Source organism: Ipomoea triloba, chromosome 13 (assembly GCF_003576645.1).
Source record: "Ipomoea triloba cultivar NCNSP0323 chromosome 13, ASM357664v1".
In the NCBI taxonomy this organism is placed as follows: domain Eukaryota; kingdom Viridiplantae; phylum Streptophyta; class Magnoliopsida; order Solanales; family Convolvulaceae; genus Ipomoea; species Ipomoea triloba.
In genome coordinates, this window is record NC_044928.1 from 28,795,444 (window position 1) to 28,866,117 (window position 70,674).

At 34.7% G+C, this 70,674-nt stretch overlaps 9 protein-coding genes across 10 annotated transcripts in view; 2 read left to right on the forward strand and 7 right to left on the reverse strand.

Annotated features, from left to right (window-relative positions):
- Positions 1-19,368: 19,368 nt before the first annotated feature.
- Positions 19,369-22,574, reverse strand: LOC116001523 (putative UPF0481 protein At3g02645). Its single transcript, XM_031241400.1, has 2 exons — positions 21,923-22,574; positions 19,369-20,688 (listed from the first exon to the last, which is right to left on the reverse strand). Exons 1-2 carry the CDS (start codon positions 22,391-22,393, stop codon positions 19,588-19,590), a joined length of 1,572 nt encoding a protein of 523 aa, XP_031097260.1. The 5' UTR covers positions 22,394-22,574; the 3' UTR covers positions 19,369-19,587.
- Positions 22,575-23,450: 876 nt separating this feature from the next.
- Positions 23,451-25,921, reverse strand: LOC116001885 (putative UPF0481 protein At3g02645). The gene is made up of 2 exons (XM_031241833.1): positions 25,373-25,921; positions 23,451-24,662 (listed from the first exon to the last, which is right to left on the reverse strand). The coding sequence occupies exons 1-2, from the start codon at positions 25,841-25,843 to the stop codon at positions 23,553-23,555; spliced, it is 1,581 nt and encodes a 526-aa protein (XP_031097693.1). The 5' UTR covers positions 25,844-25,921; the 3' UTR covers positions 23,451-23,552.
- Positions 25,922-26,861: 940 nt separating this feature from the next.
- Positions 26,862-29,527, reverse strand: LOC116001454 (probable pectinesterase 29). The gene is made up of 5 exons (XM_031241329.1): positions 29,346-29,527; positions 29,007-29,157; positions 28,268-28,480; positions 27,365-27,663; positions 26,862-27,042 (listed from the first exon to the last, which is right to left on the reverse strand). The coding sequence occupies exons 1-5, from the start codon at positions 29,525-29,527 to the stop codon at positions 26,862-26,864; spliced, it is 1,026 nt and encodes a 341-aa protein (XP_031097189.1).
- A 1,430-nt stretch (positions 29,528-30,957) lies between these two features.
- Positions 30,958-31,616, reverse strand: LOC116000960 (cytochrome b5-like). Its single transcript, XM_031240840.1, has 3 exons — positions 31,518-31,616; positions 31,347-31,413; positions 30,958-31,239 (listed from the first exon to the last, which is right to left on the reverse strand). The coding sequence occupies exons 1-3, from the start codon at positions 31,608-31,610 to the stop codon at positions 30,992-30,994; spliced, it is 408 nt and encodes a 135-aa protein (XP_031096700.1). The 5' UTR covers positions 31,611-31,616; the 3' UTR covers positions 30,958-30,991.
- A 2,811-nt stretch (positions 31,617-34,427) lies between these two features.
- LOC116001585 (transcription factor FAMA) lies at positions 34,428-37,366 on the forward strand. Its single transcript, XM_031241469.1, has 5 exons — positions 34,428-34,497; positions 34,723-34,833; positions 35,122-35,754; positions 36,374-36,802; positions 37,133-37,366. The coding sequence occupies exons 2-5, from the start codon at positions 34,810-34,812 to the stop codon at positions 37,217-37,219; spliced, it is 1,173 nt and encodes a 390-aa protein (XP_031097329.1). The 5' UTR covers positions 34,428-34,497; positions 34,723-34,809; the 3' UTR covers positions 37,220-37,366.
- Positions 37,367-39,901: 2,535 nt separating this feature from the next.
- Positions 39,902-44,080, reverse strand: LOC116000886 (E3 ubiquitin-protein ligase PRT1). Its single transcript, XM_031240749.1, has 7 exons — positions 43,977-44,080; positions 43,830-43,858; positions 43,536-43,715; positions 42,514-42,858; positions 42,232-42,429; positions 41,231-41,355; positions 39,902-41,140 (listed from the first exon to the last, which is right to left on the reverse strand). The coding sequence occupies exons 1-7, from the start codon at positions 44,057-44,059 to the stop codon at positions 40,829-40,831; spliced, it is 1,272 nt and encodes a 423-aa protein (XP_031096609.1). The 5' UTR covers positions 44,060-44,080; the 3' UTR covers positions 39,902-40,828.
- A 4,001-nt stretch (positions 44,081-48,081) lies between these two features.
- On the forward strand, positions 48,082-49,967 carry LOC116002675 (glycine-rich cell wall structural protein-like). Its single transcript, XM_031242840.1, has 3 exons — positions 48,082-48,565; positions 48,620-48,913; positions 49,115-49,967. Exons 1-3 carry the CDS (start codon positions 48,193-48,195, stop codon positions 49,726-49,728), a joined length of 1,281 nt encoding a protein of 426 aa, XP_031098700.1. The 5' UTR covers positions 48,082-48,192; the 3' UTR covers positions 49,729-49,967.
- Positions 49,968-61,009: 11,042 nt separating this feature from the next.
- The window catches only part of LOC116001917 (glutathione reductase, chloroplastic), a 13,720-nt gene continuing 4,055 nt past the window's right edge, over positions 61,010-70,674 (reverse strand). For both annotated transcript variants that reach the window (XM_031241876.1, XM_031241877.1), the window contains exons 9-17: positions 70,467-70,554; positions 69,630-69,711; positions 64,307-64,380; positions 63,997-64,104; positions 63,798-63,862; positions 63,482-63,595; positions 62,561-62,660; positions 62,184-62,237; positions 61,010-61,519 (exon numbers count right to left, since the gene is read on the reverse strand). In XM_031241876.1, coding sequence (XP_031097736.1) covers positions 61,424-61,519; positions 62,184-62,237; positions 62,561-62,660; positions 63,482-63,595; positions 63,798-63,862; positions 63,997-64,104; positions 64,307-64,380; positions 69,630-69,711; positions 70,467-70,554 — 781 coding nt within the window. In that variant the 3' untranslated portion in view covers positions 61,010-61,423. The remainder of the gene's footprint in view (positions 61,520-62,183; positions 62,238-62,560; positions 62,661-63,481; positions 63,596-63,797; positions 63,863-63,996; positions 64,105-64,306; positions 64,381-69,629; positions 69,712-70,466; positions 70,555-70,674) is intronic.
- LOC116001918 lies at positions 66,556-68,761 on the reverse strand. Its single transcript, XM_031241878.1, has 2 exons — positions 67,283-68,761; positions 66,556-66,962 (listed from the first exon to the last, which is right to left on the reverse strand). The coding sequence occupies exons 1-2, from the start codon at positions 68,196-68,198 to the stop codon at positions 66,925-66,927; spliced, it is 954 nt and encodes a 317-aa protein (XP_031097738.1). The 5' UTR covers positions 68,199-68,761; the 3' UTR covers positions 66,556-66,924.

Consider the following 70,674-nt stretch of genomic DNA (forward strand, 5'->3'; position numbering starts at 1 on the left):
AAACATGTAAATTTAGTCATCAATGCATAATTACCTGTTACTGACCTGTAAAATCAGGTAAATATAAATGTCACTTTTTTTAGCATAAAATGTATCAAATAGGCCATCAAACTTTATATGTAAAGTCAATTAGGCTCTCAAACCTTTTAATGTTGCAATTGGATACATAAAAACGTAAATTTAGTCATCAAAGATAATTATCTGTTAGTGACCTGTAATAACAGGTAAATATATATGTCACTTATTTTTAGCATAAAAATGTATCAAATAGGCCATCAAACTTTATCTGTAAAGTCAATTAGGCTCTCAAACTTTTTAAAGTTGTAATTGGATACATAAACATGTAAACTTAGTCATCAATGCATAATTACATGTTAGTGACCTGTAATATCAGGTAATATAAATGTCACATTTTTTTTTGCATAAAATGTACCAAATAGGTTATAAAACTTTACCTTTAAAGTCAATTAGGCACTCAAACTTTTTTCAGTTGCAATTAGATACATAAACATGTAAATCTAGTCATCAAGGCATAATTACCTGTTAGCGACCTGTAATAATCGGTAAAAATATAAATGTCACTTTTTTTACCATAAAATGTATCAAACAGGCCATCAAAATTTATCTGTAAAGTCAATTAGGCTCTCAAACTTTTTAAAGTTGCAATTGGATACATAAACATGTAAATTTAGTCATCAAAGATAATTACCTGTTAGTGACCTGTAATACCAGATAAATATAAATGTCACTTTTTTTTTTGCATAAAATTTATCAAATAGACCAGCAAACTTTATCTGTAAAGTCATTTAGGCCCTCAAACTTTTTAAAATTGCAATTAGATACATAAAAATGAAAATTTAGTCATCAAGGCATAATTACCTGTTAGTGACCTGTAATAACAGGTAAATATAAATGTCACTTTTTTACCATAAAATGTATCAAATAGGCCATCAAAATTTATTTGTAAAGTCAATTAGGCTCTCAAACTTTTTAAAGTTGCAATTGAATACATAAACATGTAAATTTAGTCATCAACGATAATTACCTGTTAGTCACCTGTAATACCAGGTAAATATAAATGTCACTTTTTTTGCATAAAATGTATCAAATAGGCCATCAAACTTTATCTGTAAAGTCATTTAGGCCCTCAAACTTTTTAAAATTGCAATTAGATACATAAAAATGAAAATTTAGTCATCAAGGCATAATTAGCTGTTAGTGACATTTTTATCAAGTAATATAAATATCACTTTTTTTTTTTGCATAAAATTTACCAAATAGGTTATAAAACTTTACATTTAAAGTCAATTAGGTACCAAATAGGTTATAAAACTTTACATTTAAAGTCAATTAGGCACTCAAACTTTTTTAAGTTGCAATTAGGTACATAAACATTTAAATCTAGTCATCAAGGCATAATTACCTGTTAGTGACCTGTAATAACAGGTAATCAAGGCATAATTACCTGTTAGTGACCTGTAATAACAGGTAAATATAAATGTCACTTTTTTACCATAAAATGTATCAAATAGGCCATCAAAATTTATTTGTAAAGTCAATTAGGCTCTCAAACTTTTTAAAGTTGCAATTGAATACATAAACATGTAAATTTAGTCATCAACGATAATTACCTGTTAGTCACCTGTAATACCAGGTAAATATAAATGTCACTTTTTTTGCATAAAATGTATCAAATAGGCCATCAAACTTTATCTGTAAAGTCAATTAGGCCTTCAAACTTCTTAAAATTGCGATTAGATACATAAAAATGAAAATTTAGTCATCAAGACATAATTACCTGTTAGTGACCTGTAAAATTTAGTCATCAAGACATAATTACCTGTTAGTGACCTGTAATATCAGATAAATATAAATGTCACATTTTTTTTTTGCATAAAATGTACCAAATAGGTTATAAAACTTTACCTTTAAAGTCAATTAGGCACTCAAACTTTTTTAAGTTGCAATTAGATACATAAACATGTAAATCTAGTCATCAAGGCATAATTACCTGTTAGTGACCTGTAATAACAGGTAAAATATAAATGTCACTTTTTTTACCACAAAATGTATCAAATAGGCCATCAAAATTTATCTGTAAAGTCAATTAGGCTCTCAAACTTTTTAAAGTTGCAATTGGATACATAAACATGTAAATTTAGTCATCAACGATAATTACCTGTTAGTCACCTGTAATACCAGGTAAATATAAATGTCACTTTTTTTGCATAAAATGTATCAAATAGGCCATCAAACATTATCTGTAAAGTCAATTAGGCCCTCAAACTTCTTAAAATTGCGATTAAATACATAAAAATGTAAATTTAGTCATAAAGACATAATTACCTGTTAGTGACCTGTAATATCAGGTGAATATAAATGTCACATTTTTTTTTGCATAAAATGTACCAAATAGGTTATAAAACTTTACCTTTAAAGTCAATTAGGCACTCAAACTTTTTTAAGTTGCAATTAGATACATAAACATGTAAATCTAGTCATCAAGTCATAATTACCTGTTAGTGACCTGTAATACCAGATAAATATAAATGTCACTTTTTTGCATAAAATGTATCAAATAGGCCATCAAACTTTATCTGTAAAGTCAATTAGGCTCTCAAACTTTTTAAAGTTGTAATTGGATACATAAACATGTAAATTTAGTCATCAACGATAATTACCTGTTAGTCACCTGTAATACCAGGTAAATATAAATGTCACTTTTTTTACCATAAAATGTATCAAATAGGCCATCAAAATTTATCTGTAAAGTCAATTAGGTTCTCAAACTTTTTAAAGTTGCAATTGGATACATAAACATGTAAATTTAGTCATCAAAGATAATTACCTGTTACTTATCTGTAATACCAGATAAATATAAATGTCACTTTTTTGCATAAAATGTATCAAATAGGCCATCAAACTTTATCTGTAAAGTCAATTAGGCTCTCAAACTTTTTAAAGTTGCAATTGAATCCATAAACATGTAAATTTAGTCATCAAAGATAATTACCTGTTAGTGACCTGTAATACCAGGTAAATATAAATGTCACTTTTTTTAGCATAAAACGTATCAAATAGGCCATCAAACTTTATCTGTAAAGTCAATTAGGCTCTCAAACTTTTTAAAGTTGCAATTGAATCCATAAACATGTAAATTTAGTCATCAAAGATAATTACCTGTTAGTGACCTGTAATACCAGGTAAATATAAATGTCACTTTTTTTAGCATAAAACGTATCAAATAGGCCATCAAACTTTATATGTAAAGTCAATTAGGCTCTCAAACCTTTTAATGTTGCAATTGGATACATAAAAATGTAAATTTAGTCATCAAAGATAGTTATCTGTTAGTGACCTGTAATAACAGGTACATATATATGTCACTTATTTTTAGCATAAAATGTATCAAATAGGCCATCAAACTTTACATTTAAAGTCAATTAGGCACTCAAACTTTTTTAAGTTGCAATTAGATACATAAACATGTAAATCTAGTCATCAAGGCATAATTACCTGTTAGTGACCTGTAATAACAGGTAAATATAAATGTCACTTTTTTTACCATAAAATGTATCAAATAGGCCATCAAAATTTATCTGTAAAGTCAATTAGGCTCTCAAACTTTTTAAAGTTGCAATTGGATACATAAACATGTAAATTTAGTCATCAAAGATAATTACCTGTTAGTGACCTGTAATACCAGATAAATATAAATGTCACTTTTTTTTTTGCATAAAATTTATCAAATAGGCCAGCAAACTTTATCTGTAAAGTCATTTAGGCCCTCAAACTTTTTAAAATTGCAATTAGATACATAAAAATGAAAATTTAGTCATCAAGGCATAATTACCTGTTAGTGACCTGTAATACCAGGTAAATATAAATGTCACTTTTTTTTTTGCATAAAATGTATCAAATAGGCCATCAAACTTTATCTGTAAAGTCAATTAGGCCTTCAAACTTTTTAAAGTTGCAATTAGATACATAAACATGTCAATTTAGTTATCAAGGCATAATTACCTGTTAGTGACCTGCAATACCAGGTAAATATAAATGTCACTTTTTTTTGCATAAAATGTATCAAATAGGCCATGAAACTTTATATGTAAAGTCAATTAGGCCCTAAAACTTTTTAAAGTGGCAATTAGATACATAAACATGTCAATTTAGTTATCAAGGCATAATTACCTGTTAGTGACCTATAATACCAGGTAAAAATAAATGTCACTTTTTTTGCATAAAATGTATCAAATAGGCCATCAAACTTTATATGTAAAGTCAATTAGGCTCTCAAACCTTTTAATGTTGCAATTGGATACATAAAAATGTAAATTTAGTCATCAAAGATAGTTATCTGTTAGTGACCTGTAATAACAGGTACATATATATGTCACTTATTTTTAGCATAAAATGTATCAAATAGGCCATCAAACTTTACATTTAAAGTCAATTAGGCACTCAAACTTTTTTAAGTTGCAATTAGATACATAAACATGTAAATCTAGTCATCAAGGCATAATTATCTGTTAGCGACCTGTAATAATCAGTAAATATAAATGTCACTTTTTTTTGAATAAAATGTATCAAACAGGCCATCAAAATTTATCTGTAAAGTCAATTAGGCTCTCAAACTTTTTAAAGTTGCAATTGGATACATAAACATCTAAATTTAGTCATCAAAGATAATTACCTGTTAGTGACCTGTAATACCAGATAAATATAAATGTCACTTTTTTTTTGCATAAAATTTATCAAATAGGCCAGCAAACTTTATCTGTAAAGTCATTTAGGCCCTCAAACTTCTTAAAATTGCGATTAAATACATAAAAATGTAAATTTAGTCATAAAGACATAATTACCTGTTAGTGACCTGTAATATCAGGTGACCTTTAACATGTAAATAGACATAATTTAGTCATCAAGTTGCAATTAGATATATAAACATGTAAATATAGTCATCAAAGCATAATTACCTGTTAATGACCTTTAATAACAGGTAAATATAAATGTCACTTTTTTAGCATAAAACGTATCAAATAGGCCATCAAACTTTATCTGTAAAGTCAATTAGGCTCTCAAACCTTTTAAAGTTGCAATTCGATACATAAACATGTAAATTTAGTCATCAAAGATAATTACCTGTTAGTTACCTGTAATAACAGGTAAATATAAATTTCACTTTTTTTAGCAAAAAATGTATCAGGTAGGCTATCAAACTGTACCTTTAAAGTCAATTAGGCTCTCAATCTTTTTAAAGTTTCAATTAGATACATAAACGTGAAAATTTAGTTATCAAGGCATAATTACCTATTAGTGGCCGATAACACCAAGTAAATGTGTCACGTTTGTTTGCATAAAAGTAATAAAATAGGTCATCAAACTTTATCTGTACAGTCAATTAGGCATTCAAACTTTTTAATGTAGCAATTAGATACATGAAATTGTAAATTTAGTCATCAAGGCACAATTACCTGTTAGTAACCTGTAACATCAGGTAATTATAAATGTCACACTTTTTTACATAAAATGTAGCAAATAGGTTATAAAACTTTACCTTTAAAGTCAATTAGGCACTCAATCTTTTTAAAGTTGCAATTAGGTACATGAACATGTAAATCTAGTTATCAACGTATATTACCTGTTAGTGACCTGTAATAACCGGTAAATATAAATGTCACATTTTTTAGCATAAAATGTATCAAATAAGCCATCAAACCTTATCTGTAAAGTCAATTAGGCTCTCAAACTTTTTAAAGTTACAATTGGATACATAAACATGTAAATTTAGTCATCAACGATAATTACCTGTTAGTCACCTGTAATACCAGGTAAATATAAATGTCACTTATTTTTAGCATAAAATGTATCAAATAGGCCATCAAACTTTATCTGTAAAGTTAATTAGGCTCTTAAACTTTTTTAAGTTGCAATTGGGTACATAAACATGTAAATTTAGTCATCAATGCATAATTACCTATTAGTGACCTGTAATATCAGGTAAATATAAATGTCACTTATTTTTAGCATAAAATGTATCAAATAGGCCATCAAACTTTATCTGTAAAGTCAATTAGGCTCTCAAACTTTTTAAAGTTGTAATTGGATACATAAACATAAAATTTAGTCATCAATGCATAATTACCTGTTAGTGACCTGTAATATCAGGTAAATATAAATGTCATTATTTTTTTTTGCATAAAATGTACAAAATAGGTTATAAAACTTTACCTTTAAAGTCAATTAGGCACTCAAACTTTTTTAAGTTGCAATTATATACATAAACATGTAAATCTAGTCATCAAGGCATAATTACCTGTTAGTGACCTGTAATAATCGGTAAATATAAATATCACTTTTTTACCATAAAATGTATCAAATAGGCCATCAAAATTTATCTGTAAAGTCAATTATGCTCTTGAACTTTTTAAAGTTGCAATTGGATACATAAACGTGTAAATTTAGTCATCAACGATAATTACCTGTTAATAACCTGTAATACCAGATAAATATAAATGTCACTTTTTTACATAAAATGTATCAAATCAGCAAGCAAACTTTATCTGTAAAGTCATTTAGGCCCTAAAACTTTTTAAAATTGCAATTAGATACATAAAAATGTAAATTTAGTCATCAAGTCATAATTATCTGTTAGTGATACCTGTAATATCAGGTAATATAAATGTCACATTTTTTTGAATAAAATGTATCAAATTAGTCATAAAACTTTACCTTTAAAGTCAATTAGGCACTCAAACTTTTTTATGTTTGAATTAGGTACATAAACATTTAATATAGTCATCAAAGCATAATTACCTGTTAGTGATCTTTAATAACAGGTAAATATAAATGTCACTTTTTTTAGCATAAAACGTATCAAATAGGCCATCAAACTTTATATGTAAAGTCAATTAGGCTCTCAAACCTTTTAAAGATGCAATTGGATACATAAACATGTAAATTTAGTCATCAAGGATAATTACCTGTTAGTGACCTGTAATAACAGATAAATATAAATGTCACTTATTTTTAGCATAAAATGTATCAAATAGGCCATCAAACTTTATCTGTAAAGTCAATTAGGCTCTCAAACTTTTTTAAGTTGCAATTGAATACATAAACATGTAAATATAGTCATAAAAACATAATTACCTATTAGTTACCTTTAATAACAGGTAAATATAAATGTCACTTTTTTTAGCATAAAACGTATCAAATAGGCTATCAAACTTTATATGTAAAGTCAATTAGGCTCTCAAACGTTTTAATGTTGCAATTGGATACATAAACATGTAAATTTAGTCATCAAGGATAATTACCTGTTAGTGACCTGTAATAACAGGTAAATATAAATGTCAGTTATTTTTAGCATAAAATGTATCAAATAGGCCATCAAACTTTATCTGTAAAGTCAATTAGGCTCTCAAACTTTTTAAAGTTGTAATTGGATACATAAACATGTAAATTTAGTCATCATTGCATAATTACCTGTTAGTGACCTGTAATATCAGGTAAATATAAATGTCACATTTTTTTTGCATAAAATGTACAAAATAGGTTATAAAACTTTACCTTTAAAGTCAATTAGGCACTCAAACTTTTTTAAGTTGCAATTATATACATAAACATGTAAATCTAGTCATCAAGGCATAATTACCTGATAGTGACCTGTAATAATCGGTAAATATAAATATCACTTTTTTTACCATAAAATGTATCAAATAGGCCATCAAAATTTATCTGTAAAGTCAATTATGCTCTTAAACTTTTTAAAGTTGCAATTGGATACATAAACGTGTAAATTTAGTCATCAACGATAATTACCTGTTAATAACCTGTAATACCAGATAAATATAAATGTCACTTTTTTTACATAAAATGTATCAAATCAGCAAGCAAACTTTATCTGTAAAGTCATTTAGGCCCGAAAACTTTTTAAAATTGCAATTAGATACATAAAAATGTAAATTTAGTCATCAAGGCATAATTAACTGTTAGTGACCTGTAATATCAGGTAATATAAACGTCACTTATTTTTAGCATAAAATGTATCAAATAGACTATCAAACTTTATCTGTAAAGTCAATTAGGCTCTCAAACTTTTTAAACTTGCAATTGGATACATAAACATGTAAATATAGTCATAAAAGCATAATTACCTATTAGTGACCTTTAATAACAGGTAAATATAAATGTCACTTTTTTTAGAATAAAACGTATCAAATCGGCCATCAAACTTTATATGTAAAGTCAATTAGGCTCTCAAACCTTTTAATGTTGCAATTCAATACATAAACATGTAAATTTAGTCATCAAGAATAATTACCTATTAGCGACCTTTAATAACACATAAATATAAATGTCACTTTTTTTAGCATAAAACGTATCAAATAGGCTATCAAACTTTATATGTAAAGTCAATTAGGCTCGCAAACCTTTTAATTTTGCAATTGCATACATAAACATGTAAATTTAGTCATCAAGGATAATTACCTGTTAGTGACCTGTAATAACAGGTAAATATAAATGTCACTTATTTTTAGCAAAAAATGTATCAAATAGACCATCAAACTTTATCTGTAAAGTCAATTAGGCTCTCAAATTTTTAAAGTTTTAATTGGATACATAAACATGTAAATTTAGTCATCAATGCATAATTATCTGTTACTGACCTGTAATATCAGGTAAATATAAATCTCACATTTTTTTTCCATAAAATGTACCAAATAGGTTATATAACTTTACCTTGAAAGTCAATTAGGCACTCAAACTTTTTTAAGTTGCAATTAGATACATAAACATGTAAATCTAGTCATCAAGTCATAATTACCTGTTAGTGACCTGTAATAACAGGTAAATATAAATGTCACTTTTTTTACCATAAAATGTATCAAATAGGCCATCAAAATTTATCTGTAAAGTCAATTAGGCTCTCAAACTTTTTAAAGTTGTAATTGGATACATAAACATGTAAATTTAGTCATCAATGCATAATTACCTGTTAGTGACCTGTAATATCAGGTAAATATAAATGTCACTTTTTTTTTTGCATAAAATGTACCAAATAGGTTATAAAACTTTACCTTTAAAGTCAATTAGGCACTCAAACTTTTTTAAGTTGCAATTAGATACATAAACATGTAAATCTAGTCATCAAGGCATAATTACCTGTTAGTGACCTGTAATAACACGTAAATATAAATGTCAATTTTTTAGCATAAAACATATCAAATAGGCCATCAAAGTTTATTTGTAAAGTCAATTAGGCTCTCAAACTTTTTATAGTTGCAATTGGATACATAAACATGTAAATTTAGTCATCAAGGATAATTACCTGTTAGTGACCTGTAATACCAGGTAAATATAAATGTCAATTTTTTTGCATAAAATGTATCAAATGGGCCATCAAACTTTATCTGTAAAGTCTATTAAGCCCTCAAACTTTTTAAAATTACAATTAGATACATAAAAATTTAAATTTAGTCATCAATGCATAATTACCTGTTAGTGACCTGTAATATCAGGTAAATATAAATGTCACTTTTTTTGCATAAAATGTATCAAATAAGTCATAAAACTTTACCTTTAAAGTCAATTAGGCACTGAAACTTCTTTAAGCTGGAATTACGTACATAAACATGTAAATATAGTCATCAAAGCATAATTACCTGTTAGTGATCTTTAATAACAGGTAAATATAAATGTCACTTTTTTTAGCATAAAACGTATCAAATAGGCCATCAAATTATATATGTAAAGTCAAATAGGCTCTCAAACCTTTTAATGTTGCAATTGGATACATAAACATGTAAATTTAGTCATCAAGGATAATTACCTGTTAGTGACCTGTAATAACAGGTAAATATAAATGTCACTTATTTTTAGCATAAAATTTATCAAATAGGCCATCAAACTTTATCTGTAAAGTCAATTAGGCTCTCAAACTTTTTAAAGTTGTAATTGGATACATAAACATGTAAATTTAGTCATCAATGCATAATTACCTGTTAGTGACCTGTAATATCAGGTAAATATAAATGTCACATTTTTTTTTGCATAAAATGTACCAAATAGGTTATAAAACTTTACCTTTAAAGTCAATTAGGCACTCAAACTTTTTTAAGTTGCAATTACATACATAAACATGTAAATCTAGTCATCAATGCATAATTACCTGTTAGTGACCTGTAATAATCGGTAATATAAATGTCACTTTTTTTACCATAAAATTTATCAAATTGGTCATCAAAATTTATCTGTAAAGTCAATAAGGCTCTCAAACTTTTTAAAGTTTCAATTGGATACATAAACATGTAAATTTAGTCATCAAAGATAATTACCTGTTAGTGACCTATAATACCAGATAAATATAAATGTCACTTTTTTTTTGCATAAAATGTATCAAATAGGCCAGCACACTTTATCTGTAAAGTCATTTAGCCCTCAAACTTTTTAAAATTGCAATTAGATACATAAAAATGTAAATTTAGTCATCAAGGCATAATTACCTGTTAGTGACATGTATTATCAGGTAATATAAATATCACTTTTTTTTTGCATAAAATGTACCTAATAGGTTATAAAACTTTACATTTAAAGTCAATTAGGCACTCAAACTTTTTTAAGTTGTAATTAGGTACATAAACATGTAAATCTAGTCATGAAGGCATAATTACTTGTTACTAACCTGTAATAACAGGTAAATATAAATGTGAATTTTTTAGCATAAAACGTATCAAATATGCCATCAAACTTTATTTGTAAAGTCAGTTAGACTCTCAAACTTTATAAAGTTGCAATTGGATACATAAACATGTAAATTTAGTCATCAGGGATAATAACCTGTTAGTGACCTGTAATACCAGGTAAATATAAATGTCAATTTTTTTGCATAAAATGTATCAGATAGGCCATCAAACTTTATCTGTAAAGTCTATTAGGTCCTCAAACTTCTTAAAATTGCGATTAGATACATAAAAATGTAAATTTAGTCATCAAGGCATAATTACCTGTTAGTGACCTGTAATATCAGGTAAATATAAATGTCACATTTTTTTTTTGCATAAAATGTACCAAATAGGTTATAAAACTTTACCTTAAAATTCAATTAGGCACTCAAACTTTTTAAAGTTGCAATTAGGTACATAAACATGTAAATCTAGTCATCAAGGCATAATTACCTGTTAGTGACCTGTAATAATAGGTAAATATAAATGTCACTTTTTTTAGCATAAAATGTATCAAATAGGCCATCAAACTTTATCTTTAAAGTCAATTAGGCTCTCAAACTTTTTAAAGTTGCAATTGGATACATAAACATGTAAATTTAGTCATCAAGGATAATTACCTATTAGTGACCTGTAATACCAGATAAATATAAATGTCACTTTTTTGCATAAAATGTATCAAATAGGCCATCAAACTTTATCTGTAAAGTCAATTAGGCCCTCAAACTTCTTAAAATTGCGATTAGATACATAAAAATGTAAATTTGGTCATCAAGGCATAATTACCTGTTAGTGACCTGTAATATCAGGTAAAATATAAATGTCACATTTTTTTTTGCATAAAATGTACCAAATAGGTTATAAAACTTTACCTTTAAAGTCAATTAGGCACTCAAAACTTTTTTAAGTTGCAATTAGATACATAAACATGTAAATCTAGTCATCAAGGCATAATTACCTGTTAGTGACCTGTAATAATCGGTAAATATAAATGATATGAACCTAGTCCAAGGTTCAAATAAAGATGAAGTATTGTCCTAAGATAGCTCCCAAAGTAAGGATAGAGATGTATCGAAATACCTTAGACCTCACAAGAAACCCTTAGTCTCGAATCCTCAAAGACTTAGAAGAATCCCATTGTAGCTTCAAGTACCTCGATGATGCAATCTTCAATCAACTAGAGTCGGATCTAGTTTCCTTCGATTCAAGAACGTGTCCACGAACCTAAATCTAAGGTTGAAGAAAGGAAGATTGATTCGAGTCCACGAATCAATTTGCTAGTTGAGTCCACGACTAGCCACTAATTGAGTCCACAATTAGCTATAAGGTTTCTTACACAAGTGTAAAGAAAAAGAAAAACTTAAGAATTTTATTGAATGAAAGCCTGTACAGACTGATATGATTGTGCCCTATTTATACGTATAGGGACATCATTATGATCCTAAATACAATTGGAAAAAGAGTCCTAAACCTAATCTAAAAAGCAAGTAAATATAGTCCTATTTAGAAAGGGATTTAAGGAATCCTTTCTAAATACAAACTAGTGTTTTCTCTTTCATGCCAAACAGTTTAAAATAATGATGACCAAAAATAATAGGGCTGATTTGGGCCTAATTTAATTCCCAAAATCAGCACTTAAAGAATTATAAAAAGCCTTGAGTTCTTCTTCATCTTTTGCAAATGGGCTTGACTTGGGCTTCCACCATCTTTGAACATAACCAATGAAGAGTTGCCTTAATTGTTTGGACTTGGGCGTTGTGATTGGCCCAATTGATACACTTAATTGATCTTCGTTATGTTGGGCCGCATCAATAAATGTCACTTTTTTTACCATAAAATGTATCAAATAGGCCATCAAAATTTATCTGTAAAGTCAATTAGGCTCTCAAACTTTTTAAAGTTGCAATTGGATACATAAACATGTAAATTTAGTCATCAACGATAATTACCTGTTAGTCACCTGTAATACCAGGTAAATATAAATGTCACTTTTTTTGCATAAAATGTATCAAATAGGCCATCAAACTTTATCTATAAAGTCAATTAGGCCCTCAAACTTCTTAAAATTGCGATTAGATACATGAAAATGTAAATTTAGTCATCAAGACATAATTACCTGTTACTGACCTGTAATATCAGGTAAATATAAATGTCATATTTGTTTTTGCATAAAATGTACCAAATAGGTTATAAAACTTTACCTTTAAAGTCAATTAGGCACTCAAACTTTTTTAAGTTGCAATTAGATACATAAACATGTAAATTTAGTCATCAATGCATAATTACCTGTTAGTGACCTGTAATATCAGGTAAATATAAATGTCATATTTGTTTTTGCATAAAATGTACCAAATAGGTTATAAAACTTTACCTTTAAAGTCAATTAGGCACTCAAACTTTTTTAAGTTGCAATTAGATACATAAACATGTAAATCTAGTCATCAAGGCATAATTACCTGTTAGTTACCGGTAATAACAGGTAAATATAAATGTCACTTTTTTTACCATAAAATGTATCAAATAGGCCATCAAAATTTATCTGTAAAGTCAATTAGGCTCTCAAACTTTTTAAAGTTGCAATTGGATACATAAACATGTAAATTTAGTCATCAAAGATAATTACCTGTTAGTGACCTGTAATACCAAGTAAATATAAATGTAACTTTATTTGCATAAAATGTATCAAATAGGCCAGCAAACTTTATCTGTAAAGTCATTTAGGCCCTCAAACTTTTTAAAATTGCAATTAGATACATAAAAATGTAAATTTAGTCATCAAGGCATAATTACCTACTAGTGACATGTATTATCAGATAAATAAAAATATCACTTTTTTTTGCATAAAATGTACCAAATAGGTTATAAAACTTTATTTTTTTTGCATAAAATGTACCAAATAGGTTATAAAACTTTACATTTTTTGCATAAAATGTACCAAATAGGTTATAAAACTTTACATTTAAAGTCAATTAGGCACTCAAACTTTTTTAAGTTGCAATTAGGTACATAAACATGTAAATCTAGTCATGAAGGCATAATTACCTGTTAGTGACCTGTAATAACAGGTAAATATAAATGTCACTTTTTTAGCATAAAACATATCAAATAGGCCATCAAAATTTATCTTTAAAGTCAATTAGGCTCTCAAACTTTTTAAAGTTGCAATTGGATACATAAACATGTAAATTTAGTCATCAACGATAATTACCTATTAGTGACCTGTAATACCAGATAAATATAAATGTGTCTTTTTTTTTTTTTGCATAAAATGTATCAAATAGACCATCAAATTTTATCTGTAAAGTCAATTAGGCCCTCAAACTTCTTAAAATTATGATTAGATACATAAAAATGTAAATTTAGTCATCAAGTCATAATTACCTGTTAGTGACCTGTAATATCAGGTAAAATATAAATATCACATTTTTTTTTGCAAAAAAATGTACCAAATAGGTTATAAAACTTTACCTTTAAAGTCAATTAGGCACTCAAACTTTTTTAAGTTGCAATTAGGTACATAAACATGTAAATATAGTCATCAAAGCATAATTACCTGTTATTGTCCTTTAATAACAGGTAAATATAAATGTCACTTTTTTTTAGCATAAAACGTATCAAATAGGCCATCAAACTTTATCTGTAAAGTCAATTAGGCTCTGAAACCTATTAAAGTTGCAATTGGATACATAAACATGTAAATTTAGTCATCAACGATAATTACCTGTTAGTCACCTGTAATATACGGTAATTATAAATGTCACTCTTTTTTACATAAAATGTATCAAATAGGTTATAAAACTTTACCTTTAAAGTCAATTAGGCACTCAATCTTTTTAAAGTTGCAATTAGGTACATAAACATGTAAATCTAGTTATCAATGTATAATTACCTGTTAGTGACCTGTAATAACAGGTAAATATAAATGTCACTTTTTTTAGCATAAAATGTATCAAATAGGCCATCAAACTTTATCTGTAAAGTCAATTAGGCTCTAAAACTTTTTAAAGTTGCAATTGGAAACATAAACATGTAAATTTAGTCATCAACGATAATTACCTGTTAGTCACCTGTAATATACGGTAAGTATAAATGTCACTTTTTTTTACATAAAATGTATCAAATAGGTTATAAAACTTTATCTTTAAATTCAATTAGGCACTCAATCTTTTTAAAGTTGCAATTAGATACATAAACATGTAAATCTAGTTATCAATGTATAATTACCTGTTAGTGACCTGTAATAACAGGTAAATATAAATGTCACTTTTTTTAGCATAAAATGTATCAAATAGGCCATCAAACTTTATCTGTAAAGTCAATTAGGCTCTCAAACTTTTTAAAGTTGCAATTGGATACATAAACATGTAAATTTAGTCATCATGGCATAATTACCTGTTAGTGACCTGTAATAACAGGTAAATATAAATGTCACTTTTTTTAGCATAAAATGTATCAAATAGGCCATCAAACTTTATCTGTAAAGTCAATAAGGCTCTCAAACTTTTTAAAGTTGCAATTGGATACATAAACATATAAATTTAGTCATCAACGATAATTACCTGTTAGTCACCTGTAATACCAGGTAAATATAAATGTCACTTTTTTTGCATAAAATGTATCAAATAGGCCATCAAACTTTATCTGTAAACTCAATTAGGCCCTCAAACTTCTTAAAATTGTGATTAGATACATAAAAATGTACATTTAGTCATCAAGGCATAATTACCTGTTAGTGACCTGTAATATCAGGTAAATATAAATGTCACATTTTTTTTTGCATAAAATGTACCAAATAGGTTATAAAACTTTACCTTTAAAGTCAATTAGGCACTCAAACTTTTTTAAGTTGCAATTAGATACATAAACATGTAAATATAGTCATCAAAGCATAATTACCTGTTAATGACCTTTAATAACATGTAAATATAAATGTACATTTTTTTTTAGCATAAAACGTATCAAATTGGCCATCAAACTATATCTGTAAAGTCAATTAGGCTCTCAAATCTTTTAAAGTTGCAATTGGATACATAAACATGTAAATTTAGTCATCAAGGATAATTACCTATTAGTGACCTGTAATACCAGGTAATTATAAATGTCACTCTTTTTTAAATAAAATGTATCAAATAGGTTATAAAACTTTACCTTTAAAATCAATTAGGCACTCAATCTTTTTAAAGTTGCAATTAGGTACATAAACATGTAAATCTAGTTATCAATGTATAATTACCTGTTAGTGACCTGTAATAACAGGTAAATATAAATGTCACTTTTTTTAGCATAAATTGTATCAAATAGGCCATCAAACTTTATCTGTAAAGTCAATTAGACCCTCAAACTTTTTAAAATTGCGATTAGATACATAAAAATGTAAATTTAGTCATCAAGGCATAATTACCTGTTAGTTACCTGTAATATCTAGGGTTGTTAGCGAACAGAGCTTTTGACAAACTACTCGTGTTCGAGCTCGGTAAGCGTTTGTTTATGTTCGTTTATTAAGGTAAACGAACATTAACAAACAAAATTTAGAGCTCGGTTAATAAACGAATAGAGTATGAACAATGGTAAGCTTGTTTGCTAAGTGTTCGCGAACAAGCTCGTTTGTATTCGTTTAGTAGTGTTCGTGAACAAGCTCGTTTGTGTTCGTTTAGTAGTGTTCACGAACAAGCTCGTTTAGTGTTCGTTTAATAATGTTCGCGAACATGTTTATATATATATATATAATTGTTCGTGAAGATGTGAATGCATATTATTTATTGTTCGCGAACAAATTGTGTTCATGAACATATGCAGGTGTTTGGTTATTAAGTGTTCACGAACGTGTTCCTGAACGTAAATGAACATGTTTGTTAACATTTGCGAACACGTTCGTGAACGTGTTCGTTAATGTTAAACGAACACGTTCGTGAACATGTTCGCGAACGTTAACGAACACTAACGAACGCTTAACAAATGAACACGAACAGGATTTTCAAAAACCTTAACAAACGAACACGAACACGAACACAAACACCCCAAAATCCTTAACAAACGAACACGAACAACCTTCGTTCGTTTATGTTCGGTTCGTTAACAGCCCTAGTAATATCAGGTACAATATAAATGTCACTATTTTTGCATAAAATGTACCAAATAGGTTATAAAACTTTACATTTAAAGTCAATTAGGCACTCAAACATTTTTAAGTTGCAATTAGGTACATAAACATGTAAATCTAGTCATCAATGCATAATTACCTGTTAGTGACCTGTAATAACACGTAAATATAAATGTCAATTTTTTAGCATAAAACGTATCAAATAGGCCATCAAACTTTATCTGTGAATTAAATTAGGCTCTCAAACTTTTTAAAGTTGCAATTGGATACATAAACATATAAATTTAGTCATCAAGGATAATTACCTGTTAGTGACCTGTAATACCAGGTAAATATAAATGTCAATTTTTTTGCATAAAATGTATCAAATAGGCCATCAAACTTTATCTGTAATGTCTATTAGGCCCTCAAACTTTTTAAAATTACAATTAGATACATAAAAATGTAAATTTAGTCATCAAGGCATAATTACCTCTAAGTGACCAGAAATATCAGGTAAATATAAATGTCACATTTTTTTTGCATAAAATGTATCAAATAGGTTATAAAATTTTACCTTTAAATTCAATTAGGCACTCAAACTTTTTTCAGTTGCAATTAGGTACATAAACATGTAAATCTATAACAGGTAATATAAATGTCACTTTTTTTAGCATAAAATGGATCAAATAGGCCATCAAACTTTATCTTTAAAGTCAATTAGGCTCTCAAACTTTTTAAAGTTGCAATTGGATACATAAACATGTAAATTTAGTCATCAAGGATAATTACCTATTAGTGACCTGTAATACAAGGTAAATATAAATATCACTTTTTTTGCATAAAATGTATCAAATAGGCCATCAAACTTTATCTTTAAAGTCATTTAGGCCCTCAAACTTATTAAAATTACAATTAGATATATAAAAATGTAAATTTAGTCATCAATGCATAATTACCTGTTAGTGACTTGTAATATCAGGTAAATATAAATGTCACTTTTTTTTTGCATATGTAATATCAGGTAAATATAAATGTCACTTTTTTTTTGCATAAAATGTACCTAATAGGTTATCAAACTTTAACTTTAAAGTCAATTAGGCACTCAAACTTTTTTGAGTTGAAAGTAGATACATAAACATGTAAATCTAGTCATCAAGTCATAATTACCTGTTAGTGACCTATAATATTAGGTAAATATAAATGTCACTTTTTTTCAATAAAACATATAAAATAGGCCATCAAACTTTATCTGTAAATTCAATTCGGCTCTCAAACTTTTTAAAGTTGCAATTGGATACATAAACATGTAAATTTAGTCATCAAGGATAATTACCTGTTGGTGACCTGTATTACCAGGTAAATATAAATGTCACTTTTTTTTGCATAAAATTTATCAAATAGGCCATCAAACTTTATCTGTAAACTCAATTACGCCCTAAAACTTTTTAAAATTGCAATTACTTACATAAAAATGTAAATTTAGTCATCAAGGCATAATTACCTGTTAGTGACCTGTAATATCAGGTAAATATAAATGTCACTTTTTTTTTGCATATGTAATATCAGGTAAATATAAATGTCACTTTTTTTTTGCATAAAATGTACCTAATAGGTTATCAAACTTTAACTTTAAAGTCAATTAGGCACTCAAATTTTTTTAAGTTGCAATTAGGTACATAAACATGTAAGTATAGTCATCAAAGCATAATTACCTGTTAGTGACCTTTAATAATAGGTAAATATAAATGTCACATTTTTTTTTAGCATAAAACGTATCACAAATAGGCCATTAAACTTTATCTGTAAAGTCAATTAGGCTCTCAAACCTTTTAAATCTACAAAGTATATAAATCATATTTATAGTGTACGTGGACCTTGGTTCGCCATATAAATTGCCATTATATTCTATAAAACAAAGAGTTGTAATGCTAGGTAGGTACTAAGCAGACATCATTAAAGTGATTGCATTGGCTTGAGAACCTACAATGTTGCATCCATAGACTTGGCAATATGCTTGCAAAATCTGCAGAGCTAGCAGCAATACCATGAACATAAACATCAGATACTTCATTGCAATCCCAAAAGGTTTCCTTAAGAACTGGACTGCAATCTTCACAATCTTCTGCAGAAATCTGTGCAGCCTTTTGCACACCTTCCACTACGCTTGTTCATCGTTCAGGCTTCCCTTTATAGTTGATCGGCTCAAATAAAAAAGGCCTATAGGTCTCTCCCACGAAGAGTCAAACTTGAAACCTTGTGGTTACCAAGTCAACAACTTAACCAACTTGGTTGGAGTTGCTAATTTGTTACTATGAGAGCTTTAAATTATTGTGCAGATATAATGTCTAAAGCTGACATTTTTATGGTTGATTATCCATTTAAACTAAGTCAAGATGGAAGAAATGGGAGGGTTTAATGGTTTAAATTGAGTACTAGGAGGAGAAAAGTGTCCTGCATTCAAAATCTAAGGTGCAAAAACAGCACCAAGATACATACATATATGACAGGACCTAGACTAAATGGATGTGATTTTATACCAATGAAAATGGATCAAAGATGGAAAACTAATTGATAGATGTGATTTTCTTGAAATCAGGCTAATCTGTGACTAAAGAACATTACTTGAAGTTAGTTTCAGAGGATAATATTAAGCAGACAAATGAAAGAGAACTAACATGAAACCAATAATCCACTAACATAAACACATGAACCAGACATCATTATTAAGCAGACAAATGAAAGAGCACTAACATAAACACATGATGACACCACTAAGAACTAACCAGACATCATTAAACTGAGAGCCTTGGTCTCAGATTCCCCCTTGCTGCATCCATAGAACTGGCAATATGCTTGCATTATCTGCAGCACTAACAGCAGTACCATGAAGATGTACAAAGCAAACTTCATTGCAATTGCACTAGGCTTCCTCAGAAACTCGACCGCATTCTTGACATTCTTCTCGAGAAATCTCCACAGCCTTTTCCATGCCTTCTTATTCTCCCATTTCTCCACCATCTCCTTCACTTGCCTCACCACCTTCCCGCTTTTTGACTCCTTCAGATGCCCCGCGGATCTGCTAAACCCGTTAAAGATTTCAGCAGCTTGTTCATCATTCAGGTCGCTCTTTACAATACCCTTCTCGCGCAGCAACGACACATCTTTGTCTGTATGCACTAACCCGCACATCAAATCAACATACTCACCAAGCTCCAAACTGGACTCTGGGGTGGCAATTGCAGCTTCATAGGCTACCAAGTTTCTTAACACCACTTCTGAATCATGTTTCAGAGTGATTTCGGGGAGATAAATCGTGGGTTTTCCTTCGTCTTCATTCTCGAACTCGATATGCCTAATCCCTCCAAAAAACACCTGCTTGAACTCCACCTTGTATTTCTCAGACAGCTCTGACACTGAAGGAATCTGAATCTTATTTGTGTTTGCTTTCTGTTCTTGATCTTTACTCAGCTCTGCAGCTAACTTACTGTTCTCCCAAACTTGCAGAGATTTGAAGGTAAACTGAAGTGATTTAACAATGGGTCCTCCAAGTCCTAGATCAGTTAATGCAGATAAAACCTCTGTTCCAATCTCTGTGATATTGGCTTTACTTCCTAGCATGCTTTCTTGTTCTACTTCTATACGGCCATGGTTGTTTACAATGAGATAATACATGTGAGCTAAGAGGTGTTTACTCTCAGTACGGCGGTCTTTCCGCAGCTCCGTCAGTTTGAGCGGAGAGTGGGCTTTGCAGAAGTAGTAAAACAGCTGGGAATACAACATGGTTTCCGGCGTACCCTTTTCCGGCGAGAACAAATCCAGTTCCTTCCCCATCTCCGCCACAGCAAATGCCGGAACTTGGTTCTCCAGCATTGCAACATCCTTGAGTTAGATATAAATAATAATCCTTGTGTTAGGTATTCTAACAATACAGAATAATAATCAAGTGTATTAGTGTCTGTGTGAGTACCATGAAATATATGTGTTATATAATGAATATTTTGTATAAGTTTATATTAAGCACAGAGTCTAGTTGGATAATATTTCTTTCTTTTGTTGGAAAAAGTTTGGATAATATTTCTAATTATTCAATCCAATTATTCAGTACAACCAAAGTACCTAATAAGCGCACCACTTAATTAAGGTGCTAATATATAATATATGAAATTTGCTCAAATGTCTAGCTACACCTTCCAGTGCGATATACATCACGTGAAAAATGCACATAAATGAAAATGCACAAAAACACCCCATAACTCCTACATTCCAAATTGTACATTTTCAAACACTGTGTGATATATATTTGTATACCTAGTGGTGTGTTTTTGGTATGGCACCTAATGGTGTATATTTGTATTGTTCATTTCCCTAACAGTAATGGTGTATTTTGATAACACTAGTGGTGTATACTATAGGGGAAAGCGTAACCGCAGCTCAACTCTACTTTATAATATATATATATAATATATAGGGAAAATGATCAAATACACCCTCAAACTTTTGCTAAAAAGTTAATTAGGCCCTTGAACTTTTAAAAATTGCAATTAAATCCATGAACATTTTTTTTTTTTGGAGCATTTAAACACATTGAACTGTTGGTAACATGTAATTACAGATCAATTAGGTTTTCGGTGAACCTCAAGCCAAACTCTAGCAAACCTTTGGCAAGTTAGATCAAAATCAGCCACCGATGACCGTTACAGTCGCACCAATCACGCTCTGTCAGAGAAGGCGACCAAACTGGTCGCCTTCTCCCATCGACGGAGAAGCCATTTCCATCAACAGGAGATGGCGACCATTTTGGTCGCCATCTCCGTCAAGTGGAGATGGCTTCTTCGTCGATCGGAGAAGTCCTTATCTGGTAGAGTGTTACTGGCGATGATCGTAATTGTCGCCGATAGCTAATTTTGACCTAACTTACCTAAGGTTCATGGGTGGTTCGCCGGAAACATAATTGACCTGCAATTACATGTCACCAACAGGTTAGTGGTGCAATTGCTCCAAAATAAAATGTTTGTGAATTTAATTGTAACTTTCATAATTGACTTCTTAACAAACGTTTGAGGGTGTATTTGATCATTTTTCTTAATATATATTATCAAGAAAAATCTTACACCTTGGCGAATTCTCGGAGGCCGGGCTCGAGATTCTCTGTCTCAGTTTTGTCGTCATAGGAGCCGAGAAAATCGAGCAAGAAGAGGGAATCAATGGCGACGATGTAGTCTAGAGTGGAGCATTCAAGATCCAAGTACTTATCGTAGCAAGCTCGAACCGCCGGCTCCAAACCCCTCGTTTTTCCGAGGAAGTCGTCGGAGAAATTCCTGGACGACAGAAATGTCTTGACTTTTGCGAGCTTTTGCATGTCGGCGACGTGGAGCTCCGGCCGGAGATGATGGTAGGCTCCCAGGCCGATGTGCTGCGGCGTGTAAGATTCCGGCTTGGCTTCAGTGATGGCTTTTGGGAGTTGAAAGATGGAAGGGGTGAAATCGATTTCTATGGCGAGTTGTGGTGAGTCTAATGCTCTGCTTCCTTGGCTCACCCATTTTTTTTCGTCTATGGATGGACTGAACACTGAAATGTCTGCCATGTTTGTCTGTGTGATTCTCTTTGTTTCCCTTTCTGATGCAATTCAGCTTTACAAGCATAGAAACTTAGAAAGGATATCTGCAGGGTGTAGGCAAAATCTAAATGTGTATATAGTAAAAGAGTATACTTCACTCCATATCCCCATCAGAAGGACAATTTCACCTGTATCTTTCAATTCCATAATAATTTCTCGGGGTAACCCTCATTAATAAAGTAGCTGATTTTGCATTTACTTCCCACCAGTATTTTCCTTGCTTCCTTTTCAACTAAAAACTAAAAGCACATTATCAATACTTGTGATCCTAACCGACAAAGGATTACAAGGAAGTAAACTAACATAGGTTACTCATAGTTGATTGGCTCAAATCAGAAAGACCAATGGGGCTCTCTTGCAAAAAGTCGAACTTGAAACCTTGTAGTTATCAAACCAATAACTTAACCAACTTGGTTGGAATTGCCCCTTTTATAGGCTAATTTGTTACTATGAGAGTTTTAAATTATTGTGCAGATATAAGGGTGTTTGGTAAATAGTTCATAGTATTAGCTGATTTTAGAAAGACGTTTGATAAATTAGTTGTTAACTAATTGTTGATTATATAACTGTTACAAAAAGTTAATTAGCCAAGCACTTATATTTAATTGTTTAACCAAGTCAAACACCTAATAGTGGTCAAACAAGCTAAAATTGATCAATAGGCTAACTATTTTACCAGGCCATAATGTGTAAAGGTGACATTTTTATGTTTGATTATCCATTTAACTAAGTCAAGAGGGAAGAAATGGGAGTGTTTAATGGTTTAATTGAGTACTAGGAATAGAAAAGTGTCCTGCATTCAAAATCTAAGGTGCAAAAACAGAACCAAGATACATACATATATGACAGGACCTAGACTAAATGGATGTGACTTTATACCAATGAAAATGGTTCAAAGATGGAAAATTAACTGATAGATGAGATTTTCTTGAAATCAGGCTAATCTGTGACTAAAGAACATTACTTGAAGTTAGTTGCAGAGGATAATATTAAGCAGACAAATGAAACTAATAATCCACTAACATAAACACATGAACCAGACATCATTAATAAGCAGACAATTAAAAGAGCAGCAACATGAAACTAATAATCCAATAACATAAACACATAATGACACAACTAAGAACTAACCAGACATCATTAAACTGAAAGCCTTGGTCTCAGATTCCCCCTTGCTGCATCCATAGAACTGGCAATATGCTTGCATTATCTGCAGCACTAGCAACAATACCATGAAGATGTACAAAGCACACTTCATTGCAATTGCACTAGGCTTCCTCAGAAACTCAACCACATTCTTGACATTCTTCTCGAGAAATCTCCATAGCCTTTTCCATGGCTTCTTATTCTCCCATTTCTCCACCATCGCCTTCACTTGCCTCACAACCTCCCGGCTTTCTGACCCCTCCACCTTCAGCTCCCCCACGGATCTGCTAAACCCGTTAAAGATTTCAGCAACTTGTTTGTCGTTCAGGCAAGTCAAATCGCTCTTTACAATACCCTTATCTCGTAGCAACGACACATCTTTGTCTGTATGCACTAACCCGCACATCAAATCAACATACTCACCAAGCTCCAAACTGGACTCTGGGGTGGCAATTGCAGCTTCATAGGCTACCAAGTTTCTTAACACCACTTCTGAATCATGTTTCAGAGTGATTTCGGGGAGATAAATCGCGGGTTTTCCTTCGTTTTCATCCTCGAACTTGACATGCCTAATCCCTCCAAAATCCAGCACATTGAACTCCACCTTGTATTTCTCAGACAGCTCTGACACTGAAGGAATCTGAATCTTATTTGTGTTTGCTCTCTGTTCTCGATCTTTACTAAGCTCTGCAGCTAACTTACTGTTCTCCCAAACTTGCAGAGATTTGAGGGTAAACTGAAGTGATTTAACAATGGGTCCTCCAAGTCCTAGCTCAGTTAATGCAGTTAAAACCTCTGTTCCAATCTCTGTGATTTTGGCTTTTGTTCTTTGCATGCTTTCTTGTTCTTTACGGCCATGGTTGTTTACAATCAGATGATACATGTGAGCTAAGAGGTGTTTACTCTCAGTACGCCGGTCTTTCCACAGCTCCGCCAGTTTGAGCGGAGAGTGGGCTTTGCAGAAGTAGTAAAACAGCTGGGAATACAACATGGTTTCCGGCGTACCCTTTTCCGGCGAGAACAAATCCAGTTCCTTCCCCATCTCCGCCACCGCAAATGCCGGAACTTGGTTCTCCAGCATTGCAATATCCTTGTGTTAGATATAAATAATCAGCCTTGTGTTACATATAAATAATCTGATACAAAATAATAATACACAGATAATGTATTGATGTGTGCTATATAATGAATATATCATGTATTCAATCAAGTTTATATTAGGCACTGATTAAATAACAATAGCTAGTTATTCTGTCTACCAAAGTATTTAATAAGACTAGTCAACTTGTACGGCTTTAATTAAGGTTCTATCGGTGCCATTTACACCACTAACGTTAATAAAATGCACCATTAGTAATAAGAAAATACACAACAGTGAAAATATACAAAACCACTTACAAAATTTTTGGCCCATTTTCGAGCACTGTGTGGAGTATATTTACATATCTAATTTTTTTGGTGATGCATATATTTATATTGTGCATTTAATATTAGTGAGGTAAATTACACCCATTGCATGAAAAGGTGCAATCGCACCTGAAGTCTACTCATATAATATATTCCATCCCATTTTATGTGTTTAATTCGCTTAACGATGTTTGACTGATGTTATTTTAATTCAATTTTTTATAATATTAAGTTTAATATTAATATACAAAATTTATATATTTATAAACTATAGTACTATTAAATATAAAAAATTAAATTTAAAAATAAATAAAAAATATTTAAAAAATAAACAAAGAAGAAAGAGTTGGTTATGTGTGACAGAAGACTATATTATTAGAGAAAATCTCATACCTTGGCGAATTCTCGGTGGCCGGGCTTGAGATTCTCTGTCTCAGTTTTGTGGTCGTAGGAGCCCAGAAAATCGAGCAAGAAGAGGGAATCAATGGCGATGATGTAGTCTAGAGTGGAGCCTTCAAGATCCAAGTACTTATCGTAGCTAGCTCGAACCGCCGGCTCCAAACCCCTCGCTTTTCCGAGGAAGTCGTCGGAGAAATTCCCGGACGACAGAAATGTCTTGACTTTTGCGACCTTTTGCATGTCGGCGACGTGGAGCTCCGGCCGGAGATGGTGGTAGGCTCCCAGGCCGAGGTGCTGCGGCGCGTAAGATTCCGGGCTGGTTTCAGTGAGGGATTTTGGGAGTTGAAAGATGGAAGGGGTGAAATCGATTTCTATGGCGAGTTCTGATGAGTGTAATGCTCTGTTTCCTTGGCTCACCCATTTGTTTTCGTCTATGGTTGGAGTGTAGACTGAAGTGGCCGCCATGTTTTTTTCTTCTGGGTTTCTCTCTTTCTTCTTCTTCTCCCCCTTTCTCTTAGCATTCAACTGTACTGTCTTGTTTAGGCAGTTCTTATGTCATTAATGTGACACCAACAATGCCGTTCACGTTTTCAACAGTAAAATCATGCCCTTTTTTCTGTTTAGATTCTGAAGAAAACATCAATTATTTTGGAACCTTTGTCGTCTTCTTACCATTTTCTTTTCCCGCTTAAATAAGCCCACTGTATTTTGGTGCAGTGAAATTCAAAAACGAATTATTGACCTGCTATCATAATTACTAGGATTCCATTGAGTAAATCTTACCCAAGATAATTTAGGTGAGAAGATTGAGATTATAATTCTTACCCACAATCTATTATCAATTGAAATGTCTATGCAAGTAATATATATATATATTGGGACAAAGAAAGTTAGGCATACATAATACAAGAGTTAATATTACCATAGGTCCCTTGTCTTTAGTGAAAATTTTTAAATTTAGTCTCAGAATATCGGTTTTGTCATTTAATACCCCAGACTATTATTTTTTGGACACTATTAGTTCTTCTCATAACTTTTCTCATTTTTAGTAAGTGCATTTTTGTCTCTTTATATTTTTTTTGTTATTTTTTAGTTTTAACATGTTTAATTGGATTAGGACTTTAGGTATCCTCCAATTTTTAGTAACTATATTTTTCACTCAATTTTTAGTTGAAATAAAAAAATATAACAAAAGAAAAATGTGCAAAGGACAAAAAATGCCTTTACTGAAAATAAGAAAAATCATGAGAATGACTAAAAGTATCCAAAAAATAATAGTTTAAAATGTTAAATAACAAAAATAATAGTTTGAAATTAAATTTAAAATTATCACCAAAGGACGTTTGATGTAATTAACTCACTAATACAACTATCACTCATAAAATCCATATTTTTGGTAATATCTTCATCCAAATAAATGTAGTCTAGTCAAGCTACAATATTATTCATAAATATGAGGTTTCCAAGAAATAGTAGAACAAAATTAAGGTAGCACGGCGGAGGTGTAGGGTTGGCCTTCAATCCAGCCATTATCATTAACATAGGACAAGCTTGTATACCACTTCAGCTGCTTAGAACTCAACTTGGTTAGCCATGGCACTCGCTTCTTCTTGTGTGATCCTGGCCCTTTAGACCCATACTCTACGAAGGTCAGCTTTGAAGGGCTGTCGGAAACAAAACAAGAATCATGTTTCACTCCAGTCAACTAAGTCAGGTTGTTAACTTAATGAACCTTATAAATTTGACTTCAACTGAAGCGTCCTATAGACTTTTTTGGTTTGAGTCGGTTTATTTATCACAAGATCCAGTTTACCTGTACATACCACTATATTTTTGAGATGCAAAATGTTGGATTTAACCCTTAGGTCTCCGCTCAACCATTCCCTAGTGACCTGATGCTGAACTTAGCCTTTATTTGGCCTCCGCTCAATATAGTGACTACGATTTTTTCTCGTCGTTAAAGAAAATGGAAGAATAGATAATTACTCGGCGTTGGGGGGCGGGGCCGGGGCGGGGGAGGGGGAGGGCGCGAGGTCGGAGTTGATGACAGCGAATGTATTAGTCCATCCTTCTGGAACAATGACATTTTCCATGTTTGTTCGGAAAAATATGACAGTGGCGTAACTCCGCCATGGCCTCCCCAAGAAGGCCTTTCCATTTCCAACAATTTGGCAATTCTTGAACACAAATCCAGTGTTTTCCTCAGCACTCTGTCTTGCATTTGCTGTGATGTAACCTGCCCATCCATACTCCAGAGCTCCCGCATTTACCTCTATAATACAATCCTGCAAACATTTCTTTTTTGATAAATATATTGAATACGGGTCAGAAGCAAGTCGATCCAAGGAAACGGATCAAGTTGATTCGGGTTAAGTTGACCCCTGTAGTCGGTCCCCGTGGCCCCAAAGCCAACCACAAGGCGGGCCCCGGACAATCCAACCCGAGCCCAAGAGGTTGGGTTGGTGGGATCCGTGGGGTCGGCCTTGAGCTTGGCAGGGACCATATTCACCCACCTTGAACGGGGTGCCCCATTCCGAAAAAATGAATAAAAATAAATACTCCATAATACCAAATAAGAGAGCCAAGTCAATCCAAGTTAGACTGACTCCCGTAGTCCGTAGTCGGCCACTCGACCCCAGGGGCTCCAAAGCCAACCACGAGCCCGGCCCCAAGCAATCTAACCCGAGCCCAAGAGGCTGGTTGGGATGGGTTCGTGGGCCCGGCCGAGGGCTTGGCACGGACCATATCCACCCACCCTGAGCGGGAGTGCTCAATTCGAAAAAATAAAATAAAATAACATAATCAAACATGATTAATTCGGTCCCGAATTAATTAATTCCATCATATGCCAATTGATCCAATGTTTAAATTGTAAAACATATGGTTTACCTCATAGATTGAGCGGGCTTCACCAAAGATGAAATCAACGGCTCCAGCAATAGTGCAATCTTTGTAGTAATGGCGTCCAAATGTATCCCACAATGTGTCTTGCCAGCCGTTGAATCTACAGTTATATACGGCTATCATGTCGCCGGCGAAGATTCCGGCCACCGCCACCTCCCTTGGGTTCTTGGTCGTTTCCGGCGGGTAGTTGTAGGAATTCTGCTCGTTTCATTAAATTTCAATTTTAGTGCTTTCATTATTCTCTCTTTATTTTTTGTTATCTACTTTAAAATTAACTAAATTGGATGTAAATTTTAAAATTCTTGTCAATTCTAGTTTTCCCGTGATTAAATTTTGTATGGAGTACTAAATTTGCTTTTTGACTAGAATTAAATACAACAAAATATTACAGTAAATTTTAACGGGTAACTTTTTAAATTTACGAAAAAGTTTGTAACTGTTATTTAATGTCTAAAGATATTTTCTTACTTTTAAGTAAAACTTCTCCAATGACCTTAGACAACAAAGAATTACAATAAAGTAAAAATATAAATTACTGGTAACTAACCAATTCAGTAAACTAGTCTGAGTTGCTCATAACTATTAGCTCGAACTAAGAATCACTAATAGACACGAAAAGTCAAACTTGACTTGAATTACTAAACTAATTTCCTAATTAACTTAGCCTAAATTAAATCTATTAATATTAATTTGTGGAAATTAAGGAGAGAGAGGGGGATCATACTGTGAAGGTCAAGGATTCCACAACTATGTTGTCAGCTTCAACGGTGAAAGTGGCGTTTTGAATTGACCCATGAACATCCCAAATCACATTCGTTTTTTTTGATCCCTTGAGATAAATATATGGCTTCTCTTTTGGAATTCTCACTCGTTCACTGTATTAAACAAATAAGAATTAGTTTTAGTACACCAAAACAACGAAAACTGCAACGAAATTACTTAAAAAGAGACTTAGTTCACCTTAAACTTATCCTAGAGTTGTCAAAATAGGTCGGTGAGGCCCAGATAGATATCTAATCGATCTTAATTTCAAGAAAATAGAAATATACATAATGAATGTTACCTATATGTGCCACTTTTGACTTTGATGATGATCCAATTCTGATTGTTGAGAGGAACAGAATCAATGGCTGCTTGGATAGTCTGGTAATTTCCATGCCCAGATTGATCAACGGTGATGGTTGGATAATGCTGCCTAGAGAGTTCATCTTGTACGCTAACACTTTGTAGTGATGCAAAAGCCATGCACAAATGTGCACTTAGGCTCAAGAAACTCAACTTATTAGAGAGGATAGACATTTTAGGAGACATAGTTTGCTGCTAAAATTGTCACTTTTTCGAGTTTTATATTAGAAATATCGATGTCAAAGAAGTTGCATTTATGATTGAAGGTAAACTTCTGGTTTGCTAAGCAATTTGTGAATCGCCCACTTACTTGTGAGGAGTGGTTTGATACTGTCCTCAGTTTCTTGTTGATCGTCTTTTATCAGATTCAATGAATTAAATTCTTTTTTTTTTCAAAAAAATATTCGAAATATCGATCAAATAAAGTAAAGATATAAATGCGTATCGTTAAAGAAGATGTTTAAAATCAAAACAACTGATTTCATTTAAAGAAACAATAAGGTCAACAAAACAGGCTAAATTTAGTCTATTTTAGTTATAATTACATAAAGCATTAAAATATCATTCCTTCCTCGATTTAAAAATGAATTGATATTATTTTTAAAAACTTAAATTACTTTTAGTTAATTACATAAAGCAGTAAATATCATTCCTAATCAAGAGACTCGATGTAGAAATTAATTGATAATTATTTTTAAAAACTTAAATTACTTTTTTCATTAAAAAAATACTATCTCATAATATTTATTTATTTAGATTCTTCTTTTAATAAAATCAAGATATTTATTTTAAAAATTCACTTATATTTTTCGAACGTAATGGACTAATGGTATTCTAGAGGGTCATTATTTCTTTTTTAAAATAAGAGTCATTATTTGCTTTTATTAATTAGCTTCAATAGTACCAAAAAAAGTCAACTAATTTATTAACCATGTTTTACCTTTGGCACAAAATTTAAGAAAAATGAGATGAGTTGGATGAGTGAGAATGGAGAGAGAGAAAAATGGAGGTCTCCCTGCAAGGAAGGGGATTTTGCAGAAATTGTGGGTCCCATCTTTGTTTGCTCTCTGACTCCATACGCGCGTTGTGCGCAATTTGCGCGCCCCCTCTCATGAAACCAAACAACCTAAAATACTTATTTGCTCATATTTAGAAAAATTTAATTAAGCAACAATAATCATATTTAGAAAAAAAAAATTAAGTCTATGATTAATTGAAATCGTCAATTGTTTACTTTTGAATAATAAATCGAAACTTAACCGAGTTGACTTGTCCCTATTATTGAACATGGCATATCCTCTTTTTTTTTTAAAACAACATGGCGTATCCTTAAATAAGATAATAATAATTTTGATACATGTAAATTCCATAGGAATCTTTGTTCCTAAACTTCATCCCGTGATCAGTTGAGCTGTCTATGCATACAATTTTATAAGAATCTTAATCATATTTTAAGTAAAATTTTCATTTTTTTTATGATGAGAAAACTCATAACCATAACTAAAAGTGTGCATTAAGTAAATGACGGCTTGTGACATTATCTGATGAAAAACGACAATGAGATAAATTAGCCTAAGTTGCCACCTAGGTAGCCCAGAAGTGAACTGCAACGCCCAAACCTAAGACCGTTAGGGGCAGTAGAAACCGGAGGAGCTCGAAATTAATCCGACGTGATGACTCGCCGGGACCACCATCTTTAGGCTGCTCCGGCGGGACGTAAGCGGCGGCGGCGACGGTATCGGTATCCACCTCTCCGACGTAGAACTCGTCGAGCATTAATCTTGCAGCACTGCCATGCCCCGCATCCTCAAATTCTTCGCTGGCATCCTTACCTATGAATATATATCATCGGATCAATGTCGGAAAAAGAGATTAGCACACACTAATCACAATTAATTAATGATTAATTAATTAATTTCCCAGTAAACTAATGATTTACCTGCCGCTGCCAACAAGACATCCTCACCACCAGGATGTTCATTAAGGAAGTTTGTAACGTTGTAAGCCTGAATTAATCAACGATTAGTTCTTCTAATGATTAAAGGACACGAAACTATGAAGAAGCTAGAGAATATGAGTTAATTAACTATAATTGATGATAATTAATTACCTTAGCATTGATAATTACCCAGCAATCTTTGGGCGTGTTGTGTAAAGAAACTTCATTACAGCTTACTAATAATCTCTTCTCGCCAGCCCCCATAGCTTCCCTCTCCTTTCTCCTCTGTGGAAGTTAATATGTAGGCACTCATATATGGCTTCATTTGATTAATTTATATTGAAGTCCATCACTTTATTGGTTATTCAATATATTTTTAAATATTATAAAAACATGTTAATAAGTACAATTTTTTACCTATCATATCCAGTACTTCTACCATTGTGTCTAGATTTCGCTTAATTATATTCCACAAATAAGATTTGACTCTTACTAAAAAAAAAAGATCTAGTTCGAAACTCTTTAACATGGTGCATCTTTATAACAGTCAAAATTTTAATGCAAAATTTTGAGTAATAATGAATTTTTTTTATTTTTTTTTATAAATTTCGAGCTTAAGGGTAAATTTAGGGTGTCCTAGATGTTACATATTCTATATGATCAAAAGGCATAATGTAGTGGGCTGTGGGCTTGATGTTGACTTGGATAGTGGTTGAGTAGAAGTAGACTAGAAGTGCTGCTTAATGTTTTTGGCCATACTACAATTGGGAATCTAAACTTATAGATTCTCTTCTGTATTATAGAATTTATATTTTGTTATATTTTCCTGGCTAAAAGTACATGCACTAATTAAAACACAGTAAACTGAAAATTCATATAGTTGAAAAAATAACAAGAGGTAAAAATATTTTAAATGAAATCCGCCTTGTGATCTTAACACTTGAGCGTGCCTATATATATCCACACACACACACACACACACACACACACACATATATATATATATATATGCGCTCAGGTGAGAATCAATCATAGCGGTCCACGTGTCCAGATTTAATAGATAAGATGTAAATTTAAAAAAAAAAAAAAAAAAGACACAATGACTTTTTCGTAAATAACTAATAACTCAAATTTTGGTGCAAGTAACGTGTGTTAAAAGTGCAAGTATGCAAGTAAAAAGTGCAAGTAGAATCACTTAAAAGTGCAACCATTTTTACTTAATAGTGCAAGTAATTTACTTTTTTAACATTGGTGCACCTAATGATAACGTCTATAACATTGGTGCACTTAATGATAACATTTGGTGCAACTAATGATAACGTTGGGTGCACTTAATATTGATGCTCAGTGTATATTATTTGTTGCACTTTTACAGCCCGTTTGGTTCGCTGGAAAATATTTGGAGGAAATAGAATTCAAATTCCATGGAAAATAAATTACCAGGAAAATAGATTCCATTGTTTGGTTGGTAGAAAAGAAATTACTGGGAATATAAATTTCATTGTTTGGTTGGATTTGGAATGATAAGGAATTATGAATATAAAGACCAATATGCCCTTAACAATTAATAGTGATAATAAATTATATTATTTTGATGAGGGTAAAGTTGTCCAATTGCTCAATACTTTCTTCCCAAACTCTAAGGAAAACAAAATACCAACTCCTAGCAAAGAGTTTGTTTTCCTCCACTTTTGGGAACTCAAGTTCCATTGGAAAACATTTTCCATCCAACCAAACAATGGAAAAACACATTTTTCTTCACTTCATGGAAAATCATTTCCATGGAAAAGATTTTCCATCCAACCAAACACCCCCTTAATACATTTTAGTTGCACTATATGAAACTGTTACTTGCACTTTTAATACAATTTACTTGCACTTCAAAATTTAATTATTTACAAAAATGCTACCGCATTTTTTTATATTAAAAAAAAAACAGTGTTTCTAACCGTTAGATTTGGACACGTGAACGGCTAGAATTGGTTCTCAATTCTCTCCTAGGCAGTTGGTTCTCACCTGAACGCCCTCATATATATATATATATATATATATATATATATATATATATATATATATATATAAAAGTACAAATTCTAGGCTTGGTACGTAAATGGTATCTATGTATAGATGTCACAATGGCCCTGTTCGGTAAATGGTTGTTAGCTGATTGGATTGGCTGTTTGGGTTAGAAAGTATGATTTGTTGATAACATTAGCTGATTGTAGAAAATTGTTTGATAGATTAGCTGATAGCTGATAGCTGATAGCTGATAGCTGTTTAGTATAATTTCTTTTCTCAAAAAGATAATTGAAAAGGCTGCGTTGAGTAGCCTTTTAAATTTTAGCATTTTGGAGTTACAAAAGCTTATTAACCAACAACTAATAGTGGTCAAATAAGCTAAAATTGGCTGATAGGCTGATTATTTACCAAATAGGGTCAATATCTATTCTTCCGAACACTATTTTACTCAAACTCATGACACAAACAATATTTTATTAATGTAATTTATCTCTCTGATACAATTTGTAAGTTATTAAATAGGAGTGGATCGGAGTAGTTTAAGAGCTGTTACACATAACAAGAGTATGATTTATTCAATACAAACCCTCAAATAGTGATAACTAGTAAGTTTCCTCATCACTCAAAATAAAAATTTAAAAATAAATAAATAAATTTACTGCCTTGTGAATATGGTAGGCTGCTAGTTGGGTCACATGCATGAATTTAGGCTCCTCCAGCACATCTAATAATATAACATAAGATAACAATAATAACAAAAGTGAAAACTTATGAAATCTAAAAATTCAAACTTCAATTCAAAATTTGGGAATTCTCATGCATCATGCATATCGGATCAGCGCTTAAGTATTTATTAGAACGTCATGTAAAGAGGTGGTAAAGTTGGTTCAGCCTGTGATCCCCATTAATATTTAGTAGTTGAAGTGGTGAAAAGTCCTCCTTTCTCCCTTCCACCCTTGCATGCATGTGACCTCCCATTCTTATCATCCATAATTTCCCCCAGGCTCCTCTCTCTCTCTATATATATAAATATATCCACACACAGAGACAGACAAACTAGAAAAACAAACAAGGTTTCTGTCAAATCTAGGATAACGTAACCCTCATCATCATCACTCAATCTCCTCTGCAGGTTAGTGGTAGAGATCAGAGCTAATCTCCTATGCATATATACACAAACTTATCTGCAATAACTATATATCATTTTTTTTATTATAGGAATATATATATATATATATATATATATATATATGTATGTATGTATGTATGATTTGCTAGATTTTAGTATTGACTTTCTTCCAGCTTTGGGTCTTCAGATTTTTGTTTTGATTAGTTTTAATGTTCTTGTCTGTTTCAGGAGAGGGTGGACCCAACCCCATCAAGGCTTGTCTTTTCAAGAACTCCAGTTACGTTAGGGTTTTAGGGTTATATAGCAATCAGCTTAATGGAGAAGGAAGATAATTACACGGTATATATACATATATATAAGTACACATATATATGAATAACACTTGTGTGAGATCGTCCATATTGGATCTCAATCAGTGAGACAAGTCGGATCTTTGATTAATTAGTCGGATGTTTAACCTCATTAATCAAATATTCGACCTGGGGTTTCACGGATTGAGAGCCGTGAGACACTCTTAGACAATTTTTGCCTATATATATATATATATATATATATGCATGTGTAGCCAAGCATACATATAATTCTTCCTTAACTATGTTGTTTTTCTTTGAACATGAAATATTGCAGGCTTCATTGGCACCAAGTTTTCCAGGTTTAGACTATTCTTCGCCGCATGTTGGTCAAACTACGACGTCTTGTGGGAATACCAATCAGGTGGTTGATTACATGGTCAACGCTCATCCCACGGCGCCGGCGCCGCCGCAGCAGCCACCGCTCGTTCCCGGCTTTTGCGGCGGCTCGACGTCGCTGGACAAGCTGAGCTTCGCCGACGTCATGCAGTTCGCGGATTTCGGGCCGAAATTGGGCCTTAACGAGGCCAATAAGGTTTCCGAGGAGGAGACCGGGTTGGACCCGGTTTATTTCCTGAAGTTTCCGGTTTTGAATGAGAAGGTGCAGGGAGATGATGGGGAGTTTAATGAGCAAGAGGTTGGGAAAGAAGGCGGTGGGAGTAAAGAGGACGGCGCCGGCGCCGGCGCCGTGCAGCTGAGATTTCTTGATGAGAATGTTGAGAAATACGCGCCGGCGGCCGCGGGGGCGGAGGGGAATAAAGGGAAGAGAAAGCGGCCGAGAGTGAAGACGAACGAGGAGGTTGAGAGCCAAAGAATGACGCACATCGCCGTCGAGAGGAACCGCCGGAAGCAAATGAATGAGCATCTTCGTGTCCTGAGATCTCTCATGCCCGGCTCCTATGTCCAAAGGGTACATATTCTCCCGCTCTTATATTACCATTTTTTTGTCACAAGAAAACCTGCATCCACCACTTAAGAGAACATCTGGTAAACTCGCCTTATGACCTTGTGCATCTGTGTAAACCTGTTATGTAATTCTATCCTTCAAAGAAATAGACATTGTTGCAAAAATCAATCTAAGCACCTCTAAACCATGACGATTTTCCTCCTAGGCCATCCGCGGCCTAGGCACCCGCATAGCCCACTCGGCTACTTAGGGCCTAACTCGGCTGGGTTAACACATCCATTTCAATCGAGTTAACTGACTTAATCCGGTCAACTCGGCCTTGCTCGTTTTTTTTCATTGTATATATGCCCACACACGTGCATTGTTTTTTTAGTTAGCCCCTTGGCGCCCGCCGTCTAGGTGCTAGACGCTCCTCTAGGACCAGACTAGGGCCTAACCCTTACTTCAACCATGAAAATAGGTAAACAACATAAGTTGTGCATAACAGTTTGACCAATTTAATTGGTTCTCCCCAGTAAATCAATCTTGTGACCCTACCCTAATGTAAACCAGTCTGCGTTGATCAGCTCAAATCAAGAAAATCGATAGGCCTATTTCATAAATTGATGAATGATATGTGCAGGGAGATCAAGCGTCGATAATAGGCGGAGCAATAGAGTTCGTGAGGGAACTAGAGCAACTCCTGCAATGCCTGGAATCCCAGAAGAGAAGGAGGCTCTACGGCGACGCTCCACCGGCGCGGCCGATGGCGGCCGGAGATTCATCAACATCACCACTACCACCACTCCAGCAACAGCCACCGTTTTTCCCCGCGCCGAACGAGTACGAGGCGGCCGGAATATGCGAGGAGACGACGGCGGGGAGCAAATCGTGCCTGGCGGATGTGGAAGTGAAGCTTTTAGGGTTTGATGGGATGATAAAGATCCTGTCAAGGAGAAGGCCCAGCCAGCTCATCAAAGTCATTGCTGCACTTGAAGATTTGCAGCTTAGCATTCTTCACACCAATATTACTACAATTGAGCAAACCGTTCTCTATTCCTTCAATGTCAAGGTAACTATTACCAATTCTTTAATTTTTGTTGTTTCAGAAAATCTAGAGTGTTGATCAATATCTTGTTAATTGGTACTAAATAGGGAATATAACCTATTGGGTGTGGGTAGGGTCGATCGACTTAACCCCTATAGAATCAGAATCATATGCGGACGGAAGGTGCATTCATGGAGAAGTTGTGGTGCATCGGTCCATGCATGCTAGAGTAGTGTTGTGCATTCATGTAGAAATTGCGGTGCATTTCTTAAGTCTGCACGTTCGCACGGGAAGAACAGTCCGCACTTGAACCGGACCCTATATATATAATGATTTGTTTTGTGTTTTGTGCAGATTTCAAGTGAAACGAGGTACACAGCTGAAGATTTAGCTAATTCGGTCCAGCAAATTTTCAGTTTCATTAATTCAAACAGCATATGATATGAATATATGATATATGTAATTCCCTTCTAGCTAGCCAGAATTATATTACACAAGTAATTAATCACTATATCACTTTTGTATCTTTAATTTTGTTCACAATTTAATTTGTCACACTATATATTCGTGTTATGTGTGTTGGTAATATGTATTATCCCTCCAAAAAATAATATATATGTGAACTCTTAACAAGTAAACTATTCGTCACATGTTATAACTTTATACAATTTTAAAAAAAAAATAAAAAAAACAAAGACGATTGATTTACTTTTTTCTTAATCGATTAGAGTATTTTACACACTATTGCTAGTCCTGATCGATCTAACTATCGAATGTTTAATTTTAGGTTAAATAGATAAAATGTTGTCATGTTAAACCCGATATCTTATACTTATTACATCAAAAGAATCAACATCTTCTCATGAAGGTCACAAATTCGATTCTTGCAAATACCCTTTCGATTAAATCTGTTTTAATTTGTGGGCTATTACACGGAGAGAGAATCGGCATCCAATGAACATAAAAATTATAATGGAAAACGGATGCAGGCGATAATACCCGGCGGGGCAAGGTGGAGGACAAGATCTGCTGTACAATGTTGACTATTTGCATCAATAATTGGAAGGGGAAATGAAGTTTTTGTAAATATGTGAGGGTGGAGATAGGAATGAAAAGGTCAACGGACTGGACCGGACCGGACCGGACCATGTTTTGTCAGAGGGTTGACCTGTCAGAAGCAAACGTTGTTAGTATTAGGCTGACATTATTAGGATACTATGTTGTAGGGTCTTTCCTATCTCCATTATTATTAATTTAAGTTGTATTGACATAAGAGTGGAAATTTGCATGGTGTCTAATTTTTTTATGATCCATCATATCGTTGTTGGCTCGTTTTGTTTTTGGTGTTCCGACACTCTCTTTTGGCTACATCTCATGCCTGCATGCATGCAACTGATGACCACACTTGCCACATGGATGGGACCTATGGTTTTGTTACTATACATACACGATTTTTGTATGTATGTTGGATACTTGGATTGTGCATGATTTTCTTAGAATTTTGTAGTTATTGGTTTTGAGTTTATCTGAATTGTTGTGGATTATAGTCCATGAAAAGTTATTGATTAGGTTTGGTTTGCAATATCAAATTGAACCCCAACAACCATTTGATGTGAATGATTGTGGGTTTGCATGGACAATTCAATTGTTTCTTGGAATAGATTGTGGGTAAGGAGGAACAAGAACTTCTTGGAATAAATTGTGGGTAAGAAAGAACAAGAACGATTAACAAGAGGACATATAAATTCAAGGTGGATGATGAGGGATTTGACATTTTAACTATTACAATAAATTCCAATATAATAACCATTGCACATTTTTTTTTCTAGACACACAATCACATTTATTTTATATTTATCTTCAATATAACTACTATTTATAATTACCACACACATAAGGGCCAAATCATGTGCTATGTTCTATTTTTTGGGTGTAGTCTAGGGTTTTCACCGGACACAATAACTAATTCCCGATTGGCTGAGAGATTTAAGACTGCTCCATACGAACATATATACCCAAAACCAAAGATCGTACCTTTGGCATTTAGTTAACGATGGATAAGTCCCTTCAACTTAACCATATCCGCTAGGTTACGGGCAAACTACATTCTAATGTAGTGTAGGATAAGCCTTAAACTATGACAATGAATTATGAGCAAGCACGCTTCTTAAAGTATGGACAAAAAAGAAGACAAAGCGTGGTGGATAGACTATAACTATTGTCAAAGTATTCAATTCGTTGGTTGTAAACATGACATGCCATTGTATGTGATATGGAAGTATATATTGTCCTCATTTGAGTACAGTATGTGTTGACCTGTTCCTTGTTGATAGCAACGTTATACAAAAGGTCAACTCCAAAAAGGTGACCTACTCCTCCCTCGTATCCTCCAAATAAAACCTGCCTCAATTTTTGTTGTTTTATATCATATATACAATGTATTTGTGTGCCTTTCATTCCTCATCCGAATTGCAATGGGAGAGGGCATCTACTAATCTGATATGAGGATAACGAAAGTAATATGCATCTCACATCATTAAATTACTATATGATGGATATTTCGGAGAGGAGCTTGACCCGGAAAAAAGTGGAAGCCACCCGGAGGACGACCCGGGCGGGGGCGGCCCCAAGCCAAGGTGACCTCGGGTAGAGGCGGCCTCAGCCGGGGTTGCCTCGACTAGAGGCAGCCTCGTCCGAGGTGGCCTTGGGCTGTGGTGGCCTCAGGCAAGGTGGCATCGGCTCGGGAATAGCCTCAGTCTTGTGCGCTACACGTGTAGACGCAAACGCAGTCAAGGGAGATCCAACCACTCGTCCTATTCTCATGGAGGTTATTAGGAGGAAGCATTAGTATAAATAACTAAGCCTTAGTATAAATAACTACTCAATTGTCTTGTTAAGACCGGATCTATCACTCTTTAATCATTCTCTCACTTTATAATCATCTTACAACACTATTGTTAATACAAGAATTGTCCCCATCCATGATATATATTCCTTGTTTTTTCTACTTTATTATTCATTTACTTATTCCTCTTATTATCAGCTTAAGTAATTCAAGCTACCGAGGTTAATTTAATCCATCACTATTAAAAAAAATTTCAAAGTTATCAATACCATAAGTAATTTGGTAGCAAATGAAAAACGATTGCACCCCAATGCTGAAGGCCCCACCGCCCTTACTCTGGAGCCTTGGTTGAGAAGGTAGATTGCGGGAGACCTATAAGTTCTCTAAAGTGCTTGTACATTGATGCCCACAACAGAGGCAATTGAACCCTACATCTCATGACTGCTAGTGAAACAAAACTATTAACTCCTTTATGGCCCTTATGCACTATCCACTCTGTTATCTGAAGTAGAGTTTTGGTCTTCTCTGTTCTCATTTTGGGAAGGTGCACCTGCAGCATTGTTCCCCGGGGCATCTAGACAAGGGATGGTGTCTTCTGCACTGTCCATTGTGGAAATTGAGCCACCAGTGTTCTCCATTGGATCAAATGGAACAGAACCAAGTCCTATTACATATCTTCTTTATACAATTGACCTGTCCTATTACATAGGAGCCTCAATACTATTTACTGGTCAAATGACTAGGATATTGTTAGGTGGAGGTCTAAAGAGCCAAGAGCAACACTCTACCTCTCAAAATATAGCAGTATATATAAAGAAATAAACATAGTGATAAGCACTTGATCCTAACACTATTGATACTCAAGATTTTGGTTGGTAGTTTTATACGAGTATCTTATTATATAAAGAAAACAAATACTTTTATTTTGTTTCGAATCTGTAGTATTTCTAAACTGCAGTTCGCCAAGTCAACTACTTCCTGTTCCTCTATGTTGCCTGTCCGAAAATGAGTCTGCACACAACAAGTCTTCATCACCGCTCTTCACCTTTTTGGGCTTTAGGTCCCCCAGTAGAGGGTAACCCCACCCTGCCACTGAAGCAACACTTCCAGAGTGACCCTTGAATCACTGAGTTAAGCTTGCGGGATGAAAATGGGCAGTGTTGAGGTTTTGCCAACTATCATTTGGGAAAATTCCGCCCACTGCACTATTGGCTGGAACGTTCTTCCCCATTATCATTTAGGGAAATTGGGCTTGGTGCACTATCCTCAGGATCATCTGGGGCAGAACCATGCTCTGAGGAATCCTCGTACACGAACTGCACAAATTGTTGACCATACATCCGTATCCAGCTTGTTTGTGGTGCCTGTATGAGTTCAAAGTTATGCTCCGGTCTATGCTGCTGATTAAATTTGCCTGGTAACTTCGACGAACTGTTATAACAAGCTCCACACAGATCAAACCCGATCTTTTCTTTGCAATCTTTGCATCTGTAGCGATCCCCGATAATAGGAAGCATCTGCACACATAACATGGTCGACGGCAATCAGCTCATCAACATCAACATCGGATTTAATATCTACGCATTTGCATGGAGGAATAGCGTTACCCCACAATAATCACAACCAGCACCATAGTGAATCTTGGACCCTTGACCGTGAATGTTGGGTACAAATGCCCCGTGACCATATTCATGGACTTCTGAAGATTGGCCAGCTTTTGTTCGCACAGGACCTGGTAACAGTAAAGCGGGTTTCACCAAGATTAAGCACCAAGCTGAATTTCACGTAATATGAAACAAAAATCATTAAAGATTGTAATTGACATAGTTATCATCAAATCCCCATTCCCTTCGTTTTTCTGATTCAATTTATATATCCCAATAGATTTTGAGACAAATATACTGCCCATCTAGACTGATACCAAAAATGGTCCATAGCCATATTCAAGTGACTGCTCTAGACCTCTATGCAGCAGTTTCAAAGTTCTTTTCCAGCTCTTATGCATCAAAATATGACAGACCAATTAATTCCTGTCAATCTGTCATATCTACATGTTATAAAAATATCAAAGTTCATTTAAGTGCCAACTGTATTGACACCCATAACAATACATCATACCTTTTACGTTACTAGGACAATAGATGTTCTGAAACAAAAATAATATCGATGTTGTTCAGGTTGTTACTATTGTAGGTAAAAAGTGGAGTCTCAGAGGATGAATATCAGACACATATCTACAGTTCACAGTGCAGAATATAAAGTTGAATCAGTGATCTAAACATATGATTGATAGTACAAGGACTAATTCTGGAAATATACGTAAATGATGCTCAGTAAAGCTTATATAACTATAAACTAAACAATCCACTTCTCTACGTCTTTGGCAAAGATTATGGATTTTAGACCATACAACACTTTTTAGCACATTCAAGCCATAATTTGTAAGTAAATCGAAACAGATTATGGATTATTCCCAAATAGTTTTTAGGCTTGCCAAATAGATACAGATGCTTGATGCTAGAGAATCTATATCACTGCCAGACCAAAATAGAGCCATATGTTAACTGATATGAACAGTATCTCTAAAGAAATGGGATGTAGAATATACCTGTTGAGCTGCTTTTGCATTGCGAATCAGATTTGTTGAGATAAGTATTTTTCCTAGATGCATACTCGGGAAATTTCCCTTCAAGGAAATGGTCTAGAACCAAAAATACATTTGGGTACCCATTCGGGTGCTCCATTTGACAAGCTGGGCATCTACACAACTTATCACATTGGTTAACAATACACCCCTCACAGTATACTGCAGAAAGGAGACAATTGCAGTAAGAAACGATCACCAAAATCTTAATACCTAACATGTGATTCAGTCAAGGCATTGGTTTACCATGGCCACAATTAAGAACTACAGGGCGGCATAACAACTGCTCACATATCCTGCAATTTAAGTTAGTCACAAACTCCCGTTTAGCAAATTCTGCTTTAACTTCATCCCCATCATTGGAGTTTTTGGTTGCATCAGCAGTTGGTTTACAACTTGACACGGTAGTACTGATATGAGATGAAGCATGAACCAGGGAAGAAGATTCTCCTACAAGTGCAGAATCAGATCTTTGCGAAGCCATGGTAGAATGTGATGAAGAGCAGTCCTTAGCAGAAAGCTCTTTAGAGCAATACTCAGAGGCAGAATCTTCAAGCTGTGGAGATATAATTTCTAATTCCTTCTCTTCTTCTACACAACAAAGATAGGGGACATCAGAACATGAAAGCATCACCAAATAATTATTCTACAAATATACCCATGAATTTGAACATTTTCATGTCTGTGAAAGAAGAATACAACATTTCAGCTCCTTAATTGCTATCTGAATCCATTAAATATGTAAACCAAAGGATACTTTAGTAAGTACTAATTAAAGATAGTGAGTGTCTGAGTTCAAGACTTAATAACCAATACATTTGCTACTTGTACAAGAGAATAAAAGCAGGAACTTGAAGTTGGCAAAGAGAACATACTACAGAGAAGTATCTAATATTACTAAAGTTCTGGTCAAAGAGACAGGGAATCCAACATTCGATGCTTCACATTTGATTATTGGGTATAAAACTCATCTTCAAATGTATGCAAATCTCAAACGCCACGACACCCATGATGAGAAATTACTTATATTAATTGAAATTCCATGGAAAAGAAATTACCAGGAAGATTAATTCCTTAGATTACAAAGCTCAAACAGTTAACCAAGGGCAATAAACCCTTAAAAAGGGTAAATTTTAACTTGCAATGCTTATCCCAGTCAAAACCATGTAACCAAAGGGGAATTGTATGATCAACTCTTCATTCAAGCAAATTAAATCTCAGCAATATAGAGCAAAAGGGGAAATTCACATATTTGAGCTACAGTTCACCTGTCATTTGCATTTCCCTTCTTTTATAGGCTATAGGATACAGCTCCTTGAGCAAGAAATGCATCAATCTGCAGATACTGGGGAAATGGTGATACTGGCGGCGGCAAATTGGGCAGTGAGACCCTTTCCATGAATCCATTGAGTAATGTACACACCAGAAACATGCTATGTGCCCACACCCTGCAGAACCCAAACATCAAGGGTTACTAAAATGAACACTTGACCTAAAAAAGACTACTAACAAGTTTTTGGATTTAACAACTCTGTTACTAAATATAAACTCTGCCTACTTACCTAGTACAATTGGTTTGTACAGAAGCTCCCTGCAAAATCGAAACAATTTGCAAAAACAAAGATACAAACACATATTCAGACACAATTATAGCATATGCAGATACACATTAGAAGGTTAAATTAAAAATTAGACGCAAGAGAACTTACAGGCAAACACAACACTGGAAATCCTCAGCGATTTCCTCGATTTCGATTTCACCACCGTCGTTTTCCTTTCCTTGATTCTCCATAATCGTGCGTGGGAAGTATTCATCCTTGTCGCCTACTTTAATATACGCCTGAAAAAATTGAAAAATGCCCACCGGGCACCGCATTTGATTGGGCTTTCATTAATGGGTACAGAGATTAAAGAATTGGGCTCGATCATTTCGTACAAGGATTTAAAAAGTGGTAAATTATTGGTCCACACAGCTATGTGTACCATAATCAAATGTACATTTTTAATGTACTAAATGTACATTATTTTTGTACTGAATGTACATTATTTTTATAAAAATAATGTACATTCAGTACACAAATAATGTACATCCCCTGAATATAATATACATTATTTTTATACTGAATGTACATTATTTTTATATTGAATGTGCATTATTTAATAGTATGGTCCACACAGCTGTGTGGATCATGGTCCACACAATAATGATTGTTAAAAAGTTGTGCTTGGTTTAGTGTAGTTCCTGAGAACAACTAACTGAAAAGCCCATAAGGCCATAATGGAGATTTCATTGTTATACCGTGCACCATGAATTGTCGACTCTAGTCAAAAAATTATGTGTATGTAAATAAATTGAAAGCATATAATATGTTAAGTACAAACGCAACTGCATATTATGCCGTTAATATATTATGTGCATTCAATTTATTTACACACAATAAAATTATAAGATTGAAAATATATATATATACAAATAAATTTTTCTAGCTAGTTTTGTTATTCTTGAATATTTTGGATTATTATTGTGTTATTTACTTTATCTTGTTGGATTCTAGTTTATGGAAGTTATTCTTATTCTCATTTGCTTAATATATTGTTGGATTATGTTGTTGATGAATGTTCTTGTGTTTCACCTCTATATTTTGAATGAGTAGAGTATATTAGGGGGTTGAATAGTGATGTTTATTGTGTTTTATATACTTATTTGATATTTATTTCGTTCAAGGGTTGAAACCCAACTTAGGGTTATTGTTTTAGTGATGTTTTATGTCACTATGTGTTAGTGTTGATGGGTTTGTATGCACTACCTTATCAATGCTTGTCTAGTATGGAATCTTGGCAACTGAATGGGCAAGGAGTCCACGGGTTATAACACCCCTAGACTCATCCCTCAACCGTCATTATTCTTTAGATCACATCTCACGAACTTTATGTTCACTTACGAGAGTAGAGAAACGTTTAAGGTTCAGACTACTCATGCTTAGCTTATTGAGGGGGACTGGCAGTGTTACGAGAGTGGGACAATCTCCATTTTTCAAATTAGCCTAACATTAGATCATCACGAGAATAGGGTGTTAGTCAGCCAATTTGGAGTTGGTAGTCTTGAACCCAATTGTGAATTTTCTAACCCTCAATCCTTTTATTCATGGCGTCAAACCAATAACACCCATTCCAATCCCTAGCCTTTTATTATTGCTTTTATTCCGCTATTTGCATTCTTATGTTTAACCTGCTTCACTCTTGTTATCACTTGCTTAGCTTCTATAAATTGTTCAGAGTTTGTGTCTAGAACTTCTTTGGCTAATCATGCAAGCCCTAATCCCTAAAGACGATAAAATATAATTTTTTTTGTTTGTTTGTTCCAAATACCACTATATTTGTTCAGAGCGGATCATCCACCCATCCACCGGTTAAGCCAAAGCTTCTCTGTCACTGTCTACCCATCCCCCATACAGATCATTAACAAACACTATGAACGTTTAACAAATGAACACAATAAAATTTTCAAAAACCTAAACAAACAAACACAAACACTTCAAAAATCTCAATAAACGAATTTGTTCATATTTGGTTTGTTAATAGTCCTAATTAAAGCTAAATGCATCTTGCATGTGCTCCATACAACTTGTATTAGACACTTGTACTAGTCAGAGTTGTGGAACCACCCAGGGCAAGCTTCCCATCACCTAATAATACTCATCACTGCATCCATTCTGATTATACTGTTTTGCCTTTTTGGTGACGGACCACATTAAAGCTCCATTATATTATATTATATTATATTATATTATATTATATTCATATATCATCTATTAGGGCTTGGAAAAGTCTGTACACCGTCGTACCTTTACATCGGTCTGTTCATGCATTATTCTTTGTAAACCACCTTCCACGTTAGACTTGTGCATGAGCATTAATTCCGTAATTAAGTTCGTATCCTCCCACTCCCCTTTTACCTTCTAGTTTGTCAGTGTAATAATATACTCCAATTATATATATTGCATGGCAGCTGGATGAACACCAAAACTGTACTTTTCAAATTTGCATACGTACGTGATGATGATGATCAATTATTTGTGGAATTATATGGTCCAAAACCACGTTATTTTTCTTAAATTAGTGTAGTTTTTTCTTTTCTTTTCCTCTCATTTTTTCATGCAATCATAAACACATTGATATAATACTACAAATACATAACATGTTAACAACATATACATATATATAATATGTTAATTACAAATTTATAAAACTAATACCTTAAGTTCATAACAAAAACTGGCTAATTTGAAATTTGAAATTCTCAATGACACATGTCATCATATGCACAGTAGCGTCACAACTGTCAAGAGACGAACCGCGTTTTGAATTTGAAATTGTTTATATAATTTGATATTTTATATAGTACCGAGTCCAGGTAAAGACATTTACACAATCCACATCGAGTTTAGTCCCTATAAAACTAAATTTTTAATGATACATTATGCACAACACCTCCATAAGGTCAAACCAAGCATTTAAAACTCGAAATTCTTTTATATTATATTTAACATTATGTGTAATAAGTTTAGTCAAAGATTTACTAAATACCCTATGGTTTCCATAATGTGCCAACCAACAAACACACTATAATCCCAAACTAACACTATAGAATACAACGAGTAGATTAAGTACGATCTTAGTAATAATTACTAATAAGACCCCAAAAAACATCATTAAACCATGCCACGTGGGCTCTGATGCCATTCACAAGGAAAGAAAAATTCTTCAACGGGTACAGTGGAAGGGGAAATCATTGAAGAGGCCCAATAAATGCAGAAGAAAAGCAAGCAATTCAAGGTCGCATTAATGGCTGACGCGGAGGTACTGATCAGAAATGATGAAGAAGGAGATGGGATTCAAGTAGTCTGTTCATCAGATTACAAAATCTCACGAATTCGAACCCCTTTTTGTCAAACCCGCCAACGCAGAAACAGAAAGAAAGCAACTTTGAATGATTCTTTCAAGGATTAAAATTAAAACTTAACACAGCATTTATTGCCACAGCCTTGGAAGTCAAATGAAATCCCAGAAACAGATGGAAGTAGTAAATTGTTCAGTGTTTAGGGGGCCTCTCTTCTTTTAAAGATTACCAATATCCTGTCGTCTGACCGCCCGATTAGTGACCCGAAATCTCACTCGATTTTATCGGGAATGCTCGGGTCAATTGGAAAGAGTTTGAATCGTTTAAGTATCAAATCGACTAAATCTGGGTAGATTAAGAGTGTGAATGGGAAACAGGCTGGCACATGAAATAATTAAATTAACTATTGTCACTTGACCCAAAATCTCACTCCGTTCATGTTTAATGTAGACTTTACCCGGGATGTTCGGGTCAAGTGAAAAGAGTTTGAATCGTTTATTTACCAGATTAACTAAATCTGGGTAGATTAAGAGTGTGAATGGAAGTCAAATGAAATCCCGGGGCCTGTCTTCTTTTAAAGATTACTAATATCCTGTCATCTAACCGCCCAATTAGTGACCCGAAATCTCACTCGGTTCATGTTTAATATAGACTTTACCCGGAATGTTCGGGTCATGTGATAAGAGTTTGAATCGTTTAAATATCAGATCGACTAAATCTGGGTAAATTAAGAGTGTGAGTGGGAGACAGGCAGTGCATGAAATAATTAAATTAAATTAAATCCATTGGCCAATGAAACAACAGTATGCTGCATTTACTCTTGATTGGAGGACAGTTGAGTTAAGGTGGTCCTACCATGTGGTTTTTCCGCTATATAATGTAGTCACGTAGGGTGTTTTTTTGCATGTCCAGAGTTTAGTTTCTTCACTCTTTGGGATATTTGATCTTATTATTACGGAGTGATAATAGTAATTCAATTCTTTCTTGTACGTTCTACTTGAGAGGAAATTAAAGGAGAGTTGAGCATGGGGTTTTCTGATCGTTTTGTTGGTGGGTTTGTTTTGGTGGTTTTGTGTGTTAATGTGTTTGCAGCTTGTGCTGATAATGGTGGTGATGAGAAGTTTCTTCATCGAGGGATCCCTTTTAAGAAAAGGTTTTATGGGAAGGGGATTGTGCCCGGGAATGGAGGTCTTGGTGGCGGTTTTGGGGGCGGTGCGGGTGGAGGTATAGGAGGAGATGGTGGCGGTGGGTTAGGTGGAGGCAGTGGTTTTGGTGGCGGTGGCGGTTTAGGCGGCGGTGCTGGTGGTGGAGGCGGTTTAGGCGGTGGTGCTGGTGGCGGTTTAGGAGGTGGAGCCGGTGGTGGCGGCGGTTTAGGGGGCGGTGGCGGTTTGGGAGGTGGTGCTGGTGGCGGTGGCGGTTTAGGAGGCGGTGCTGGTGGCGGTGGCGGTTTAGGAGGCGGTGCTGGTGGTGGTGGCGGTTTAGGAGGTGGAGGAGGACTTGGTGGCGGCGGCGGACTAGGTGGTGGAGCGGGTGCTGGTGGAGGGTTTGGTAAAGGAGGAGGCATTGGGGGTGGTGTTGGTGGCGGAGCGGGAGGAGGCGGCGGTGGTGGACTAGGCGGTGGAGGTGGTGCTGGTGGCGGCGCTGGCGCTGGCGGAGGATTCGGTAAAGGGGGAGGCATTGGGGGTGGAGTTGGCGGGGGAGCAGGTGGTGGTGCCGGCGGTGGAGGTGGAGTTGGAGGAGGTGCCGGTGGCGGCGCTGGCGCTGGCGGAGGCTTCGGTAAAGGAGGAGGCATTGGTGGTGGAGTTGGCGGCGGAGCAGGTGGTGGCGCCGGCGGTGGAGGTGGAGTTGGAGGAGGTGCTGGTGGTGGTGCCGGTGGAGGTTTCGGTAAAGGAGGAGGCATTGGAGGTGGAGTTGGGGGTGGAGCAGGTGGTGGCGCAGGCGGTGGAGGTGGAGTTGGAGGAGGTGCTGGTGGTGGTGCCGGAGGTGGAGTAGGAGGAGGTGCCGGTGCCGGTGGAGGCGTTGGTGGTGGTGCCGGAGGCGGTGCCGGTGGAGGCGTTGGTGGTGGTGCCGGTGGAGGCGGAGGCTTTGGTGGTGGAGCAGGAGGCGGTGCCGGAGGTGGAGTAGGAGGAGGTGCCGGTGGAGGGGGAGGCTTTGGTGGTGGGGCAGGAGGCGGTGCCGGAGGTGGAGGCTTTGGTGGTGGAGCAGGAGGCGGTGCCGGTGGAGGCGTTGGGGGTGGAGTTGGTGGAGGAGCCGGAGGAGGCTTCGGTAAAGCAGGAGATGGTGATGGTGGACTAGGAGGCGGAGCCGGGGGAGGTGCCGGCGGAGGCTTCGGCGGCGGAGCAGGCGGTGGTGGTGGAGCCGGCGGTGGCGGTGGATTCGGTGGCGGTGCCGGCGGGGGCGCTGGTGGTGGCTTCGGAGGAGGCGCAGGCGGTGGCTTCGGTGGAGGAGCCGGCGGAGGTGGCGGTTTTGGCGGCGGCGGTGGCGGAGGCTTCGGAGGTGGTGGAGGCTTCGGTGGCGGCGCAGGAGCCGGAGGCGGCTTTGGCGGTGGCGATGCCCATTGATCGATCAATTCTTCATGCATGCCATGCAACGCAGCAGCTTCAACTTGATCTTTACGTTCCCATATCTATATGTAAAAAAATTGGTACTTAAAATAAAAAAAAATATAGTACCAGTTTTTATTTTGTATAATTACATATTAAAGCTGCTCTGCATATATAATATAATATAACGCTCAATCATCTCTATATATTCATCCTTAGCTTCCATGCAATTATATAATAAAATTAGCTTTCAAAAACCTTCGAAATTTCATATATCTCATTTTTACAATTCTGAGAAAATTCAATACATTAGTACTGATATAATCGCCTCTTCAAAATTACGTATTCATATTGGGTTTGATTCATATCAACTTTCACCGACACTATACATACGTTGATACTCTGATGTTCAATGAGATCAAGAGACAAAGGTTTATTAAGAGGATTAATACGATCACCGTTTGGTCTGTGCATTCAATATTGTGATGAAGTAGAGGGCATTAAATAAGCATTTGTACTGCATCTACCCTCCTACGTTTAATTTTTATTTCTTTAATTTGATTAGCGGAGAAGTTCATTGTCGCTGCTCAAATATGCGTTCTGGGGTCATAGTAATCCTAACCACCAAAAGACTACAATATATAAGGTATAATCTTTGTAATTCCAATTGAAAAATAACAAAGAATCACAATGAGATAAATCAATATATGTTGTTCATATATATAGTTAATCAGGTCAAATTAATAAGACCACTAAACAGTTCCCACAATAGAGTATGATTCTTGTATCAAAAAGTTACAATTTCAATTCCATATGAAGCATGCGCATTCTTGCGTGAATGTTTGGAATTGATTAACAATGATTTGGGTGATTTTGATAGCATGCAAATTGTTTTCTAAATCAAGGCATATTTTCCTCCATTCACCTTATGAAATACTTGTTAGTTTATATTTATATATAGTGAGCATTAATTGTTATATGAAGAAAGGCAAGAGCATACCTCAATAAAGATATACCATCTTCCTTTGACATCAATACAATCATTCATTTAGAATTGTATATAATGCGTTTGAAGTATGTAATTTAAAATTGTATCAATACGTTTGAAGATTACGTACGTTTCCCCTAAATAAAGATATCAATACGTTTGAAGATATCAATACGTTTGAAATATCAAATTGAATCAATCCCCATCCATCTTCCTTTCCCCTAAATAAAGATTTCAATACGTTTGAAGTATGTAATTTAAAAGTTTGCACCTACGTGAAATGTGTTTATCAATACAATCATTCATTTAGAATTGTATCAATTTTAAATGGTAGTCACATTTTTCTTATATTATCTTTTTTTTTTATCCAATTAATATAGATTGCGTGACAAATAATAGTTTTTTTAAATAAAAGTGATTGACATGGAAAGGAACAATTAAGGGCATTGGTATCAAGAAGAATGTTATGAAGGGATTATATATTTATATTATAGAAATAGTAATCTCATCCCTATATATCATTCTTAAATATTATAATACATATTATCCCAACATATTATAAAAATAATAATAATTCCACACACACACACATATATTATTCTCAAAAACTATAACGCTTAATAATATTTCAATTTAACGTAACAAATTGAGATAATTAGTAAGCAGATTTATACTATCCTCACCAAATTTCACATGCAAATAAATAAATAAAACTCCAATTTCTTTTGTCACATTTATTATATATGTACTTTATATACACGTCTTCTTTACTGGTAACACTTATGTGAGATCACCTTACGAGTCTCAATCCATGAGACAGGTCAAATCTTTGATTAATGGGTTGAATTTTTTATATCATTAATCAAAGATCCAACTAGTCTCACAAATTGAGACCCGTGAGACGGTCTTACACAAATTTTTACCCTTCTTTACACATGTAATCACTCTAGCAAAATGTAGCACAATTTGTTAATAAGGTAGCTAGGTCCAATTAATATAATGTTTTCTTGTCCTAAGATTGTGGACCTAATTTTACTCCTTGAGTTGTTGATAGGCCCAGTACATATTAGGTCATCCAAAGTGCAAACCCATTAAGACTCAACAGGATGATGATATTTTTATTTATAAATAATTATAATTTATTTATAAACAAAATATTATCACTTATTTTTATATTATTCATCCCAATAATATGCTAGCTAGGTTTACTCGGAAGTTATTGATAGTATCAATTGATCCCTATTATTTCATAAATTGGACCTGGTCAGTGTGCTCTAAGTGAAGTTTGCCTTATGATAGACTTTAGTCGGTAAATGATGATAAGAAAGTAAATCAGTCTAAATTGTCCATAACTATCTGAGCAACAATTCGGTTGAAATTACCCTTCTAATAGTATGTAACTTTTGATTTTACAAGGATTGAAAAATCCTTCAATGGTACATGGATTATATATACCCTATAATTTGTAGCATTATGAATGGATAAATTTGAATTATTTTTCCAATGTGTTCAAATTATAAAACAAATATCACAGGCTACATTTTGGCGTCTTCTCTTTGTCGATCTTCTAGGAATTTGAATTTTTCTTCTTCTCACTTTTCCAATTTGTTTTATATAAAAAGCCCAAAGTTAAGAGTAACAAAATAAGTGCTAGAGCAATAATGCCAAGAGAAAGATAAAAATAACACTGAATTTGATGTGGATAGCTCATTCCATTTGTGTGCATCACACACAAACAAATATGATCAAATACATATATATGTCGTGTCCGTGAAGGGCCGGTGTATACAATATAATTAGATAGGTTATTAAGACATGAACTATTCCATTTAAAATTATTCTTGAAGAAATTAGTATTCATACAGAAACAATCATACATGAAGATAATAAGCGTTTGTAACAATAAATTAAACGTGTATAGCACAACGTTGGGGAATTACCGCTAGGCCTCACACTTAGCTCAGTAAATCGACTTGTGAGCTCGTCAGAACCAACTAACCAATCTAGTAGCTCGACCCCAAATGCATCCAAATATGCCCAATGGCTAGGAATTGAAGATGTCAAAGTTACTTATATGCTCAACAAATTATGCACGGATACGTCTCAGAATGGACTGTCATACGTACAAGAATAAGTGACACATGCAATTACATCATTCGTAACTATATTTCATACATTTCAGTCCTAAAATAACTAGTATAATTACTATTTTTGTAATGAAATTGTGGATAAGTTGAATACATTTCTCAGTATAGATTTTGAGGGCTCCAAGTCACTCAAAATCTTATCCTTCTACATTATTGTTCCATTGATGATTTTGTTTGTTCAATATAAGCTTAAACTTGAATGGGAACTAACATTTGCATTTATCACAAATTAATTATTGAAGCATATATACATATACATATAGTATATATAATTTTCAAAAAGAAAAAAGCAAAGATGTTAGGTAACATGATGAATGCTTTTCAAAAAATATATAAAAAAAATTACAGAAGCAACCAATTATTACAATTCACACAGTGATAATGATCAAATCATCATCATATCAGATATCATCTCTACTTTTTGTTTTGGGTGTATAATTTTCAGAGAGTTTGTTTCTAGCCACCATTATATTCTTTTCAGGAAACTCGAGTTCAAGTAAATTTATATCTTGTATAATAATTCACAAATTATACAGGAAATGTAAGTCACGCTAAAAAAGCTTTGTACAATATATAGTTCCATTAAAAGTGTACTAACAAAAATTAAACTTGTACATTCTAATCTGATACGTGAATTATAATTCATTTACTCAGTCACCCTTTCGAGGCCAAGTCGGGCCACCATTCTTGACAACACAGTCGCAAAAATCCATGGAAGTACTGTGCTGATAATAATTTCTCAACCAGAAACTGTGGCCATGGAGAAAAGGTATCTGACAACACTGCTATTTTTGCCATAACGTACTCTTTTCTTGTCTCAGTTACTGCCTTATTAGCGGCTTAGCTACCTTAATTTAATCCTCAAATCTTATCTTTAACATTCACAACACACATAAGCTTCATGTCTCAACACAAACATTTATCCTCTCCTCTTCCCTATTTAATTTTTACAAAGTTTTCTCTATATATTGTGCCGGTGAAATCAGCACCTGCACCCGTATTCATAGTACCAAATACAATCATGTATAATGTATTCAGCTATATAGTATATATATCATCGTGTAAATAGTATCCAATATAACAAATATATATTACTACATTGTACCGGTACTATTAGTAATGTAGAAAATTTCATATATATATATATAATTGACCGTAACAAAAATATAGTGCAGTAATAGCAATTACACCAAACTAAATATAATGTGGCAAAATAGTAGAAGCTAAGACATGGGCTCAATATATATATAATATGATATGATGATAGGTAAAGTTTAGGGTTTTTGGTTTAGTTTAATCCAAAGTTAATCATTTCAAAAAAGAATTTTTTAAAAGTAAATTAAATATTTCAAGAATAGTACTTTAATTTATGTATCGAACCGGTACTATAGATATATAACATTCATATATTTATACATTAGTTACTTGTGAATGGATTTACGCTTAATTTTCACCTTTTCAATGTGAATATATATAAATATATAAAGTATGAATTCAACTTTTTATAGAAGCAAGAAAAGTATATATGTAAACAGTAAATAGACTATAAGCTTATGACGACATATATGGATAAATTAAGCTGAATAACACAAACATAAAAGAAGGCAGTGTATAGTATTCTCTGTATACATTACAAGTACGATATTTGGACATAATTAATAAGGTAATAATTATATTCATATGGACCGACCCTAGCTCTTATGTAGTTGCAGTAACATGGAACTCATAAATATACGCCACAAATTAATAAGCCATGATATACATATAGAGAGAGATAGAGAGATATACAGAGAGAGAGAGATAAGCTAGCTAGCTAGATTTAAGATTTACTTGTTTTGCTCGGGATTTGGACCGCTAGGAACTTCATGTGCGGACACTCGGAATTCCCAGCCGGAACTCGCTTTTCCGGCGCCGCCTGCGGCGGCGGAGGCGGCTGCAGCATTGAGTTGGGGTTTTGTTCCCGGAGCTGAGGAAGATGGCGGCGGCGGCTCGGAATGGAGACGGCGGCGGTGACCGGAGAGTGCTAAGCCGGGTGTGAAGAGGCCAAGGAGGAGGAGGAGAAGAAGAAGAGCTTGATGAGCTTGTGGTTTTGCCATGAAAACACCAAGAAATTGATTAACCACCCCCCAATAGTTGTAGGGAGATCAATATCCATGAACCAAGTGGACCTAGCTACCAAGTTTTATAACATACAAACCTATTTTCTTGCCTGGATTTTGAGAAAGAAAATTGTGATCGATGATGATGAGTTCATATTCTAAACCATCAATGTTGATTTTATAGTAAAGAGTGTATAGATAGAGCTATTGTACTAGTTTTCAAAAAAAAAAAAAAAAGAGCTATTGTACTACTTACTTGCTAGCCAGAGCTATTAGACATGTCTCATACTAGAGTAATATTACACGTACTCTCACTTTTTATTTTATTTTTTAAGTTTTTTACTTTCAATTGATGCGATACGTACTATGTTATAAATTAAAACAAAAATAGATCACACATTTTATTCTTTTTTTTTTAAAATAAATTTATGACATGTGACAGGAGGTTTATTGAAACCCTTGGGGTTGAACTTATTATCATCTTCTTTCCCAATTTATATAGAGGGCAGGGTATCTTTTATTTTGCATTTTGTAAAGTTGTACCCACAATTTCAAGAAATCACATCTTTACGGCTGACGAGAGAAACTTACAACCACTACATAAGAGTGTGGCTCGGGTAAACTCGGTTCATGTAGAATAACCCGCAAACTACACACATAAAAGAAGTAAATTGCAATAGAAAGACCTTGTGCTACTGATTTTTTTAGAAACGACGAATATAATCAAACTGGTGAATTTCTGATATGAAAATTATATTCCACCCACTCAGCTCAACCCTTTCAAAGCAATAAATCACATATTATGTTAACCTGTGATGCGCATGATTTCCCAAGTCTAGTGATTCATAGTTTATTTGAATAATTAGTAGAAGAGACAAATTAAAACCACAAACATGTGAATTGAAATATTGAGGGTGTGTCAAGACCTTGTGGTCTAGTGGTATCCAGTATCCCAGTTAATACTTCCACATAAATGATGGGAGTGGGTTCGAGTCTTAGTGGAGACAACTGTTGAATCTTTGTGCTTCAGTAGGTTTATTGTAACAGAATCAGTACTACTCAAAAAAAAAATATTGAGGGCGAAATTTGCTTATATATAATTCAAGAATAAATTAATTAAAGGACTAAAATCTGAAATTTGCTTATATATAATTCAAGAATAAATTAATTAAAGGACTAAAATCTGAAATTTGCTTATATATAATTCAAAAAAAAATTAATTAAAGGACTAAAATCTCACTTTTCATAGTAGTATAGATCACTTTTTTTTTTATAATGGCCATCATTTTAATTAGTTTCCCACGATGCCCCTCATTTCACTGGGATTTACGGAACATGTCTTGGACCAGTTTGGATGGAATTGACCAATTGAAATTACTTGTTTTGTTCACATTTAGGTGCATACGTGTAGGTGCATGTGAAAACAAACCATTCTTCATTATCGGAGAGAGAACTAACTGATGAGAAGTAATGTTCTGTCGTGTTTGATTGAAACATTCGAATGAGAATCCGAATCAAATATTTAGTAATTAAAGTTACGTGTATTTAGTAGTATAAAATCAAAATATGAATCAATAATAATATTCCTTTTAATTATTCGTCCCTTAAAATTTTCTTCAAAACACCTCTTTCTTGCCTCATGTAAACACATGTTTCTTTCGTTCTTTGTCCGTCTTGATGTAGATCGATCATATTTTTAGTATTTCACGCTCAATTTTTCAAAAAGGAGATGATTTTTTTTTTTTGAAAACCAGAAAAACCAGTATATTAAAACATAATATCCTTAGTTATTTCAAAAAAAAAAACATAATATCCTTACAGACCAAAGCAGAAATAAAGAACAGCATATACTCAGAAAAATCAACTAAAACATGTGTCTGCTGATCTAAAGCCCGTTTCGCCAACGCATGAGCGACCGAATTGCTGCCTCTCCGCACAAAGCACATAGCGGCAGACTCAAACTGGTCCAGTAAAGAACGAACATCCCGGACGATTGCCCCGAAGGGAGTATTCAGATCACCCGTATCGACCGCCCTCGTCACCACTTGCGCGTCTGATTCAATGATCACCCGCTCCCAACCTTTACTTTTTAGCCAACTCAACGCCTCCCGGGCTCCCATCGCTTCAGCCTCAGGAACCGAGAATAAGCCCGCAGCTTTCCGCATTGCCACCCCCTGCACCCGACCCTCATGATCCCTATATCTTATCAAAAAGGAGATGATAAGCTATAGAATTATAATTTTTGTTTTCTTTAACATCCCTTGAAATTTATTCAAAAATTTAGCATTGTTGTATAGTCTAGTAGATGTCATTTCTTTTTTCTTTTCGTGATGATAATTGTAACCTGTAGGTTGCAATTACTATCAAAGGGTGTGCACGAGCCAAATCTTACTTCTATGTGACAGGCTGACAGCTTTTCCCATAAACCACACAAGTTCAAGAATCATGTTTCATTCACTCGAACATCACTTTTAGAGCAAGTAAATTGTCTTTCGTTGATAAATTCAAAAAAAAAATTGTGGATCGACCACCATTTTTATTCATTCATTGAATTTTCTTTGATTTATTAGAAAATTTGTCACACCCAGCTTGAAAGTGTGCGGCTTTGCAACCCTGACCTTGAGACCCTAACTAACAAAGGGTTACAAAAAAAATTAATAGACAATTTCACATGGAATAGAATTTAACTTGAAACCTTATGATTACTATTTACTAAGTTAACTGTTCAGCCAATTCCAGTTATTTCATCATTCATGTTTCTTTACTCAATATAACAAGTACACATGATCAAAGTAATACTCCATAATAGTATATATGATCTTATATTATTTGTAAAGAATATGTAGTTGAGACATGTTAACGTGCCTACAAATGACAATCACAAAAAAAGTTGATTGAAGTGTATTGATTGATTTGAAAAGTAGGGAATGAAAACTTATTAACGTAAAATAAAATCATATCATATCATGCATATATCCATCTTCTACGTAGCCACCAACAAATAAGTCCATCCTACGTTGCCCCATATTTTACGGAACGTCAAAAGATTAATTTTATAAAAAAAAAATTATTTAATTGAGATACATTTCAAAATGTATCTCTTTTATTAATTTTCATGACAGGAATGGTGAAAGGTCATTAATTTCCATGACAAATCACAATTAATCTTTGACTTGGACAATTGCTAGCTTCGTAAACCACAGCTCATCTGATCTGATTTCTATAGTTTTGTAGTAAAAATGAATTCGAAAAAAAGAAAAAAAATGGACAAAGAAGCAAAAGCGAGTGGTAGCCATTACTTTCTTTCTTTCTTTCTTTCTTTGTGTGATTGATAAAGTTTTTCAGCCTTTGTCTGCTTGACTAGACGCAGAAGGTCCCCACTGCAGAGATAAGCTGCCCAAGAGAAACACATGCATCTTCGTACCCCATATTTCCTTTCTTTTAAATAGCGATATTACCGCCGAGTAACTTATAGTTCAATAGTATCTTTGTGACACGCTCAAATGAGATACAACATTGTAATTGATAGGGATTATTCCCTGGTCAAAACCGTTTACCGGTCTGTGTTGACCGGTCTCTCCGGTCAACCCTGATTGAACCCTAGGATTGCGGCACATACCGGTCCGGCTCCACACGTGCGACCATTCGGGAGGATCGGACCGGTCACCAGCTCTCAGATTTGGCGGATAAACCCCTAACTTATAGTCGTGTGACACATGGCTTATGGGCAGGGGTCAAACTCTAGCCTGGTGCTTGTCCGCCACGTGGCCATCATGCCGTGAGGCCGAAACCTATCCCTAACACCCTTATAAATACCGCATTTAATAGCTATTGGAAGACTTTTGGCTGTTTGCTCATAAATAGTCATGTTAGCTTAGGAAGTCTAAGCCACTGTTACGTTAACCGGGCTATTCTTTACCCACTTAAATAATAAAGTATTCTTGACCGTACTTTGACTACTACAGTGCGTATATACTTTATCAGTAATAGAATCAGTAGTACTAAAAAATAGCCATTAAACGTAACTAACTTTGACATCACCATAGCCATTGGACATATGTGACTGAGTTATCAGCTCGACTGCTCATCTCATTTTACCTTAAACATTATCTTATTGATAGTCCAGCCTAGTCGATCTCCCAGGTTGATCGTCAAACCGAGTGTGGGACTCAACGGTAATTATCCCAACATCATTACTAATTAAATAATTAGACACTCAAAATCTCAACGGTAATTTTCCCAACATCATTACTAATTAAATAATTAGACACTCAAACACTAAAATCACTATTCCATCCTAATTTATGCACTAAAACTTTCATGACATCGAAACAAACCAACAATGTTAGAAATTTGAGATTTAGGATGGAGGAATGTTCATACTTCATACCATAAAATCAAAAGCATTATTTGGTCACGAGTTGGAGATCAGATTAAGACTGCTGTTTTATCTTTTCCCTATCTCGATTCACATTGTTGTGGACAGGTAAACATATATATATATAAAGCTATATTCCAAGAAAACTACAATACTAAGTATTGTTTGTCTTCTTTTCATTAGCAAAAATCCATTTAATAAGCATTTTGAAGGTGTGAAGTAAAGGATCTTCTAAATAATAAAATAATGTAGTGATGGGGGCACCATTTTTGGCTGTAAGTATAGAGGTTGCTATAGCCCCCATATGGGAAACTCCTACAGTCTACACAAAATGATTATTCTATATGAAATTAATAAAGTGAATATCTTATATAAATTTTTGGGAAATTTTTATCGTTATCGGTGGGTACAATCACTTATGATGATATATCTAGTTGTTTCAGATATTGTGAGAACAAGGAGTTAATGATCAATTTAGTCTTGCTTATAGTGATTTTTTTTTAGTCTTAAATGACTTTTTGTGTTTAATTGAATCCTGGACTTCGACAATTTTACTTAATCGAATCATCTATTTGGAATAGTTTGGTAATTTCTCCTCTACTATAATGAATTTATCTAATTTAGTCATCAACTATAGTGGTTTTACACAATTTAGTCCTTGATTGTAATGATTTTTTCTTGATTTAGTCCTTGATTCTAATAGGCTAAATGGCTAATAGCCAATAGAGACAGAAGAGTCAATTAGGTAAAATATCAGAATTTAGGACCCGATTAAACGCAAAAAAATCATTTAAGACTAAATTGAGAAAAATCTCTTTAGTGAAGGATTAAATTGAGTATTCACTCTGAGAACAAGTATAAGGGTGTGTTTAGTTCGCACAAAGGAATCGGAATGCGAATGGAGATCAAATACTTGATAATGATAATAGACTTTGTTGAAAATATTTTGCATGTTTGGTAGTAGGGTAGAATTGTGTGTGCTACAAACTCTGAAACTTAACGAGATTCAAAGTAGTATGTTAATGCTTTTGATACAATCTCGTATCAAATAGACACCACTTCGAGTGAGTAACGACTCCAAAAATAACTTTGGAAAGGTACACAAATAATGTTGATATGATTAAAGTGAAAGAAAACAATGATAAGATGTGGTCATTTAAAAAAGTTGGAGGCAGCAATGGAAATATATTAATTTCATAGAAAAGCAATATATATAGATATGTATCCATGCATACGAAAAGGACATGGTAAAAGGTTGATCAATTACATACGTTAAATTAAAGCATGCAAAATCCATAGCAATAGCTTTCCAACCCAGAAGTAGTGGAAATTAAATACTATTATGTTGCCTTTTGTTAGAGACAAGGGAGCTGAGTCTACATTTTCACAATGAATTTTGCTGAAGCAAGCATGACATGTTACATGCATCACTACTACTAAATAATACAATAGTAGGTAATCATTCAATTAATTTCAAACCAAATTAAGCGAATTTTTAGTCTGCCACAATGAAAATTATCTAATTGAAAATAAAGTAGTTAATAAAATTAATTATTAAATTAACTGATAAGTGTAAAAATACATAAAACTAAAGAATAAATAAAAATATTAGAATTTTGATTTATGAAGGCTAAATGGTGTCATTTTTATAAATTAATAAAGACTAAAAAAGTTAAAATGTCAAGAATTTATTTTGAAATGCTACTTGGATTACGTTTCAAAATAAGCTATTTTACAATTAACACAAGCCTAGCTAGGGTTCTTTCAATTGAAACACAGTGTAAAATGGAAGAATTGAAGAAGACAAACTAGGCACTAAGCCACCTTATTCAATAGTATTATGAATCTATAATCAAATTCTGTCAATTATACAGCCAACAAAATGATGAAACAAGTTCTGGACACTGACATCATTGCAAAACAAGTTTCCTGTGACAACCCAAAGCTTACATCATACAGCTAAATGCTGCTGTAGGCAAATTTTGGATCATAATCTTCCCACATGCAGTGCTATCCAAGTATGAAACAAATTTACTGTGGCAAAATTCCTTCTTTCTTAGTGTTTGTCTTCTATGTTGTTTTTGCCTTACACCTATTCACCTCACAGGTTTGTCTTTGGTTTGCTAGCAGGAGGAACGACCCTCGTTACTGATCGCATTGTCACAAACTCTTCTGCAGCCGAAGGGTGTATGCCCACCTGGAAAAGGAGATAAAATGTACCACATCTTAGAGAGACATAAAGAGCATATGAAATAAATTTAGTGATGTTGAATAAATACATCAAAAGCACTTTATAGGGATCATAGAGTCGTAGTGGTTGTTTGGCCGGTATGACTTTGGAGTTTGTCTGCTTCAAAAAACAATAGCTGGGCAAAACAGTAGAAATATGAAAAAGCTTTTTTAAGAAGCTCCAAATTGAAGCTTTTCAGAAAAGCTTCTTCTGAAGAAGCCACCAACTCGACCAAACACACAAAGTCAAGTAAATTTGGATCTTACTAGGACTCTGTTACAGGCTTACAGCCCATCAGGTTTTAAAGCAGTACTTCAGAATATAACGAGAACTCATTTGATCACAGCTCATCAGGCATCTATCATACCAAAAATGGTTTAGGGAATTCATATGCCCAAATGTGTTGTTACTTTATCCACTAGTTTAAAAGTCAATTAAATAATAGAAAAGACACCAGCCCAGAAACTCTCGAATTAAAATAATACAGAGTAGCTAATATTCCTTTTTAATGGTCTGGGAAGGGGTTAAATTTGATTTGGTACAATTAGTCCAACACCTCAATGCAGCTTTAGCAATCTCTAATAAAGTTCACAAAGATAAAACCAGCAAGCAGAGAGATATCCGAACTCACCGTGGCATCAAATTGTGCCTTTGTTGCTCCACATTTTAGTGCAACAGCAATGCCCTGTAGAAGGATAATTTAGCCAAATGACAGCAATTGGTAGGCTAGGGAGCACTCAAAGAACTTCAACAATATATAAATTTACAATGCAAAACATCCCCCAACCAAAACACACATAATAAAAAAGAAAAACCCATTGTATTTGAACCCTTAAAGTTCTATATTATGCAAATTGCAATGATAGACTAATAACCATATCACAACATACCATTCCCAAAATTTCTTATTAAAAATGGATTGAAAAGTTCATGTCTTACCATTCAACCCAAATCATGATTCAGGTAACCAAATCAAAGTAATACAGCATATATAGCAAGGGCATGTACCTGCATAATTTCAGGTGCATCAGGACCACACATTGATGCTCCAATAACTTTATCTGTCTCTTTGTCAACAACAAGCTTCATAACTGACTTCTCTTGCCGCCTAACATGATATGGAATGTAACAAGTCACACCAGCAACCATGCATCAAATTGTTTGTGTTACTAGGACTAATATGAAATATCATTTCATGCAAAGTGAAAAGTGGCGAGGCAACAGCAGGCAACAGTCATCCAAAAGTTCTAGAACTTCTAGATACATGAACTGTATGGATTGACACTGGAGAATCAGTAATTGTGACAACTAGATGGAAGCACTAAAATTATGTAAAGGCTCAAAGACTCAAAACAATATCAATTCAATCATCTATATATAGTGGGTTTTTAATACAAAAATTTAGAAAACTAGATTTAAAAGAAAAGTGGGAAGAAGCTAAGATTTTTTTCCTTTCAGATCAAGTACATCAACTAGAAAGGGGAAACCTTCCAGATTTGAGGGAGCACAATTCTTAAGTTGAAAAGAATATGCATATGATTTAATTGCACATAGGGATAGAAGATTCCAACAAATTTTTTTTTTAATTATGTTTATTATATTGAGAAGTCAATAATCTAAATTAATAACCCCACACGAGACTGTTGAAAAATGTTCAAACAAAAAAATTGTTCTAATGAAGGGGATTGTGGAGGATAGTGTAATACAAAATAATATGCAATTTCATTTATCAAAATATGTTTCATGGAAAAATAATTCTCCGATTTTGAAAGCATTCTCAACCATCTGAAAAGTGAAATGTTACGTCTTTGTAGCTCACTAATAGTCCATTTGACATAAGCAAAAATTTGGAAGAAAGAATGTCATGTAAGCAACTGAACTAGTTAAATGACAAGCTTATAAAATCATCTAAAGTCGTAAAAGTCATACCCAGAAATGGTGTTCTTCATCGGATTGAATGAAGAAGTGTACACTGCAATATCCCCATTGGCTTTCTCAATAGCCTCCTCCTCACTAAGCCCCACTACAGAAAGTGGTGGTATGCTGTAGAGCAACACAAAGTTCCATTAAATCATTTATAAACTCCAAAAATATATATAACCATATTCCATATTAGTTCACCATAGAAATTTCCATCAAACAATTATTCATACCACTGAAAAAATATATATTGTTGAAATTAGTAAAATTGTAAAGATTCAGAGAACTCAAGGACATGCAGAATGTTTTACAAAGATGTAAATACCAGAATACAGCACAAGGGATATGTGTATAGTCAGGCTTTGTGGGTTCACCAGCAAAAACAGTTTTCTGCAGGTAAGGCAAAAGATAGTAACTAATGGATTCAGTTAACAAATCGCTTATTCTTAGAAGGCAGTAACTAAGATAATGTATGAGTAAAGTGATATGAATGAAGGATTGAAGGTCCAAGCAAAAAAGAATACCGCAAAAAAGGTTCCTTCCATCAAAGCAACAGGAGTAAGATTCATCCGGTTAGTGACATCACCAATTGCCCATATGCTGGGTATATTAGTGCGGGAGAACTCATCCACCTGGAAAGAGAGGGAAATTGTCCTTGACAATTGAATAGTGTAGTTCATGAAGGAAAAAAGGAAAAAAAAAAAAAAAAAAAGGAAGTCCAGGCGTATGAAAAGTCTGCAATTTTCTTCATTCACACTTTCATTGCCTTCATGAAAGCAAGGAAAAAGTAAACTATTGCACAAAACAACGAAAGCAAGAACACAGAAAAATGACCTTCACAGCTCCAGTCTTGTCAAGCTCAACACCAACAGCTTCCAAATTCAGCCTTTTTGAGTTAGGTGTGCGACCTATGATTGAGAAGATCAGATTTTGCCATGGTCTAGGAGAAATTCATTTATACAACAGCAAGCAACCGGTAACACCCAATCAGCCAATCCCAAACCCTATCCCCACAAAAATAAATAACACACCAGGAATTGAGTATAATGGGCCAAGGGCAACCTTGGAGAGACCCCTCGCAACTGTAGAACTTGAGAGAATAATGTATATTCGTATATCTCAAAAACAATATAGAACTGTACAGGCTACCACTACTTATACAAAATAGAGGAAACCCTAATGGGCTTATCTATAAACGGGCTTTAGGGTTTAACACTCCCCCTCAAGCTGGAGAGTATAGATCATATGCTCCAAGCTTGTTACAAATATGCCCAACTCTAGGAGCCCTAAGAGACTTTGTTAAGATATCAGCCAACTGATCTGCAGAGTTGACAAAGCTAGTCTTGATACTTCCAGACACAATTTTCTCCCTGATAAAGTGGCAGTCAACTTCAATATGTTTGGTCCTCTCATGAAAGACAGGATTTGAGGCAATATGAAGAGCTGCTTGGTTGTCACATATTAATGTCATTTGAGCTACTTGACCACACTGTAACTCTTGAAGTAAATGCTTCAGCCATATCAACTCACACGTGACAAGAGCCATAGCACGGTATTCAGCTTCAGCACTGGATCTAGCAACAACATCTTGTTTCTTACTCTTCCAAGATATAAGATTACCACCAATGAGTACACAGTAACCTGAGGTAGATCGTCTGTCAAAAGGACAACCAGCCCAATCTGCATCAGAATATCCCACAACTTGAGCATGTCCTCTATCTTCATAGAGTAAACCTTGCCCTGGGGCTCTTTTGATGTACCTCAGAAACCGAACAGCAGCATCCCAATGAGTATCACAAGGACTTTCAAGGAACTGGCTTAATACACTGACTGCAAAGGAAATGTCTGGTCGAGTGATTGTGAGATAATTCAATTTCCCGATTAGTCTCATGTATCTCTCTCGGTTAGGCAATGGCTCCCCCTGTCCTGGTAGAAGTTTAACATTTGGATCCATTGGATTATCTACAGGTCTACAATCCAACAAACCAGTTTCTTCTAAAATATCCAAAGCATACTTCCTTTGAGAGATAACTATACCACTGTGAGACTGAGCTACTTCAATACCAAGAAAATATTTCAGCTTGCCCAAATCCTTCGTCTGGAATCGACTAAAGAGATACTCTTTCAGCTTGGATATGCCTTCTTGATCACTTCCTGTAATAACAATGTCATCTACATACACAACAAGATATATGCATTTCCCACTAGAATGGCGATAGAACACAGAATGGTCAACTTCACTTCGAACCATACCAAACTTGCACACCACTGAGCTAAATCTCCCAAACCAAGCTCGTGGAGACTGCTTTAAACCATACAAAGAGCGGCGAAACTTACAAACCAAGCCAGAAGACTCCCCCTGAGCAACAAACCCAGGTGGTTNTGTAGTGCGAGGACGGCGATGATAAACCTGAAGCGGTGGGTTAGGAGCAGCTGGAGGATCAGGTGGAGGACAATGGGCAGTTGGAGGATCAGGTGGAGGACCAAGGTAAGGAATATGAAGGACTTCTCGACCGGTGTCTCTTGGAGAAGGCTGGAAGAAAGGGGATGACTCAATGAAGGTGACATCAGCAGACACAAAGTGCTTTTTGAGTGACGGAGAATAACACCTATAACCCTTCTGTAGCCTAGAATAGCCCAAGAACACACACTTAACGGCTTTAGGATCCATCTTTGACCGCCCTGGTGTCATGTTATGAACAAAACAAACACACCCAAAAACCCGAGGAGGAAGAGGGAAAAGATTAACAGAAGGATATACAATAGAGTATGGGGTAAGGTTGTTTAAAACAGAGGATGGCATGCGATTGATCAAATAACATGCAGTAAGGATAGCATCAGCCCAAAAATGAGAGGGAACATGATAATGCAATATCATAGTTCGAGCAATTTCTACCAGATGCCTATTCTTTCTCTCAGCAACCCCGTTTTGCTGAGGTGTGTAAGCACAGGACTTTTGGTGTAACATACCCCGAGATTGCATAAAGGTTTGGAAAGGAGCAGATAAATACTCTTTGGCATTGTCACTACGTAAAACACGAATGGGAGTACCAAATTGGGTTTGTATTTCATTGCAAAAATTCTGAAAGATTTTAAACAACTCAGAACGATTTCTCATTAGAAAAACCCAAGTACAACGGGAATAATCATCAATAAAGGTTACAAAATAATGGAAACCTAAGGTAGAATTGACTCGATAAGGACCCCAAACATCTGTATGCACTAAATCAAAGAGGGACACAGCCCGATTATTGACTCTTCTTGGAAAAGACTTACGGGATTGCTTTCCAAGATGACACGACTCGCAATCTAAAGACTCAACAGAGATACCCGGAACCATCCGTTGAAGTTTGGATGGGCTAGGATGACCAAGACGACTATGGATAAGCAAAGGTGGATCTGTGGATGCACTGGCAGCAACACCCCCTCGCATGTAGTAAAGACCCTGTGACTCAAGCCCTGTGCCAATCACCTTCCCCGTACTGCGATCCTGCACAATAACCGAATCAGCACAAAAGGTTATAGAGCAGTTATGGGTACGGGTGATTTTACTCACAGAAATAAGGTTGAAAGGACTATTGGGCACATATAACACAGACTCTAAAGGGAAAGAGGGAATGGGTGAAGCCTGGCCAACACCAATAGCTGGAGTTTGGTGACCATTTGCTAAAGTAATCATGGGTAAAGTTTTAGAATGAGAAACATTAGACATAAGCGAGACATTACCAGAAATATGATCTGAGGCACCTGAATCCAGTATCCAAGTATTAGGAGTACTGGAATAAGAGAGACAAACGAGAGAGGAGGTACCAGTATTGGAGGAAGATGTGGTAGTGGCTTCTCGGGAGGCTTTAAATCGGAGGTACTCTTCATAGTCATTTGGGGTAGAACTACTGTGAGCCTGAGTCTCTGAACCAGTGGTCTGCACCATATTGACAGAACGTGAGGGCTTGCCATGCAGCTTCCAGCAGCGATCCTTGGTGTGCCCCACCTTGTTACAGTACTCGCACCTACGGACACCACGACGACCACCATTGTTACTGGTATGTCCAGACAGCTCCTTCTCTACTGTTCGAGAGACTAAAACAGAAGAATCTCCAATGGGCTCAACAGGAGGAGCTGATGCAACTCGGAGTAGTCTAGCAGCAGTCTCATTCAATGTGGGTACAGTAGGGCTAGCCAAAATCTGATCACGAACATGTGCAAGGTCAGGACTAAGGCCAGCCAGAGCAAACACCATAAAGAACTTGTCATACTGCTTAACGTGCTCATCAGCATCCGTCTTATGTGACATGAGATTATGGAACTCCTGTTGTATAGCTTCAATCTGGCCTAAGTATTCAGACATATTCGAATCAGCAGTTCCACGATGATTAAGGATATTTGCGAATTTCGTGACTAGTGAATAGAGACCCTGAACATCGTTGGTGTATAAACTCTTCGCTTTATTCCACACCTCATAACATGTCTCATAAGTCTTATAAATGTTATGGAGCTTAGGGTCAATTGACTGCCATAACATGTTTGTTAATAAGGCATCGACCTTCTCCCACTCATCCTTCTTTTCTTTAACATCTACACCCTTCATATCTAAATGTGCAGACACTCCTTGCCCCTTGAACCACAATTTAACAGATGCAGCCCACGATGCATAGTTTTCACCCCCAACTAACTTATCAACCGTAATAATAGGGTAGGAAGTAAAGGAATGTGTAGATGATGCCATAATAGGTAAAACAAACAAGGGAATACACTGTTTCGAAGTACTAGTCAGTTCGCCGGAAAAGTTAACGGCGGCCGGCGGCGAACGGCGGCAGCCGGCGGCGGTGACCGGCGACTGCAGCGAAAACGACCGGTACTGGCAGGTTCGTCTCTTCAAGGCGAGTCTGATGGTGGCGACGGCGACTCGATCGGACACTGAAGGAAGGAGATCTGGCCAAAAAAACCCTTGACCTTCCCGGCGGCGGCGGTGGCGCGTGGCGGCGCGTACGGCGGCGGATGGCGACCGGACTGCAGCCCTTGGCTCGCGACGAGGTTCCAAGATGGCCTGTGGTGTTAGTTTGGACGAAAAACCACAGGGCAATCGTGGGAACAAAGGCAGTCGCACGGCAAAGCTCCGGTGGCAGTAGTGGGAAAAGGGAATAGGATTTTAGGGTTTAGGCTCTGATACCATGTAGAACTTGAGAGAATAATGTATATTCGTATATCTCAAAAACAATATAGAACTGTACAGGCTACCACTACTTATACAAAATAGAGGAAACCCTAATGGGCTTATCTATAAACGGGCTTTAGGGTTTAACAGCAACAATGTTAAGATCCCAAGCAGGCATTTTTTAATATTGCAATCTTGACAATTGAAATTTGAGAAAAATACTGCTGTTTATGATGTTTTCAGATATCAGCAAGTAAACCACTAGTCTGCTACTGGTCAATCAGACACTACTAGTCTACTACAACTCGAGAAACCACTGAAAAGAGCGTGCAATCATAACTCTTACTAAGGCTTTTCTTCTCCAGCACTTGGTTCCAATAATGATAATAATAATAGTGATTGTAATAATGACAACCTTATCCATGACAAAGTTTCATATAAAACAAGTACTAATTCACTTATGAATAATAATATTCAGTGGTATTGCACACCAGAACCTGTTTGTCAGAAATTTCAAACAATATTACATGCTTACGTAGTTTATAGAATGCTTTAGTTCCAAGAATGGGGGCAAAAAGTGGTTCCTTGTTGCTGAATGCATCTTTAGATGAGTTCAGAAATATATTCCACTATTCCAGTAAAATTGACTCCAGAGATAGTTCTTTCAATGATATTTCAAAAGGAATGTCAATCAAAATGAAAAGTTCAAGGTACAATGAATAATAGCATTACAATTGTAAGAATTGGATTCTTTTCAAGTTGATTTACATTCAAAGGAAAAAAGGAGTAGTTTGGATTGTTGAATTATTTTAATGACTGTACCAATATGCAGGTTGCTAAGGTTTTAGCATGCCCCTAATCATTTGGGAATCAAAATCAGAGGTAGCAATATTTTGCAAACATAAAGATGACTTCCATCACTCAAATACACTCCTTCGACCATATAAAGTATAAACATTATCATAAACATCTCCATTAAGTATACATGTGGCAAGGAATTACCAGTGGCAAACAGCACAACATCTGCCAGCAAGTCTTCACCATGGTCAGTCCGTGCTCTGATGCCGTCTTCTGTTTTAGCCAGCTGAGTAACCAAGTCATCATTTACATTCAGATTAGATTTTCATTTAAGAGTTGAGCAACAAAAAGGGTAAATCAGTTAAATTTCAGTAAAAATAACATTAAAAGCAATCAATAAAGTTTCCTTTTGATAAAATTACAAAATTCACTAAAAAATTATATTGAGAATCATGAGTCTGCAGTCTAATAGGTGACAAAGAGACACCATCCACCAGCCAGATGGAAGCTATAAGAGATGAAACCAAGAACAATGGAGATATTACTTACATTCAGTAATAAAACTCAATTGTATGTGAAGAGAAAAAAAATAATTAATACTCCGTATATTGCTACTAAATTAGTGATACACAATAGGGGAGTTAAGAACCAGAGAATTTTGGGGATTCCTAAACTACAAGGAAACTAGAAATCTAGAATATTAAGGCAACTACTTAGTAGCATTAGGATTCCTAAACTTCTTTTGAGTTTATGTAATATTTATATAAACATTGAATTTAGGTAGGCACTCCAGAACTCAAAAGGATACAATAACTATTCTGGCATTTTCAAATAAAGCAATCCGTTTGACAGAGGTATCTATATAGTCTGCAACCTTGCATAGCGCCATAGCCAACAGAATTTTAAGTACCTTAGCAATGTTGCACAAGGAACTTGACATATTCTAAAATGTTGAAATAAAGCAATACAGTCTCCCTTGAACAAGATTACGAAAAGAGTTTGCAATCTTACAGGCTTACATAGCCAACAGAATTTAAGTACCTCAGTCAATGTTGTGCAAGGATGCATATTGATTCCTCTTCCTTCTAGGTTCCTTGCAACTACAGCTCGCATTTCATCATCAAAACCTCTGCAGGAAAGTTTCCATGTCACACAAGTTCCATTGCATGTGAAAATTTTGGTGTTGTAGCATAAACTAAAACAAAATATATATTAGATGCTAAAGTCCTTATTGCTGTTCTCTGATGAA

What these genes read in the sequence shown, in the direction of transcription:
- LOC116001523 (XM_031241400.1), bottom strand. Translation starts at nt 22,393, where the DNA reads ATGGCAGACATTTCAGTGTTCAGTCCATCCATAGACGAAAAAAAATGG. An exon ending in GCCTCCGAGAATTCGCCAAG is followed by an intron (nt 20,689 to 21,922) that starts GTGTAAGATTTT and finishes ATCTAACTCAAG; the next exon opens with GATGTTGCAATGCTGGAGAA.
- LOC116001885 (XM_031241833.1), bottom strand. Translation starts at nt 25,843, where the DNA reads ATGGCGGCCACTTCAGTCTACACTCCAACCATAGACGAAAACAAATGG. An exon ending in GCCACCGAGAATTCGCCAAG is followed by an intron (nt 24,663 to 25,372) that starts GTATGAGATTTT and finishes ATCTAACACAAG; the next exon opens with GATATTGCAATGCTGGAGAA.
- LOC116001454 (XM_031241329.1), bottom strand. Translation starts at nt 29,527, where the DNA reads ATGGCTTTTGCATCACTACAAAGTGTTAGCGTACAAGATGAACTCTCT. An exon ending in AAGCCCGCTCAATCTATGAG is followed by an intron (nt 27,664 to 28,267) that starts GTAAACCATATG and finishes AAATGTTTGCAG; the next exon opens with GATTGTATTATAGAGGTAAA. An exon ending in GCCCCGCCCCCCAACGCCGA is followed by an intron (nt 27,043 to 27,364) that starts GTAATTATCTAT and finishes TGTTTCCGACAG; the next exon opens with CCCTTCAAAGCTGACCTTCG.
- LOC116000960 (XM_031240840.1), bottom strand. Translation starts at nt 31,610, where the DNA reads ATGGGGGCTGGCGAGAAGAGATTATTAGTAAGCTGTAATGAAGTTTCT. An exon ending in GGGTAATTATCAATGCTAAG is followed by an intron (nt 31,414 to 31,517) that starts GTAATTAATTAT and finishes TGATTAATTCAG; the next exon opens with GCTTACAACGTTACAAACTT. An exon ending in TGTCTTGTTGGCAGCGGCAG is followed by an intron (nt 31,240 to 31,346) that starts GTAAATCATTAG and finishes ATATATTCATAG; the next exon opens with GTAAGGATGCCAGCGAAGAA.
- LOC116001585 (XM_031241469.1), top strand. Translation starts at nt 34,810, where the DNA reads ATGGAGAAGGAAGATAATTACACG. An exon ending in AGAAGGAAGATAATTACACG is followed by an intron (nt 34,834 to 35,121) that starts GTATATATACAT and finishes GAAATATTGCAG; the next exon opens with GCTTCATTGGCACCAAGTTT. An exon ending in TCTATTCCTTCAATGTCAAG is followed by an intron (nt 36,803 to 37,132) that starts GTAACTATTACC and finishes TGTTTTGTGCAG; the next exon opens with ATTTCAAGTGAAACGAGGTA.
- LOC116000886 (XM_031240749.1), bottom strand. Translation starts at nt 44,059, where the DNA reads ATGGAGAATCAAGGAAAGGAAAACGACGGTGGTGAAATCGAAATCGAG. An exon ending in AAGGGAAATGCAAATGACAG is followed by an intron (nt 42,859 to 43,535) that starts GTGAACTGTAGC and finishes TTTGTTGTGTAG; the next exon opens with AAGAAGAGAAGGAATTAGAA. An exon ending in AGTTCTTAATTGTGGCCATG is followed by an intron (nt 42,430 to 42,513) that starts GTAAACCAATGC and finishes TCCTTTCTGCAG; the next exon opens with TATACTGTGAGGGGTGTATT.
- LOC116002675 (XM_031242840.1), top strand. Translation starts at nt 48,193, where the DNA reads ATGGGGTTTTCTGATCGTTTTGTTGGTGGGTTTGTTTTGGTGGTTTTG. An exon ending in CGGTGGCGGTTTGGGAGGTG is followed by an intron (nt 48,566 to 48,619) that starts GTGCTGGTGGCG and finishes GTGGCGGTTTAG; the next exon opens with GAGGCGGTGCTGGTGGTGGT. An exon ending in TGGAGTTGGAGGAGGTGCCG is followed by an intron (nt 48,914 to 49,114) that starts GTGGCGGCGCTG and finishes CAGGCGGTGGAG; the next exon opens with GTGGAGTTGGAGGAGGTGCT.
- LOC116001918 (XM_031241878.1), bottom strand. Translation starts at nt 68,198, where the DNA reads ATGGCATCATCTACACATTCCTTTACTTCCTACCCTATTATTACGGTT. An exon ending in CACATCTTCCTCCAATACTG is followed by an intron (nt 66,963 to 67,282) that starts GTACCTCCTCTC and finishes GTTATTGTGCAG; the next exon opens with GATCGCAGTACGGGGAAGGT.